This window comes from Puntigrus tetrazona, chromosome 19 (genome assembly GCF_018831695.1).
Source record: "Puntigrus tetrazona isolate hp1 chromosome 19, ASM1883169v1, whole genome shotgun sequence".
NCBI classification, from domain to species: domain Eukaryota; kingdom Metazoa; phylum Chordata; class Actinopteri; order Cypriniformes; family Cyprinidae; genus Puntigrus; species Puntigrus tetrazona.
Genome location: NC_056717.1, coordinates 7,746,455 through 7,817,031, shown reverse-complemented (window position 1 = coordinate 7,817,031; position 70,577 = coordinate 7,746,455). Strand labels below are relative to the sequence as shown.

The 70,577-nt window shown below is 38.5% G+C and overlaps 6 protein-coding genes across 9 annotated transcripts; 3 read left to right on the top strand and 3 right to left on the bottom strand.

The window, feature by feature from the left end:
* Nucleotides 1-15,310: 15,310 nt before the first annotated feature.
* Nucleotides 15,311-30,146, top strand: kpna6 (karyopherin alpha 6 (importin alpha 7)). The gene is made up of 14 exons (XM_043218134.1): nucleotides 15,311-15,440; nucleotides 19,482-19,615; nucleotides 19,878-19,973; nucleotides 20,190-20,289; nucleotides 20,368-20,462; nucleotides 20,545-20,676; nucleotides 20,777-20,865; nucleotides 21,023-21,122; nucleotides 21,551-21,714; nucleotides 22,301-22,379; nucleotides 22,490-22,615; nucleotides 22,828-22,955; nucleotides 25,282-25,460; nucleotides 26,483-30,146. Exons 1-14 carry the CDS (start codon nucleotides 15,437-15,439, stop codon nucleotides 26,668-26,670), a joined length of 1,614 nt encoding a protein of 537 aa, XP_043074069.1. The 5' UTR covers nucleotides 15,311-15,436; the 3' UTR covers nucleotides 26,671-30,146.
* A 382-nt stretch (nucleotides 30,147-30,528) lies between these two features.
* si:ch73-130a3.4 (uncharacterized protein LOC664763 homolog) lies at nucleotides 30,529-32,276 on the bottom strand. Its single transcript, XM_043218020.1, has 4 exons — nucleotides 32,121-32,276; nucleotides 31,409-31,601; nucleotides 31,230-31,331; nucleotides 30,529-31,142 (listed from the first exon to the last, which is right to left on the bottom strand). The coding sequence occupies exons 1-4, from the start codon at nucleotides 32,198-32,200 to the stop codon at nucleotides 30,909-30,911; spliced, it is 609 nt and encodes a 202-aa protein (XP_043073955.1). The 5' UTR covers nucleotides 32,201-32,276; the 3' UTR covers nucleotides 30,529-30,908.
* Nucleotides 32,277-32,806: 530 nt separating this feature from the next.
* On the top strand, nucleotides 32,807-39,559 carry txlna (taxilin alpha). 3 transcript variants are annotated; one of them, XM_043218017.1, is made up of 11 exons: nucleotides 32,807-32,928; nucleotides 33,410-33,580; nucleotides 33,650-33,901; nucleotides 35,094-35,185; nucleotides 35,411-35,581; nucleotides 35,837-36,031; nucleotides 36,351-36,470; nucleotides 36,647-36,721; nucleotides 37,456-37,548; nucleotides 37,678-37,773; nucleotides 37,852-39,559. In XM_043218017.1, the coding sequence occupies exons 2-11, from the start codon at nucleotides 33,430-33,432 to the stop codon at nucleotides 38,155-38,157; spliced, it is 1,551 nt and encodes a 516-aa protein (XP_043073952.1). In that variant the 5' UTR covers nucleotides 32,807-32,928; nucleotides 33,410-33,429; the 3' UTR covers nucleotides 38,158-39,559. The 3 variants fall into 3 exon arrangements, with proteins under 3 accessions (XP_043073952.1, XP_043073953.1, XP_043073954.1); XM_043218018.1 differs by having other exon boundaries at nucleotides 32,838-32,973; XM_043218019.1 differs by having other exon boundaries at nucleotides 32,841-32,943.
* Nucleotides 39,560-39,917: 358 nt separating this feature from the next.
* eif3i (eukaryotic translation initiation factor 3, subunit I) lies at nucleotides 39,918-43,067 on the top strand. The gene is made up of 11 exons (XM_043217931.1): nucleotides 39,918-40,079; nucleotides 40,326-40,418; nucleotides 40,509-40,596; nucleotides 40,739-40,804; nucleotides 41,208-41,357; nucleotides 41,437-41,564; nucleotides 41,883-41,993; nucleotides 42,077-42,166; nucleotides 42,274-42,347; nucleotides 42,632-42,724; nucleotides 42,821-43,067. The coding sequence occupies exons 1-11, from the start codon at nucleotides 40,077-40,079 to the stop codon at nucleotides 42,900-42,902; spliced, it is 978 nt and encodes a 325-aa protein (XP_043073866.1). The 5' UTR covers nucleotides 39,918-40,076; the 3' UTR covers nucleotides 42,903-43,067.
* A 183-nt stretch (nucleotides 43,068-43,250) lies between these two features.
* On the bottom strand, nucleotides 43,251-48,709 carry hdac1 (histone deacetylase 1). 2 transcript variants are annotated; one of them, XM_043217929.1, is made up of 14 exons: nucleotides 48,570-48,709; nucleotides 47,646-47,758; nucleotides 47,447-47,564; nucleotides 47,217-47,291; nucleotides 46,975-47,113; nucleotides 46,064-46,205; nucleotides 45,889-45,981; nucleotides 45,680-45,788; nucleotides 45,462-45,602; nucleotides 45,269-45,377; nucleotides 44,928-45,055; nucleotides 44,632-44,790; nucleotides 44,473-44,521; nucleotides 43,251-43,977 (listed from the first exon to the last, which is right to left on the bottom strand). In XM_043217929.1, exons 1-14 carry the CDS (start codon nucleotides 48,619-48,621, stop codon nucleotides 43,950-43,952), a joined length of 1,455 nt encoding a protein of 484 aa, XP_043073864.1. In that variant the 5' UTR covers nucleotides 48,622-48,709; the 3' UTR covers nucleotides 43,251-43,949. The 2 variants fall into 2 exon arrangements, with proteins under 2 accessions (XP_043073864.1, XP_043073865.1); XM_043217930.1 differs by having other exon boundaries at nucleotides 44,644-44,790.
* A 3,904-nt stretch (nucleotides 48,710-52,613) lies between these two features.
* Nucleotides 52,614-55,376, bottom strand: marcksl1b (MARCKS-like 1b). Its single transcript, XM_043218199.1, has 2 exons — nucleotides 55,080-55,376; nucleotides 52,614-53,945 (listed from the first exon to the last, which is right to left on the bottom strand). The coding sequence occupies exons 1-2, from the start codon at nucleotides 55,164-55,166 to the stop codon at nucleotides 53,397-53,399; spliced, it is 636 nt and encodes a 211-aa protein (XP_043074134.1). The 5' UTR covers nucleotides 55,167-55,376; the 3' UTR covers nucleotides 52,614-53,396.
* Between the last annotated feature and the right edge of the window lie 15,201 nt (nucleotides 55,377-70,577).

Below are 70,577 nucleotides of genomic sequence, written 5' to 3'. Positions count from 1 at the left end.
GTTGAAATAAATTAAATATAACCCATATTTGGGTAGGAAACATCAATAAGCTTAAATTTCTTGAGATAAGCAGATGTTTTTCTATTGTTTGTTTTCTCTTCTTTTTCTTTTTATGCGTTCGGGTGCTCAGCTTTTCATATCCTTTGACATTTAATCTTTATTTATTAATTTGTACAAAAACCAAAGTAACTGTGTAAGATTTTGCTTAAATGATAAATTCATACAGTGTATTGATAAACTTACTTTAGTAAGCCCATATTTCACTTTTACAAAGCTTCTCCTATTGTTCTATTTTTAAGTATTGCGTGCTCTTATCGAGACGCATTTTCACTGGGTTCATGATTCTTTGAAGATTTAAAAGTTTTAATTGTTGGTTCTTCAGATCATTTTTGGTTTCTGGTTTCTTTGAAGAACCAGTACATAGATGGTTTTCTATAGCAAACTAAATAAGAAGCTCTTTGCTGAAAGTTCTACATATGAGGCTGTTTTTCTTATCTATGAGCATTTTTATATATACGAGAGCATACTGGCAGTAAAAAAAATGAATCTAAACCATGTACTAAAGATTACTACCTTTGCAGGCCCATATGAATCTTGAGAGCACAGCTGAATATAAAAAATACAGGCCTTTTACTCTGACAGCTAAAATCAGTAAAACATTCTGTACTCAGGGGAGAAGAGCTGCTGAGTCACTTTAATGTTTTGGTCGCTTGCATTTTTGAACACCAGTAAGAGTAAGGGTGTGGTCTGAAAAGAATCATCAGAAGAACTCATGGGTTTTCCCAGGTATCCCAGAGCACCGTCTGCTAATGTTGTTTAGTCGTAGCCAAAAATAAACATGCAGTCATCCAGCTATGATTTGGCATTTAGCATTAGCATTAACTTTTCAAAGGCTTCTCCTAGAAAGATGCGTCTTCTGTGGTGCATTAGAGACTGCAGAGCTATTATAAAATACTATTTTTCATTTGACAACAACCTCTATCCGTACTTTTCTCCTTTTTTCCACCCCAGACTTCAACATTTCCGGGAGAGATCCATTATTACGGTTACAGAAAAGAACTGAGGCAGCACAATGCTTCAGCACAATGTACACAATGATACTTTGCCACTGAAATTCACAGAAAAATTTGTCTACTTCCAAAAATACCATGTTGCTACCATGGTACACTGTGTAATGGTAAAAGCAAAGGTGATTTTCTGCCGGAAAATTGTTCATTAATTTAACATGCATTTAGGTCAATATATATATGGACACTGATACAATTTTCATATTTCAGCTCTATATCCCACCAGAACAAAATAAAAAGAAATAAAACAAGGGAAGGGAACAACTGGAAGCCATGCTCATGCATCACACTGCTCCATGTTTCATGAGATGTTCCAAGTCATATTTAATCCTTTCTCTTCCCATCATTCTGTTACAGGTTGATCTTAATTTCAGCCGTCCAAAGAATGTGGTCGGGCATTTTGTTTAGATGTTTTTTTTTGGCAGTCTAATCTGGTCTTGTTTGCACCTTGTGTTGAAGCCTCTGTATTTCCTCTTTTGATCGTAGACTATGACAGAGACATGTCTACCTCTTGGAGAGAGTTCTTCTCTTGGCTGGATGTTGTGAAAGAGTTTTTCTTTACCATGAAGAGGATTTCTGATATATATATATATATATATATATATATATATATATATATATATATATATATATATATATATATATATATATATATATCTCCATGAGTCTTTATAGTAGAAAATAATGGCTATGAAAATGTGTGTATATATATATATATATATACACACATTTTCATAGCCATTATTTTCCACTATAAAGACTCATGGAGCTATAGTCAATAAGATTTATTTTTAGTAGCGTAGACTGATTTTTTACTTAGCAACCAGGCTAAAGGTTAGGTTTTTATGAACAATTTTGGCAATGTACTTTGCACTGAATGTATAGTGTAGGCCTGCTATTTAATAAGTTTCTCTTATAACTTTTAAAAAGCATGTCTGAATTTAACTAGGGGCAATAAACTAAATTCACTGGGCTACATCAGATTCTTTGGAGACCCAGGCTGCTGTGCATTGGTTCTGAAAGGTGTTGTCATTGTGAGGAGTCATCAGGCGGCCCACAGGCTATGCTCAGAAATGAAGCCCTCTTGTCTCCCTGACGGTTTTTCAGCACATTCACAGATAATCCAGCTGCACCTGCCATTTATCAGCTCTGTCAGTGATGCGTGAGGGAGGGAAGTACTGGAGAACAACCGCAGAATCAAGCCACAGAAGGACACACATCTTGACATGTGAAGCCAAGGAGACACACTCTAACTACAAAACTGTCACTGGGGTGGTATCCTTTCAAAGGGTACTAATATGTACCATTATGGGGTAAATAAGGCAGGCTGCTTTTTTTGAGAGTGTACCTGTGTACAATATGTTGGATGATTACTTTACTTGCTTTACGCTTTAGGCATTTTTGGGTTCGGAAAAAAATGTAGTTCCAAAATCTACATCCAAATCACCCAAATACAGTGCAACAACAATACTCTTGAAATAACATAACCGTGTAATTATATGTACATAAGTATACAAGTATGGTCACACTTTATTTTATGGTCCAGTTCTCACCATTAAGAGACTAAATTAACTATGACATTTGCCTCTGTAAACTTCTAATGTGTGACTTATTAATGGTCGTTAAATTGGGTAGGATTAAGGATGTAGAATATGCGCTTGGTAAGTATGAATTAACAGCCAATATGTTAATAAAACATGTTAACAATAAGCTAGTTATAATGGAAATCGGTCCCTATTCTAAAGTGTTACCCAGAATACCATTTACAACAAAATGTACCATGGTGGCCAATACCATGCATTAAATTGATCAAAGGTGATAATAAATGGATATATAATGTTACAAAATATTGAAATAAATGCTGTTGCTCTTTTTGAGTTATGGTTTCCACAAACATGTATGCAACACAACGTATAATTTTCAAGATATAAACACACAATGTCATAAGAGTATCATTATTATAGTGCATTATGAAAATTTCACTTACGTGTTCTTTATGACTACTCTGACGCTCGCCTTAGATTTCTTTTGGACACTCAGCTCCAATATATATATATATATATATATATATATATATATATATATATATATATATATATATATACTTGAGATGGCAAGTATCAACAAGATATTGCTGTAACAAAATGCTTCCACCGTGTCTCACATTTTCCCCCCAAAGACCCAATTAGCATCCCTCCAAGAAGTATGATATTTTAAGCACAGACTTTTTTGCCCTCTACATTTCTTTCCCAGCAAATGTATCCATCAGTCGATGGCAATAGTGCGCTATATAAATATATTACTTATTTCCACATTTCATTCCATACCTGCAATGATTCCAACTTTAGAGGGTTAAAGTCTCTTCCAGAATCAGGTTCCAGATTATTAATGTCAAACGAGAGCTCAAAAAATGCCTTTGGGCCTCCAGACTTTAGGGTATAAATAGGTCAAATTATTTTCGACAGATTGCGAATGGCTTCAGGCTAGTTTACAACCGCGAATTACACATGTGTGAGAGCGTGTATATAAAAACATCTCCATCCGAGAGGATTCAAAAATGTCAGCTTTTTTCTTATTGCGAAGGGTCACCCGTTGACTGCCATCCCAGCATTGTGTCTGTTTCCCTTTGATTAAGATTGAATTCTCACATCTCCACCGAGTACTTTTGCCGAAACAAGTGCCACCGTCATGTTTATTCATAACCGTGCAAACGCGAACATTCCTGATGTTTCAGAATTCTAAATATGTAAATTAATTTTCCCACTAGCACTTTAGACGCACAGTCTCAAGGCCACTTCAAGCAAATGTTGCCGGCAGTCTCGAAAAGCCAAGCCTTTAAGTGAGACGCCATTATCGCAAGCACACTATTTCAGTCCGGATGTCAAACCAAGCTCTTTCAGCAGACGACACTTCAGGGCCAATGAACTTCAGTGAATCCCAAATCGCTGGCAATAACAGAGCCATTTAATACACTCTCTGAATGCCCTGGCAAGGTTGCACTGGCCTATACAGTATAGAAGAATTCATATATATAGTGAATTAACAAGTGCAGTGTGAGGCAGCAAGACAGAGATAACTGTTTTACATTTTTTTTTACCTTTTTTTTTTTACTATGTCAGCAGATCCAGTCTTAAGCTTTAGTTCTCCCAGCAGGAGGCTTTTTTGAGGACTTTCAGAAGGCAATGAGAAGTGATGACCTGGATGTCCACTGCTTCTAGACTGTGCCACACTTAATTAGTAGCACTGTCGTCCCTCTCTGGGCATAAGTGAAGGGAATGTATATGTGTGGATGTGTGTGTCTCAATGCACTTTCACCGCAGCAGTGGTTTTCCTTGCCTGTGGGGAAAATGATAGAGTAATTCTTGAACACACGGTATGAGCATGTGCAGTTCAGACAGAGTACCACTGAGACACAAATTATTTGAACGTAAACCACTGCTGAACCAATATTTACCTTGTTTTTTATTCTGAGATTGGTATAGAATTGGATATAGATGTCTGGGATGAACTTCTAAAATTGTAATGTAACTAATTTTACTGAAAAGTAATATTGATGACTCGTGTTGCATGTAGATTATTGTTCAGTCGAATGCCCTCTAGAAGGACAATGTCCTTCCTTCTAATTCCACTTGAATATGACTAGCAAATAATGTTTTTTGACCGTAATGATGTTATTAAATGATAAAATGGTTTCTTACCTACATCCTGGAAATGTAGAGGAATATATAGAATCACAGAATTCCTGGAGTTTTAAATGTTAATACAAACATAGCATTAAAAAATGCATTTTAGAAGCCCTCTAATTATAATCAATATGTTGATGTGCATCTTTTATAATGAGTCTTTATTATTATTATTAATACCACTAGTTTTTCCTCCCTAGTTTAGAAATGCTACATTTTTTTTTTTTTTTTTTTTTTTGCTTACTCAAACTTAAACAACTAATAACAATGCAAAATGTTATTTGAATAACAAATACACAGCAAAAACAGAATTATTATGATTTCTGAAGGATCACGTGACACTGAAGACTGGAAATTCAGCTTTTTAATCACAGAAACAGATAAAATTTTAAGATATATTAAAATACACTTTTTACATTATATTTGACATTGTTAATACTGTTGTTATTGTTAAATAAATTTACCCAGAGTGATCTAACTTTTAACATCAAAAATCTTACTGACCTTAAACTAGTAAATATTTCTTTCTTTCTTAAGCTTAACAGTGAACGTGTTGTGCTAAAAAAGTGTTATCCATCATTTTCGTTATTACCATAACACTCCATTTATGGAATTTTGAATATTCCAGAACACGTGATACAGTAAATGCTAGCAAAAAGTTTTTTGTTTGTTTTAAATACCTTTTTACATTTATTTATTTTTATAATTTAATTTATTTGCAAGAATTATTGTCTATTCAAATTTGTTTCAACTGTTGCCATTTAAAATGTCACATCTCATTTTGGCAACAAGTGCGTTAACTCAATGCAGATAATTCTCCCTCCAAAAATTTGAATTGATTCGTTAATGGAACAGTAAAAGATCAGGAAGCACTGCATTGAATTGTAATCAAAGACAGAATCATTATGTTCCTTGTGATGCCCGTCCCTACATCCTCTGTGTTTTCTCTGATCTCAGGCTGGATATCTGCTATAAAAAGCTCTCCTCCTGGGGCTGCCTTTTTTACTGCAGCAGCAGCAGCAACAGCCGCTGGGTTTCTCTGGTGGCCACTGGTGCAGAGCGGAGTGCACCTGCCCTCACACAGCCCCGCATCTGCTCCCACCCCTCCAGACCAGGCTACGGCTGCCAGAGACACACACAAGAGGGGAACAGTACGCCGAAAGCACTCTAACCTCCCATTTTTCCACCCTTCAGTCGAAGATTGAGACTCAAGGAGAACAGACACATGTCACGAGGTCTGGGTGTGCATGTCCTGACTGTTTCTTTTTGCCAGAAGCTTTGTTCGAGAAAAAGCACAGTGTTCCTCTTAAGGAAAAGAATGGAAATGCCCTGCAGGATGATGTTCTCTGTCTCTTTCCATCTCTCAGTGTCACTCAGTCTTTCTCTTTCGTCTTCGGTTCTCCTTTTTGACCTCCTTTTTTGTACACTTCCGCTGTCTCTCAAAGCGACGGTCCAACCGAATGAATGGTCCGACTGAATGGACTACATTGTGAAAGTCAGACAGGAAACAATTTATGCTCAAAAAAGCTAAAAAGAAGTCATTATTTCACGACACTTCTTTTGATTTAAATATTTTTTCCTTTCATAGGTTACTATACATGAAAAAATAGCAGATTTCAGGTGAAATGGCAGTAAAACATCAACAACTCTGATTCCTTTTCACACAAATATTAGCGAAATTGTTGATTAATTTTGTTTGTTTCTATACAATACTATGTTTTGACCTCAAAACACTTTTACCTTGGTTCATTATTTGTACACTAATACATATCTACATTTGTATCACATAACCGGCTCAATATATATTGCTTTTCTGTGGTAGTAAACTTGCTCTGCAGCTCACCCGGTGCAGCACCGACTTGCTGTGCAGTGCTTAGGTACGAGTCCTGTGAAACACAAGTCATGATAAAACAAATCGAAGACTTATAGAAGGAAGTTAAAATGATATAGATGTTTCAGCAATTGCGTTTTTAGATCATGTTTGCTTTTGTTGGCACTCACTTGTTCAGGGCATAGTGTAGGTCAGTGGTTCCCAACCTTTTCTTGTTTGAGGCACCCTTGAAAGCCTTTCAAAAGTTCCCGGCACCCTTATAAGGAAATAGATATTTAAAATCTCTGTAGCTTTTTTATTATTATTTATTTATTTGTTTCATTTCGAGAGTTTGCATGCAACAACACCTTATACCTAGTCCTAGATTATATGAGAATACTGTTTACACTGATTCTGCCTTAATAAAAAATTTTGTTGAAATTTTGGCGGCACCCTCAAAAGATCTCACGGCACCCCTTAGTGCATGGCACACCGGTTGGGAACCACTGGTGTAGGTGGTACATCATTTTCAAACACAATAGAGAATTAGGTTACACTTCATTTTGATAGTCCACTTTAGACATTTTACTAACTATAACTACATGTCAACTAATTCTCATTCATTTATAGCTACATGTCTACTAGCTCTCAGAGTAGACTGTTAGGTAATAAGTTGACATATACGTCGTCAGTATATAGTATGTTGTGGATCCATCAAAATAAAGTGTTAAAAGATATTAAGCAGACAGTCTACTAATACTCTGATGACTTCTAGTTGGCATGTAGCTACAACGTTACTTACTGTTGGGCTATCAAACTAAAGTTTTACAGAGAAATATCTTTAGAGAGTTACTTACCATTTGATTTCTGAACTGCCATGATATGCACAACAACCAACGTAATAAAACATTGCCAGGTTTACGTTTTCTGTTTTGAATAAAACTGAAAGCACTTATATTGCCTTTCAGTTTATATTTCACAATTTTTTTTTTTCCAGTGAGCCTGGATTGCTTAAAATGCAAAGATGACTTGTGTTGTCTATATAAGTGAGATGTTCAAATCTCTTCTTAGAAATATTCTAAAACTTAGTAGTGTAAGCAATTTCTTTTTGAGCGAAGTAGCTTGAAGTGCATGTCCACACCCCTGCCCCATGCTTCAATGCCTTTTCGGTGGAGCTTCAGAGCGAAGCCTGCTAAAGCAAAAAAAAAAAAAAAAAAGCAGAAAGGAAAACTACTGACAGATGCTGCAGATAATCTGCACTCAGACTCACATAAACAGTTCAAAAAATTTAAGCCATCAAAGAGTGAAACACTCTTTCACTCAGGCAGATCTTGCAGTGGGAGGCATTTTTTCTCCATTATATAGACCTCACACATTGGGTGGGGGGGCAAGCACTCAGCATGTGCAGCCACATACACCATACACTATACACATGACCACAATAGAATCTCTGATGTGGCATACCAGACCTCTCAGAAACGCCTTTAGGGTTTTAGCTGGATGCTCAGTCCATTACTGTGGACGCAGACCAAGCTAGCTATTTTTAAAAATGTGATTTAAAGAGAGATCCTAATGCTAATTTTATCAGTAGTGATTACTACGTACAATCACCATCAAATAAAATGTAATCTATTCAAACTTTTACATTTAAACAATTTCATCAACTTTTTTTAATTATTATTTTTAGTGTTGGGAAAACGATTTATCGCAATTAATCACTAAAACAAAAGTGTTTGTGTGCATAATATTATGTATATATAAATACAATGCACGTTTTCTAATTCTTAATGTCTCTGTCGTCTCAGACCCTACTGCATCTTGGTTCTAAAATATATCGTTTATTATAAATATATACATTAGAAACGTTGTTTTGTCATATCTGTACAATTTGGACGGTTCTCGCGTTTCAGATTAATTCATTAAATAACATGTTCTCAGTGTTGATTCACATCACATATGTGTGATATCTAAATGCGCATTCGTGTGTATCTTTTTGCTTTTGTTTATGTGCGAAGCGTACAGTCAAAGATAGGAAATATTGAAGGGTGTTATTTTTCAGCTCGGTGTGATTTTCTTGCTTTTTCCGTGTGTCCTGCTGAGCCTAACCTGAGGTGTGACTGTTTTTGAGGTGTCTGGCAGACATTGGGCTGAGACGGTGTCTGGGACTCATGCGGGGCCGGGTGCTGGTAGGGAAGCTGCATTCACTCACCCCACAGCGGAGAGAGACAAACAGCCCAGCGCAAGCAGCTCATCATTCACACATCCCATAATCCATCACCGCGCTGTGTTTAAGAGGACGAGAGGACTGTGTTTTAGTCCTCTAATGCCTGGGATGCACACACACACACACACGCCCCAAAGAAACGCACACATAAACACACACCCACTCGCTCACAATGCAGAGTCAGCAGCAATAGAAAGCAGTAAGCTGAAAAGATATTCAAACTCCACAGTAATTACAGTGAATATACCTGACTGTGGGCTTTTCAAGTAATCGGGGGTTTATTTCTCATTTTTGGTTTTATAATATTTCCACAAAGTGATTATCTTTACTTTTAAGCAGTTTTCTTTTCTTGCATGTGCAGACTTGTGCGCAAACTGAATATAAACTTGGGCGGAAAGCATAAATATATTTTTGGGAAACATTTCCGAGCGGCGATGGCGTCCATCGGTTTTGCACATGATAAATATTCTGATATGCTGGGACGCTTAAAATGCTAATCAAACACTCATCTATTATGTTCTACGATAATTAATGCAAATATCAACAGTCTGTTTTCTTTGTCAAAACAAACCTGTTGTCTTTATCACAACAAAACAGAGTCTCTCAAGAACATTGTGACTGTTTCGAAACCATTATGACAGGAACATGTAAAAAAAAAAGAGAGAGAGAGACCTTTTAATGATTAAAAACCTCGGCACAGATTGCACGTGGTGAGAGAATCTGCGGGGAGTCGAGAAGATGAAAAACAATTAAAAGTCAGATGAAGATAAATACTGAACAGAACAGTCTGGAAAAGCTCACAGGTATTGAAATATTTGTTTAGTGAGATTCATTATAAGAGGAATTTACACTAGTTTTTTTTTTTCCAAAGCAATTTGATCTAGTTTGTCAATTAAACATAATAAATTGGTTGAGTGAAGCGCAACGAAGGTCGCTTGAAGGAAACTGGAGGGAAATGAAGAAGTGTCATCTGACATTGTATCATAACATAAAGGGATTTGAGAGATGTTGGTACGACAAACTACACGAGCAAAAATTACATTTAAAGAGACAGTTGACCCAAAAACAGACCGATTGTAACGATTGACTCACATTCATTTTGTTACTTCTGTTAAATATATATAATCCCTGGTGCCTATTCACTGTAATTATATGTAACATAGCAGCAGTACGTTCTTTAATATGTCTTCTAGAAGGAAAGTCATGCATTTTAAAAAGGCGGGATGTCTAAATGATCCTTTTATCTTCTTTTTCCTCTGGATAAAGCAAGATTTTAAAGCGCATCATCATCGTTCTTTTCCATCGATATATGGAGACTGAAATTGTCTATAAAGCATCATAAAACTGGTCCATATGCAACTTGTTCACTGTATTATAAATAATCCACAGCCATGCTTCTACAGTCATCAGTCTGTTTACCTAAATCATTTTTTGTGAGAAATGAAATTGAATTTGTTTTTCAGTCTCTCCGGATCAGTTACTACATGAATCGTTCTTAATAATGACTGCTTTTATGGGCTGACTCAACTTTAAATGAATTATGTCATGATAAGTCTGATCACCGGACAAACCAATTCTGTAATTTCAGAAGACTTGAAAGTGCATGAGCCATATGAACTATACTTTTATGTTGCTTTTGGGTCATTTTTAAAGCTTGAAAGCTCTCGTTCAACGTAAGTGCGTGTAATAAAGCAACCAGCGCGTTCTTCAAAATCTGTCCTTTTCTTTTCCATCAAAGAAAGAAGCCATACAGTTCACAACGACATGAGGGAGAGTAAATAATGACACAATCTTCATTTCTGTCAGAACGATTCCTTTAACTATAAATAACATCCACACTAGGGCTCTCAGGAGATTTGTTTATGGTATCAGAAGACCTTTTACTTTGACAGTATTAGTATTTATAGTCCCATTGATCCTCAGGCTTACCGAGTCTCAGATTTGAAGATTCATATTGTTGAAAAAGCCCTGAAACTTGTGACAAAGGATTCTCGGTATGGATTTATGAGGACTGGCCTGTCTCTAAGGGTCCAGCGATCGGGCAGGACCAGGGTTTGGTCCAGGGCGAGACTGATTTAGTGAGGGAGAAGGAGATGTTGGCCCCGGGCCTCCTGGTCTCTCATGTCCACTGATCCAGGATAACTATGAGGATTTATGTGCACAGCCGCCTGACTAGTGCAGCTCAGTGTAATAATGAGATCACCTTCAGGGGCCTCAGCTAGCACTCTTCTCTTTACACACATCTCTCTTTCTATGTGTTTGGCTTGAGCGGCCCTCCAAATAGATTCTCTCTTACCAACTCTTGACAAATTAGCATGTTTATTGCCTAAAGCCAATCCTCTGATACGCACTTACTTTATTCTTTCAGTCAATGCTCTCCAAGTTCATGCGTCTCTGTGCTTATTTCTCATTTTATCAATATTGGCTGAGTTTCTTTCAACTGAATAAATATGCACAGTTTTTATGAAAGGAAATGTAAACTGCAATTTGATAAATTGTGATTTATTGAACGTGCCTGGTCTTTGTATAATAATGTTGTAGACGCCCGCAAAGCAGTGACACTTCCTTAAGTATCATTATCAATTTTCATTTGTGTACAATGATTGGCCTGCATTGATCCGACACAGTTAACATAGCTAAGTGTTTTCTAGTGTAAACCCCTCACTTTGTCGCATCCTGCTGCATAAAGAGCTATTTACAGCTGTGAGCTTTGACAATGTTGCCTGAGGAGAAGGTTTTATTTCACTGTGCATTTTAATCATGGCAATAAAATCTGTTAAAGTGGAAATCAATGTTTCTATTCTTGATAAAAATCTGTTAATAGTATATATATCATATATATATATATATATATATATATATATATATATATATAATATATATATATATATATTATATATATATATATATATATATATATATATATATATATATATATATATATATATATATATATATATATATGTATATATATATATATATATATATATATATATATATATATATATTCATTTATATATTTTTTTTAATTTTTTTATTAATTAAATTTTTTTCCAATACTGTATATACACCAACATATACTTTCAAGTCCCTCTGGGCTCTCTGAAAAAAAAGTCATTATTAAAATTCATTATAAAGAGAAGCTAAAGAGTTCTTTAAATTAAAAAAATACATTTTGACTCAGATCTTATTAATAATTATCCATCATCATGGATGCATCATTTTTTGATTAAAACAGGGAAGATTTAATTAAATTTCAGACTGTTCCACGCATAAAGTTCTCATAAGACTAGCCTATTAGAGATGAAATATGACACACAATATATAATGTCCTTGTAAAAATAATCTCTCTTAATTGCATTTATTTAAATAAATTTATTTGCAAATAATATAATACCAAAGTTTTTAACACTCTTTTTAAAAAGTTTCTAAGTGAAACCTACTTCTACACCATGTTTTTTTAGTGTAGAAATAAAAAGGCTTGTCGGTATAAATATTCAGAATATTAAATTACATATAGAGTCCTGCATTAGGCTAGCCATGTCAAAAAACATTGCATCAAGTTCAAATAATTGCATTTAATATAAATTTAACATAACGCATTTTCATTTGTTTGTGCATAAGTGCAACTAAGTGCATAAAAACATCACATTCAGTTTGCACTGTATATTGTTTTAAAGTAGCCTATATGATTTTAGGAGGAATACCCGTTTTAAAAGTATGCTGAAGTGCCTATTTCTTTTTCACAAGAAAACACCACGCAGACATGGTAACAAACTTCCCTTGAATGTAAAAGTGACATCTCCAAAACAACAGCATACAGGTTTACAGAACAGCATAACAAAACCTTCATTTTTTGGGGGATGAACTATCCCTTTAAATCTCAGTTCCTCTAAAAACACACAATTATAGTATCAAAGTCTGCCACTCAAAGCGATGGCTCACGTTGTCATATCTGGGTGCCTGATGGTTGCGAGTGACTCTCATAACTAGCAAAACTAGCACCATGTGATATCTGGCACAGCTGGCTGTCATATTTCTCAACTATACGCTTACAGTGCGCTATCTCTTGTGCCACCTTGCTGGCTCCACATGAAGAGAGACAGATAAAGAGGAAGGTGGGGAGCGGGGAACGGTGTGAATTTAATTTTATGGTTTATTAATAAAGACGTATCACTTTCTCTGTGCCCACACACCTCTGTTGAGTAGCTGCGCCTCCCTCTTCTGCTATCTGGATCTCTCTTTATTAGGAAGACACAAAGCCCTGCTCGCAAGGGATCCAAAGATAGACGTCTGTGTGACAAGCAGTCAACTCTCGTTCTGGAGTACGTTAGAGGCTGGTCATTAGCATATGCCGTATAATTGAATCAGCAAATTAGAAACCGCATTCGCTGACGTGCCTTACAAAGTGCTTTCGATGGTTATCTTGTTATTTTGCAAATGATACATTGAAGGCTTGATTAGCCAAAATTAACAAGCAAACTACGTGGTCCACGAGGTTGCTTTTCATCAACAAACATGCATATACAATAGAGAATGAGAACAGCCGGCATGGTATAATTAAATGAAGTCTAAAGGGAACTTAATCTGTATTTAATCTTAATTACTAGTTGGCTCTCTAATGCTAGACGCCACAGCGGTACTGTCAAGTGTAAATGTGTGCATATAACCACAATTATGTAGGACTGGTTATTGATTAGATGTATGAGAGCGCTGGCAGGCTTACATAAATATGCAGGAAAACAATTCATATTTCTATAAATATTCCTAAAGCCTTCCTTCCTTGACTTTATAGCTCTAAAAATGTCACTTTTAGGGCATAAATGCAAATTTGATCAGATTTTAATCTTTCTATTTGTAGAAACGGCAACTAGAGGATCCGATAAATACAGGAAAACAATAACAGCTGTGTGGCCGCTTTGTTACCGAAACATATTGCTTATGCCGGATATAGGAATTTCTTGGGGTCACGGCTTACCTTTTGAAACTTGGCACTGATAAATGACCCTGTATTATTTTCCCATTCTTTTAAACCGCCTAGCTGCACAAGATGAGGTTTGATGGCCCTTAAATTAGGAATCGGTGGAAAACTGTAAAGCACTGCAGGAAAACTGACATCAGTAGCGCTGGAAGGGTCGCAGATGTAAAGACCTTATACATATCATTATTTCACATCACACTAAACCATGCTTAGCTGCTATTTTTCCATGCATGCAAATAGAAAGCCACGGTGTCTTAGGAACGTGATGAAAATCTCTCGGTGCGGCGCGTCTCCTTTGGGGCCCTCGCTCAGTTAATCCAACGTTGCCCCCAAGTGTTCATCGAGAGCAGTGCCGTCAGGGGCCCAAACTCCGGAGCTGGGCGATAATTTATCGCTACCTGCTCGCAGAGAATTGAGTGCAGGTGCTGCGCACTCTGTTACTGCGTCACATTCAATTTGTGCCGAGCCGAGCGCATTAATGGAGTCGCAACGCTGCAAAGTAAAACCCACCTCGAGCTCCATATTGCCACATTCAGAGCAGAGCAAATTTATATGGTTTGATGCAGAAAATAAATATAAAATAACGACGGAGTTTTAAAATGGACTATACAGACTTAGTACAATATTGCATTATCCACTAATTATAAAGCAACTGTCAATAGCATGGAGAACGTCACATGATGAAGTGCCCCACTGTGATCTCTGAATATGTGTTATGGAAGAAGGAAGAAAATTTGGACTATTGTTGAGTTTTTTTATGTTATTTTATTTTTCTTTGTTTCTTTTAATTATTATTATTATTTATGTTACAAGTTTATTTATTTTTTTACTCTTAGCTATACAGTTTAAGATTGCTCTTATATTTTGTTTTAGAATATGTGTTACAATAGCCAAATTTTCGCTATAGATTACATACATATTATTCGGGTTTTTGATTTATGTTGATTTATGGGGTTTTAATGGGCATAATAAATACATAAGGTAATTTTAATGTTAATGTTTAATGTTCATATAACCTAAAATGAGATGTCTAATATGACTTTAAACAAATATATTAGACTATTAATTATCATACTGATAAATAGTAATTTACACTTTTTTCCATTAGCCACTATAGGTTAGTTTCTTATGCACTTATTAATGTTTGCCTTTTCTTAGTGCTTGAACATTTCTCTTGTTATTGTTTTTGTTAATATGCACAATATGCAATTTTGTCTGACAGTATGTGTGTACCTATTGTAGTAGGTCGCTGACTAAATGACTAAAATGTAAAATATATAGTGTTCTTACTGGAGTATTTAGCAAATCAATCCATTGAATAGTTCAGGGATAAATATTATTACACTCTAGTTGGTTTTTTTTTTATTTGTAAATATGAAGCTAGAAAATGTCTCAGAAGTTAGAGAATAAAAATATTATAGCGAAATAATATATCGTGTACTCTTAACCTCCGACACATCGTTAACGTTACTGATGACGACAGGGCGCATTTTGCTCAGCGTTTCGTAGAACACAAATTGGAAACGCTGTCATTACGTTTGTCTCCTTCGGCTCTCCGTAGATCGCCGACATATTGTTTGTGAGGAGCAAATTCTGGAAGACAAGGAGAGTGTTAAGATTACAGCGTTCGTATAACCAGTAATTAAATCGTAAATCGGTAAAGAAAGCACGATGGGTATGTATCCAACCTATACTGTTTTCTGACGTGTTACTTTTGTTATTTGCGGTCTTTAGCGACCAAATCTGTAGCTGAAATGCCGAGAGAAGCTACATCATGTCAGTTTAAGCATAGTGTAAAGGGCCAGTTAGCTTAGCACGTCGCTGTACTCGACAAATGTGTTTACCAGTGAGCTTCAGAACAGACATTTGAAGCTAAAACGCCTTCATAACAGGCGCTTGTGAGAATTATCGGGCGTTGACGGAGGCGGAAGGAGGTTTTGAGTCTTTGCCGGTGTAAACGCTTGGTCATGTTCAGCATGTTCAGTCAGTGGTTGTGAAATCGTCTCATGTTTGAGTCTACACGGTGGATGAGAAGGAAATGCTCTGACATTACCCGCCGAAGAACCCAGTGAACTGCCAATCTCTACCTAAACGATGGCCATAAATGCTGTTGAGGTAGACGCCTGACTGGATTTAGACAGACTAAACAATTACTTAGCTTTAGTGTCAGTGAGTTCAACAGTCAGCTGTAACATGTGACCAACCCTAAGAGCTGGTAGTTTCTGTTTTAAATCCGTTTATGTTTACTCAGAGTTTACCACATCGACTGTAACGTTAGTAGTTTTTTTGGTTATGTTGTCAGGAGGAATAATAAAACCTCATTCATGATGCATGTCTGGTACATATTACTTGGACGCTCAGCTTTAGAGAGCACTATTAAATGGTTTGAAGGGAGGAAGGGTTTGGGACAGGAACGATACAGACAGGACAGTCAGATAGGGTGTCTGAATCTGACTGCTGCTGACTTGGTTTTTCCGGTCCTGTGGTCTACTATTTCAGTGAATCATCACAGTGGAAATTAATGTGATATCTGACAGCTTTTCCTCGACAATGTAGAGGTTTTCACACACTGTGGCATTTCAAATTGCAAATGGAGTATGGGTCTGTACAGTACTGAGAGGATCCTTTTTATTTTACTATCTGCTCAATGCTATGGGTTTCATTTTTGTATTTTTATTTTATTTTTTCCAGACAGGCCAATGTTTAGATTTTTTGCTGCTCTAAAATAATCACACACACACACACACACACACACACACACACACACACAAAGAGTTATTTTTGTTTGTTTTATAAGGTTTTTACAACACCACGATTTCAGATAATGGTGAATTGGATCTAAATTTCAGTACCAGGCCAAAACTACCAGCTTATTTAATATAAAGTTCAAGCATTATAAAACGTGTAAACAGTAAAAAAAAAAATATGCATGTATATATGAGCCTTATTAAAGCTACCACAGTTTAGTTAAAGAGATTTTGTAGGTTGAACTTTGGATAGTCTACAGCCTGATCCCGTCTGCTGTTTGTCCCTGGTGCTCCGTCTTTAAGCCATAGCAAACACACTTCTTTAAAATAGTTCTGCGACAGGGGCCCAGCCCACGCTGCTATTTGTGAGGCCCATGTGATGGACAACTATGTAATGGAGCGCTTGAGTCGGGTAGAGCCACAGCTTGCTTGTCATCCCCTCTAAATCTGTAGAACCGAGTCATTATGTTGTTCTTGCTTGCCTCAAAGGAATAGCTCATCCATAAATGAACATCCTACCCTTCCTTATGTCTTTCCAGATCCTTATGACTGTCTTCCTTCCATGGAACTTAAATTAATTTAATGAAAGTGAACTGCACCGGTCATATTCCAGAATAACAAAACAAATACACTGAAAATGTTTACTGTCGTTGCTTTAGTTAGCATGATTTTCACCACCGGTGATTTGGTTTGAATTTAATTTACCAGTCTGATTTGAGTACTCTGGTGGCTCAAAAATATGGTCTTGATTTTGTGCACTCTTTGAAAGATCAAATTTCCGAAGCCAATTAATTTAAGTTGCATGGAAGACAGCTTCCAGGTAGTCTACAATTCATAAGTTGAGGGTTAATTATTTATTATTATTACTTATTTGTTTTTTTTTAATGAATTTAATTTGTATTTGGCAACAATGCAAAATCAAAATTAAATACTTCTATATTGTAACAAAAGATTTTATTTCAGATGAATCCTTTTCTTTTTTCCTTTTTTCATCAAAGAGTCCTGGAAAAGATAATGCATCAGAGTTTCAACAAAAATATAAAGCAGCACAGTTTTCAACATAGATTATAAAAAATGCTTCCTAATCCAGCGTATTAAAATAATATCCGAAGGATCGGTTTTGCATCACAGGAATACATTGAAGTGTAAAACATATTAAAATTGAAAGCTGCTGTTTTAAATTGTAATACTATTTCATAATAATATATTTGATATATTTTGTGATTTTTATCAAATAAACACGACTTTGGCAAGACTTGTTTTCAAAATCGTTCATAAGTCTTACCGATCTTGATCTTTTGAGAGTAGATTGTTCAGAAAGTGGTGACAAATATTGAATCACATTTTTAGATAAACTTCTTTTAAGCCTGTATTGTTCATGAGCAGATGCGTTGGAAGATGGGCTCACCTATCTCACCCAAAACCTCAGCAGTCAGGAAGCCTGATTTCTAACAGTCAAGCTGAAACTTGTAGTTATTGTTAGTTCTCCGCCCCAGAACTGCAGATCTTTTCTTACTGAAGGTTATGGAGGCCTTCACATGGTGCCAATGCTGATTTTGAGCTATTTTCCTCCTTTGAGGCGCTATACAATAAGATCATACTGAAAGGATGGGAGCGGGTCCAAGATCAGAAACCGTACCCTCAGGCTCTTTGTCTGTTAGTGCCCCGATGCGCATTCGGTAGCATTAGCCAGTCATCATTCGTAACCTCCTCTGCTCTCAGTGCTGCACAAATGCTGAGACAGGCTGCTTTAGCTGCTTGCTCATGCAAACAGCGTTTAGACACCCTCACTAAAAGTGGTTTTGCTCACTGACTCCGGGTGGCTCTGTTCAAGTGTGTTGTACTCAGCACAAACAGACCAAAGTGAGTAATGACGGTGGAGATAGCTGCTGAGATGGCTGAACAATTTCTCCAACGTCCATTGTTATGTTTTGAAGGGAAGGGTGTAATAAGCTATGCACTTCCACATTCATTTTTGTGTCGTTACTGACGACAAGTGTGCTCTTGCAGATGGTGCACCAACTGAAATCGTCACAGCTGTTTTGTTTTTTCTGTCAGGATGCCCAAATACTTGAGCATATTTTGTCCACCGTGGACAGTTTTTGCAGGTCTTGCACTCGTTGTTTCCTCACTTGCAACAGAAATATTAACTATGCAATTTTCATTGACCATTTCATAAAAAAAAAGCCTCTGCATCCCAACTCGCAGACTTATTTGTTCTTATTTAGGCGCATTGATAATGTACACTTCAAAAGTAATACGTACAATGTTTAAGTCTCTTTTTACATTCATTTGATGAAAAATACAGTAAAATAAAACAACTTTGCAATAAAAAAATGTACAATACCTTTTTTTCTGTAATGTATTCCTGTTATGCAAAGCAAAATATTCAGCTTCTTTGCTTCAGGCTTCATTGTGACATGATTCTTCATACATTATTCTAATATGCTTATTTGTTTCTCATTATCAATATTGAAAGCAGTTAATGTACTTCATATTTTTTGTGGAAACCTTGATTCCTTTTTTTTATTATTATTTAGGATTTTTTAATTAATAAATGGTAAAAAAAAATAGGCTTTTGTTCTGTCATAAAATTATTGTGCATTAAAAAATATACTGCTTGGCCAAGATTATGTGGACAGCTGCTTCTAATTAAAAGGTTTGGCAATTCCAGCGACACAGTGTCTTTAAGTGCTCTTGAGAAACTTGTATATCTGAGCTGTGATGTTACAAAATTTAAAGCAGACAAATCAACCTTTTTTTTTTTTTTTTTTTTTTTTTTTATTGCACGTTTTATCAGTGAGACTGTAGATTTAAAAAAAAAAATACTAATTCCGGTCTTGTATATTATTTTGGATAGATGGTATGCAACAAGGGAGCTGTTTGGAGGTCTAGGATCAAAGCAGACTCTTAATTATCCGTTGCCTTTTAGATGTCTAAACTCTTAACTGATTCATTCTGTCCTGCAGAGCCTTCAGGAAGTCCTGCGAAGGATAATTTCAGGATGAACCGCTACAAGAACAAAGCACTCAACCTGGAGGAGATGCGCCGGAGAAGGGAGGAGGAAGGCATTCAGCTGAGAAAACAGAAACGAGAGCAACAGGTGACTATGCTCTTTTCATGTTTCCTACGACAAGTACTGTCTTTTAAACCTGAAAATATAATAAACCCAATTTATTCGGAAGAGAAATGTTTTGAAGTAATATCCCAAGCTGAATCCTTATCTTATTGACTGTCCCGTTGCAGTTTAAATTGCATTCTGTTAAAGAAGTTAAATGGTCTGTGAATGGCGTTTCGCGTTAACTTTAACTGTCACATCAATTGATACAGTTTGCACCATTGATTCTCTCTCTTTCTCTTGGCAGCTGTTTAAAAGGAGAAATGTGGAGCTGCTTGGTGAAGAAGGGGGGATGTTTGACAGTCCACTTATGGATTCCTACGTCTCCTCCACTACAGCCCCAGTGAGTCCAAACCCAAATGCATTGTTTACCTTCTCTTATTATGTCACTTACAGGCAGAGGTAACTCTGGGACTGTTGTTAGTAGTGCATTATGACCCCTTAATTCAATAGGCGCTATTGATTTGGACTTCTCAGAGGTGCAAACCTGGGCCGAAAACAAATTACGGTCATCGATCTAGACCAAGTTTGCCCTATGTTTTTTTCTTCTTTTTTTTAGGATGGAGTAATTACAAGAGACATGGTTGAAATGCTCTTCTCGGAAGATCCTGAACTGCAGCTGGTCACAACACAGAGGTTCAGAAAACTGCTTTCCAAAGGTATCTGACACAAACGCATGTCTAGAGCTGCCTAGAAGCGTGGATGAGTTTTAATAATTCAATCTTTGCGTTCTTCAGAACCAAACCCTCCTATCGACGAGGTGATAAGCACACCAGGAATTGTGAATAGATTCGTTGAGTTTCTACAGAAAAGTACAAATTGCACATTACAGGTGAGATATGATGAAAGCTGAAATATTTTGTACACTTTTAAAGTCAGATCTTTGAGAAAGTGTGTGTTCTTTTTCCCATTAGTTTGAGGCGGCTTGGGCACTGACCAACATTGCGTCTGGAACATCTCAGCAGACGAAGTTTGTGATCGAGGCCGGTGCTGTACCCGTCTTTATCGAGCTTCTCAACTCTGAGTTTGAAGACGTGCAGGAGCAGGTACAAGTTCTAAAACTGCAAGGAATAAGTCACCTTGTTTTGTTTGTGCTAAACGAGTATGAATCCCCTGTGGGTATGTTAATGGATCTTCATGTCACAGGCTGTTTGGGCTTTGGGGAACATTGCGGGAGACAGCGCTGTGTGCAGAGATTATGTGCTAAACTGTAATATCCTTCCTCCTCTACTAATGTGAGTGCTCTGTTTTTCTGTTTACCTTACATGAGGCCAGAGTACTGGTATTTATCTGACATAGCAGCAAATTTAACGTCTTTTGCGGAAGAGACGAGCATTTTTTTTGCTGAAGATGAGGATTGATTGTTTCCTTAATGATATTTTTCTTCTCTAGGCTGCTGACCAAATCAACTCGTCTCACGATGACCAGGAATGCTGTGTGGGCCTTGTCCAACCTCTGCAGAGGCAAAAGTCCACCCCCAGATTTTGAGAAGGTCTGTACTGCTTATCTGTCTCTTGGCTACACTCTTATTTTCTTTGTTTTAGATGGCACTTCATGCTTTACATGATCATTGAGATGTCACAGGTAAAAGCAAATTAGGCACCAAAGTGATACTAAAATAAAATAACTATATAGCAATTTCACTCTTTGTACAGTGTGTATATGTATATTCATGTGTGTGTGTAAATATTTTGAAAATACACGCTGAACAAGTGTGTTTTTATATATACATAATAAATAAACGCAATACACAAACGAATTATGTAACAAAGTTAAATTTTGTATTACTTGTACTTCCACTAGTTTACATGCACTCATTGTGCAGTATTTTTTTATTTATTTTAAATAATTGTTGTAGATGTAAATTTTATTTATATCTTGCACAGACTTCATACTGAAAGCTGTCTTTCGCTCTTGTAGGTTTCTCCTTGCCTGCCTGTGCTGTCCCGTCTCTTGTTCAGCAGTGATTCAGACCTGCTGGCTGATGCCTGTTGGGCTTTGTCCTATCTCTCTGATGGGCCCAATGAGAAGATCCAGGCAGTTATTGATTCGGGGGTCTGCAGGAGGCTGGTGGAGCTGCTCATGTGAGTCAGCTACGTTGTCATTTCTAGGTCATGTTGGTTTTATGGAACATTTAAGTTCTATAATAATATATTTCAAAGTGAAACTGAAAGTTTTTAACTTTTGCTTATAATTAAATTATTTTATGGGGAAAAAAACTTCAAACTGCTAGCATTACAAAATGGTAATCATCATAGTGGATTAATAATTAGTTTTATGTCAGTCCTCTCAATTTTTTAGTCAGGTTACATGCCTAATTTAACTGAATGGGGGGAAAAAAGGCCTGTGTGGGGTAGTCTTGCAGTTTTTAGTCGCATGCAATGTGTTTCACAACTTTTAAAACTATTTTATGGAGTCCACAAGGTTTTTCAGCAAGGCGTTTAACAGCTGAACATGTTAAACAACAGTACAGTCTATTGAACGCTCTGTACATCTATCCCTCACAATTGCATTTCATTGCTTTCAACAACTAAATATGGTTCTGCCCTGACTGAGGTCTATATCAGGGGGCCTTTCAGATACGATGTTGGACAACAGGGGGACCTTTTGAATCGTAAAGGTTGAGAAGTACCGGTTTGGCTGGATGATCAGTTTCCTCTGTTCTTGCAGGCACACAGATTACAAGGTGGCCTCTCCTGCTCTGAGGGCCGTTGGAAACATTGTTACAGGAGATGACATTCAGACACAGGTGTGCTTGTGTGTGAGCGGATGTGTTTATTCATCTTCATGTAGGATTATCTCTGGTTTCGAGCAGGAGATTGATAATGTCACCTTATGCTCCTATTCTTTCTGCCCTAGGTGGTGTTGAACTGCTCCGCTCTCCCCTGCCTGCTGCACCTGCTCAGTAGCGCCAAGGAATCCATCAGGAAGGAGGCTTGCTGGACCATCTCCAACATCACAGCGGGAAACAGAGCGCAGATTCAGGTACACCATGACCCACACTCCACATCTGCTACCCAGAGGCACACTCGCAGGGCTCCGCTTGTTTATCACTTGCGGCAGGGTTATACGGCTGCGGCCTCAAACCTTCAAAGGAGGGAACTTGTTTGTAGTGTCTGCTTGGGATTTATTTTTGGATTTAAGGATGACTTTAATCCTCTGTTCTTTTTCTCACCTGTCATCATCGTCTTCTGCAGGCCGTAATAGATGCAAACATCTTCCCAGTCTTGATAGATATCCTACAGAAAGCCGAATTCCGCACCAGGAAGGAGGCGGCGTGGGCGATCACTAATGCCACGTCAGGTGGCACACCCGAGCAGATCAGGTGAGCTCTCAAATGGCTTGTTTTAAGCACCTTAAGCATTCAGACAACTGACTAAAGTGTCACAAGGGTTGCCGTATCACTTTGTGAATCAGGTCATTGACAGAGAGCTAATTTTTGGAGAGCTGAACGCCAAAACATGCAGATCCAATGACAATATAAGAAATGAAGTCATTGAGAGGACCACTGCAGATGTGTATCACTGTGTAAATGTTATTTGATCACCTAAAATTAGATAATTTGATTTTATGACATGACCAGGTTAGCTTGTTTTGACAATTTGTCATGTGGTGCGACTTACTTTATGGTTACACCACATGACATTTTAGAGTAATTCAGCTTAAAAATGTGATAAATGGTATAAAAATTTTTCAAAACTGAATTAAAAAATAATAATTTTTAGCAAATCTTTTCCTTTTTCTGTATTTTCCCTCTTATCTGTCATAGACTTAATTGTAAGCTTACATTTGACTTTTTTTTACTAAAGATAAACCAGTTATATTTTTTTAATGGCCTGTCCAGATTTCCTGTTGTTTTTGTTCACTTATTTTTAAATGGTGAGTGGGCTAATGCCAATTGCTCAGTGAGAGACAACAAAGAACAAAAGAGTGCACAAACAATTTTATTGCTCTATTACTATTAGAAGCAAACATTATATTTTAACTGTGATTCATAGAAAGATTCTACATGCATGTTTCATAAGCAGTTGTTATTACAAATATGGCTGAATAGTGTGATTTCAGTGTTGTGAAAGTATACTACATAAACGGCTGCTCAAAAAAAGCTAATGGGCTAGAAGAATCACTCATCAGTAGGTGGCGCTTATGGAACAAAAGCAGTAACTTAAAAGCTACAGCATTTTCTGTGGTGGCTTGTTTTTGCTCTTGGAACAGAGTCCGAAACAGAGATTTGATTAAATAAAACGTAATTCAGTTGTGTGTTTGGTTCTGACTGATGGCCAGTCGTCTGGTGCATCTCTAATACTTACCCTCTTTAAAGCCTGTGTTTGTCTGTTGCTTATACTGACCAAGAGTTGTCCACAGTGCACATAACATATGCTGACTGTCAATATGTATGACTTTTCAAGACAGACAGTCTCATGACCCCAGTGGTTGATGGAGAATAATGCGCCACGCTCATTGAGAGATAATCGAGTTAGAGCTGACCTCAGAAACAAATTCTCAAGATAGTTTAAGTTTAGCATGACAGCCTGTTTAAAGTGCTCCCCCAATCCTCGTCTGGCCAACTTGGGCCTTCTCAGAAGGCTAATAGCATGGCACAACTCAAGCGCTAATATTGGAGTAGTTGTCTTGATCACCAGGGAGCGCTTGTGATGTGTTTATCCAGATTGAATTGCGGTGTGGTTTTCATGCCATCTAGTGAGATCACACCGTCTGGAGAGAGCAGTGTGCTTAAAGTGTTCATTGCTATGCACACTTACAGCAAATGGTTTGAGTTTTGATCAGAAATACACTTACGGCATTTTGCAGCTGTGCGTGATTAAATATAACAGGCTATAATATGTACTTAAAGAGTGCTTTCTTTAGCGCAAGTGTAGCAACAAGTTACCATCTAAGATCTCATTTAATCGTATTTATAATGTACAAGATGTGTTTTTAACTTGAGTGTTACATTAGTGTGGTGTAATGGCCTGATGTTGTTGTTGTTGTTGTTGTTGTTGTGGTGTTATGAGTATGTTTTATTTTTGGATTGTGCTCAAGGACTTTTACTATTTATGATGTTTCTTAGTCTACTTCTAGACTGTCATAAAAACAGATTTTTGCCGCCTTTTTTGCTTTTGTTTCACATTGCTTAAATGTGAATCAATGAACAAAGAAACTATAGGACCAGTTGATGGTTTAAATGTCGATGTTCATTTGCTGACCTTGGGATGTTTGGTTCGTGCTTATGGCATTGTTGTGTGCCTAAATCTGAAATGCAGATTCTATTACATTCTACGGGTGTGTCTTGCCAAATATAAATTCCTCCATCTTCAGTTATTTGTATTATGGGAAATTAAATTATGATGTTTATTTTCGGATAAATTAAGTACTGAAGGACAAATATTGTCCCAGTCGTGCTGGTGCGCGTCTAGTTTAACAAATCGATTCATTCCACGAATTACACAAAGCAACAGAAGGGGAAATGCATGATTTTTCTGTGCCAAAAATTAAGCAGTTATTGGACTTAATTTTTGAGGGCAGTATTCCAAATACAGTGTTTCTTGGATTGTGGTTTCTCCTGTTGAATTGAGACAGAATATGGTGTTGCACGTGTTGTTGCTTATTAATTTCCATCTTTTTTTTTTTTTAATTCTTTTTTTCTATAGGTATCTGGTGAATTTGGGCTGCATTAAACCTCTCTGTGATCTGTTGACTGTGATGGACTCCAAGATCGTTCTGGTGGCTCTGAATGGTCTGGAGAACATTCTCCGACTGGGCGAGCAGGAGGCCAAACAAAACGGCAGCGGCCTCAACCCTTACTGCAGTCTTATAGAGGAAGCCTATGGTAACGCATTCATCAAACCATCAATTTTATGCATGTGTTTTTAGAGACATCATATGGGAAAATAGGATGAGAAATGGCAAAACAAAAAAGCCTTCTGTTGCGTTAATTTTGAAATATGGGTTTACGTTTGGGGTTAGAATTTTTTTAGTTTTGTTTTGATTAAGAACAAAATATCTTAAGTGCACTTTGACTACAGTTATTTGATCAGTAATAGAGAAAAAAAAAATATTACTACAGTTTTTAAAATAACTATTTTCTATCTATTATAGCAGGATTTTAAGATGGTGGCTTCAAAACTCATATTCATGAAACTTTGCATCACAATTTTTCTGCAAAAAAATGAATCCACTGAAAGTCTGAGTATATTTCAGGTTGTAGTAAAATATCAACACTTTACAAACAGGTCACACTTTGTATTAGGTGCCCCTAATTACTATGCCCATTACTATATACAACTGTACTTATTGTGTTCATATTGCATTGCAAAGCACTTCTGCGGATATTGAGGTGGGATACAGGAAAGGATATGGCCAGGTTTGGTGGTACGGGTAGGTTTAAGGGTGCGTAAGAGCTACGGTATGGGACAAAAGTGTAAATCTAAATGTAATTTCATAAATGAATTACCGATCTAATTATAAAGTATAAGTACAATGTAAAAGCATGTATAAAAACAATTCATTTAAATGTAAGTAGTAAGGCCTAATACTGCATTTTTCACAAAATCTGTAATTTTCTGTCATTTATTAATCTTTGTGCTGGCTTGAAAGCCAAAGTGCACAAAATTGCACTCAAAATAGGCAATTTTTTTTTTTAATCAGCACCACAAAATTAAGAAAAAGTTCAGCAAATATGATGAAGGTAGATGAAACTATATTAACCATATTTTTTTTTAATTATTTTTTTTTTTTCTTTGAACTCGCTATTTATCAGTGTAAAAGTCTCCACTAGCACTTTTGATACATTTGGAGTGAATAAATGTTATTTGTGTGTGTAAACTTTGGCTCGCTTTCTTTCTCTGTCAGGTTTGGACAAAATCGAGTTCCTACAGAGTCATGAAAATCAGGAGATCTACCAGAAAGCCTTTGACCTCATCGAGCACTACTTCGGAGTAGAGGAAGAGGATGCCAGTCTGGCACCACAGGTGGATGAGAACCAGCAGCAGTTTCTTTTCCCGCAGCAGGAGGCCCCCATGGAGGGCTTCCAGCTATAACCAGCCTTCTGACTCTTTTCGGCCGCCTCTTACCTTTACACCCATCCCTGCGCCCAATACCGGTACTAAAACATACGCCGGATTCACTCAACCACTGAACCAAATTTAACCCAACGACCCAGACTGATTTATTTAGACACTGAAGTGTGTCTCACGTAGGGAAACATATCCTCTGCCCTGTCACACACAAGAGAGCTGGATTTTTAGTTTGGTTTTTTTGTCCCTCCCCCCTCAGTGATGCAGCTATGTAATCATCCCCCTCAGGTAGAAATTGTGACGCTGTGTCTCTTTACTTTTTTTTTTTTTTTTTTTTTTTTTTTTTTTTTAAGGGGAGATACGCTACAGTTCTCCCCTTTCACTGAAAGATGAGAGCATTGCTTTTTCATTTATTTAAAATCAGAAAATCTTATACTTTTTGGTCCTGGTTTGTTTTTCATCATATAGCGTTTCTAGAATTTATTTTTTTTTGTTTAATTATTCATATCCTGCTAATTAAACGAGCCTGGTTGTGTTTGATATGGCCGTGCTTTATAAACGAAACTCTACCGTGATATCTGCAGATGCGTTTCACGAGGATTTAAGCACTCTTCGAAGCCTTCGCGAAGCCGTTTCCTTTTTCTTAGTATTAGTATTCATCATTTCAGACCATGCTGGGTGTGGAGTTTATGTAGAGTCTGACGTGGTGGTGGTGGTGGTGGGTGGTGTTGAAATAATCCAGGTATTTTAGTAAAAGAGTATCCTAACATCAGTCATTACGGTTTAAAGACAATGGCTGGAAAAGTGGGGCCCGAAGTGGGGCCCAATTTAGTAAGGATAATGCCCAGTTTTGTTTGTTTTTTTTTTTTATCAGTCAGAGGTGAAATCTCTAGTTGTAGGATGTTCGTGGTGTGCAGTGTTATGAATAACTCTTCTTTTGATCAAAAGGCTTTAACTTTGAGATGTGATCTGGGGGAAATACACACACACACACATCTGAGGGCCGGATGGATGCACATGATGGAGTCTTAATTCTGCTCGGATAGTAATTTCTGGCGGAGAGTAAATCTGGGTGGTTCGAGGTGTTTGTTCAGCGCAGCCCTCAGAATGTGCATGTTGGGGTTTTGCATGGTGTTCAACAATCATTTTGTATCTCTTGCCAGATCTTCATTCAGCAATTAGCTTGCACTTCTTAGATAAAGTAGTACCGGTTTTTGTAGTTTTGCAGGTGCTGTAGGTATGGCAAGGAATACTTATTAAAATAATGAAATATATGGGCAAAAAAATAATATATATATCTATATATATATATAAATAGATATTATGTTCTATTTGCACACACCTTGCACACATGCGTACAAGACCAGCATACACTTCATAAACATGTACACAAGCAGATTAGCATAAAACCGAGGGGAAATGACTTCCATAATCTCCCAAATCCTTTTTTTTTTCCTGCATATGCAAGTACGTTCGCGTCGATTTGTTCCACCGTTTGGCACTTTTTGAGTTGATGCACTAAGAATTAAACACACCGGAGTTTGACGTTGGGACTGCTGTGGATTGAATCAAAAGTTCGAATATTAACCTCTCGCCCTTTACGAAACTTTAAAAACTACACGCAGACTTTTCCTGTCGTTATGGAAGCATTTATCCTCTACCTCCGCAGTACACTGACCGAAGGGTGCTTCTCTGAGTGAATGCTAGGGGGTCATTTGATTTAGGACGGGCCCCTATCTACGAAAACATAGGGAGACGTTGACTGACGGATGGTGCGTGAAAGGAAGTGTCGCTTTTATCAGCATCCTGTGTTTGATTGACTAGTAACTAGATGTCACTCCGATGCATTTCCTGATCAGGACCGATAACCGAAAGGAGGTTTCCATACTAATTCTGGTTCAAGAACCCTTTATGAAATCAAGACTTGAATTTAACTCTTTGAAAATACCTCGCCACGATCTGATGTACTCTGACAACAACAGTATCCACTTTAAATCGGTTCAAATCCTAGTTCTGCGTGATATTAGATGGCATTTGCTGTATTTACAGGATGTCCGTCTCGGAATGAGGAGGCTGCAGTCATCCATGTTTCCGCACACATCAGAGAAATGGGAAAATAGACCGAAATGATTGGGAGGAAGGGAAGAAAACTATGCTTATTAATATATATATCGAATGGTCTACAAGACCACAGGTGTGTTGATCCAAAAAACACAAAGAAATGATCTCTTAATGGAAATGCACTCCTATTCACAAAAGTGCCAATCAGACCAACAAAGACAAGAGGCTGATGCGTATCAATCTGTCTTTGATTTTTTTTTTTTCCTTCCTTTTTTTTTTTTTTTTTTCTTTTATTTACTTGAATGTGCACACATGCTGTGCAAATATTGCTGCTCTATTTTCTTATCTTACAAATTAGACGTTACATTGTCTGCCACAGTTTCAATAGAGATGTGATGGTCTGCTATTTGTACACCAAATTGGTAAACTCAAAGGTATAAAGATTAAAAAAAATGCATAATTTATTGTGCTGGATGAATTAATACTTTTATCGAAGGCCAATGCAATGTTGAAATACTGTACTGTTTGCCTAGCTTGTGTTCCTTTTGGACGGCTTGGAGGAAGTGAGAAAGATGCTACCGATTGAAGGAGAAACCCTGTAAACTCTTTTCTTGCTCTCGTTGCGTGTGTTTTTGTCTTGTTTTTGAGCGCACTAGCTGACCATGTAGACCCAACTGTGTTTGTTCCGAGTCTAACTTCCACGCGTAACCAACCGTAGCACAATTACAGCAAATCCAAATCAGTTCGTAGATGTTTTGTTCTCCATTTAAGGACATACGCTTTAAAAGCCAATTTTTTTTTTTTATAACTAAACGAAACTGGGTGTCATTTGATCCGTGTATCTCTGTGAATTACAATTAAACCAGAAATTCAACGGTTATATTGTTATATTGGCACAGTTTAAAGTTGCAGTCCTGGCACTGCTCTTTACTCCTTTAAAATAACTTCTGAGAAGTGCAGAAAAACAATAAAATATTTACAAAAGGCCACAAGTATGTGAAATTGGGTCTTTATGGTCTTCCGTCCTAGATCTTGTAGATGTTGACATTTGGAGACTTTTTGTCTCTTCCAAACCTGGAGCCGATGCATATGGCTGTGTCTAGTAATGCTGACTCACCTGTGTTTACAATGCTACATGTTTAAGTACTTTTCATACACAATATTAAGACTTGCCCAGGTGGATATTGTATCCTGGTTTGGTAATTACTTTCCTTTTAAATGTATTTATATTTAAATCTTCTTTTTTTTCTTTTTTTTTTCCTCCTCTGCCTACGATTGCCCATACTGTGACTGACTTGACTTTACCGACGATATGAATGAGTGACGGACACACAAACTGAACATGTCACACAAACATATACATGAACAATTCTGAACAAATGTTTTTGTTTTCTCTTTTCTTTTTTTTTGTCCAAATACAAATAAAAGGATAAAACACCTCCTGGCTTGTAAATGTACTTCTTTTGTCGGTGTAAAGAAGTGATCGATACAGACGTTCAAGACATTCATTTTATGACATTCAAAAGTTGTCAAGTTGCATTGCTTTCACAGAGAAATGTGGCTTTATGTAAATACTCTAGGTAGTGCAAGCTGTTGTAAAGCTACAGGCCCTATTGGTTTATTTATATTCATATACATATTTATTATTGCAGTTTCAGATAAATGGGTAGATATACAATAGTTTCCATATATCATAATTATAAATGTTACGAAAAGTTTTTCATTGCTTTGTTATAATGGCATATTAAATACTGTAGTTTTTCCGAATTGCAAAAACACATCTCACAAAATTATAACCATATGACCAAAAACACCATCAAATACACTGAATGTATTTTTATTTTAAAGATACCACAACAGTTCCTCAATGTAATGCTGACGATTACAATAATGCAGTCAAAAACTATTTTTGAAAATAAAAAAAATATTTATTAGACAACAATAATGTAATATTTATTACTATATTATTACACTTTTTTTCCATATAAACCCATTTCTGTATGCCCAATATTTAAAAATACACAAAAAAGCATGACCAGGCTATGGCTGACAATTTCAAAATAAATTAACAAAAGACCGAAGCCTTTTCTCACCAAACCACTTCACCGAACTATACATAAATCAAATATACATATCAACATATGTAACAGCATTATTTTAACAGCAGGCTTGGCATCCATGGAACTCATCTGCCACACAGTTCAACTTTTTATTTTCATTTTCCCCGAGTAGAAGTTGAGTTTGTGTTTCAACTCGTCATTTATGAAGTTCTTTCCATTCAGGTCTTCTAGAAGAGCAAGCACCATGTTCTTAGCCCTCTGTTCTCGTTTCTTCACGTTCCTCATGTCTCGCTCCAGACTCTCCACTCTAGCCAAGGCTTCACTGAGTCTGGCCTTTAGATCAGTGGGATCTGCAGGCAATGCATAGGAGTGGTCCTGGAAGAAAGAAAGAAGACATTTTTATGTTACAATGCATCCCTCAAAAACCTAGCTTTTTGGTGTGTGATGCATACAAATACTTACTACACTAGGCGGGGGTTTAGTCTCTTGTAACTGCTGAGAACAGTCCACTGGGGGCCTCTCTTCAGCTTTCCTTGATGTTCTTGTTTTCCTGGGTGCCACAGGCTAAAGTTGAGGAAAAAAATATAAAACTGATCCTAATGACAAGCTATTAAAATTGCATGTTATAATGGTGAATCTACTCTCTGTAGATGAGCTGGAAAACTGAAGACAGATGGTTTAGCTCCTTCCCGAATCCTGACGATCTGACCCGTCCTGTCCACGTCCTGTGGCTTAAAGTGCTCACTGCATAGCACGGAGCAGTCGCTGGCGGAAAAACCTTTCCTTCTCGTAGCTAGTTCCCACTGCCTCCTCAGTGCTTTCTCCCTAGGAAACCTTCAAAGTGGGAGAAATGTTATTAGCCAGCTAACAATCGTCAGTCACTGATCAGAAACAAGTCTTGGCCAATATACAATTTCTTCCTAACAGAGGTCCAAACAGTAATAACTTACATGGTGTCAGTATTCTGTACAGCTATAAAGTTTTTGGAAGAGTAATTATATAATTTTTTAGCAGTTTATTCAGACAATTGCACAAAGTCCCACTGAGCTTCATTTCGTTTCTGTGATGTGCAGTATTTTAGCTAAATATTTTTTATACGCAACTACGTGGCTTGGTGGCGCTGCTCAAAACAGCGCGTGCGTTGTAAAAGTCGAGATGGGTCGTGCTGATTAGACCGCTATTATAAACCCCTATATAAACTATAATACAGTCTGAGACTTTATATGAACTTCACCTGTACGGTGTCTTATATAGTCACAGCTTTCATAGTTAGCGACTGTTGTCATTAGCAATTAACAGCCTGACTCTGTTAATGTAAAAACGACCTGATACAACCAGAATCAACGGTCTTACTTGTGAAAAGTAATTCCCCTGTATCTGCTTTGGATGGTGCGGCGGTTTTTGCAGCCCCAAGCAGCACACGAATCAGGCATTTTTCTCCAGACCGGTCTTCTGACAAAAATCTGCCCGGTCCAATATGGCGGCGACGCCGACCCACGATGTTAATAATAGGCGCCGTCGGGAACGAGAAGCTTCGAAACATTTTGTTCGGATCTTTTGCTCTGAATCAGTGCTTCGGAACTTGTGGTTTCAGTTTTTTTTTTATTTCGTTTTATTTTTTACAAGAAGGTGTTAAAGACTGGAAAGGATACATATGGCACAACTAGGCATGCACACATCAAAACTCATTTTTGTCATACTGTACAGCAATATTTACTATTGTTTTCATTATGGAAAGGGGTAGGTTTAGGGTTGTTCCATGCGTGGACGTAAAAAAAAATACAATCTAACAATCTAACAGGAATTAATTTCATTGTTCAGTCTTAGGTGTTTTGATCACGAATAATTTGGTTAATTTGATTCAAGCTTCGGTTTGTCATCACTATCGCCCACATCGGCGTTATTGAGAAATAAATGTTTTAATTAAAATGTATTTAAAGCTAATATAAAAACAAAACGACGAAAAAAAATAAACAATAAAGCACTACAATACAACAACAGTAATAAGACATTAATACACCGGAAGTTTGCGAACGTTCGACCAATCATCTTCGAGCGTTTCCATGGCATTTCCTGTGTCAGTTGGAAGCAGCAGTGGGAAGGGTAAAGAGTGGTGGTGACAAACATCAGAAGTGGTTTCTTGGAGCAAACTAAAACACTGGTATTAATTTAAACGGTATTAGCCGACAGCGCAGATGCATTTAAGGTGTTTGTTTTTTTGAAACCGTAAAACGGAAGAGCGCGTCAAGTCAGTTAGCAGATGTTTAACTGAGCGTTTGGTTAGCCATGATTGCTAAACTAGTCGAGTGAGATGTTACACAGCAGCAGCTCTCGGTCGTACTTCTGTGCTCAGCTTTAGCTGTTGTTTTGGACATCTGTATGTCAAATTGTTATTTGCTGAGATTAGCACGGAGCACTTTATGATTGACAGTCGATTCAATGTCCTAAATGTGATCAGAAGTCGGTGTTTGACGTGTCACGATATTGTGTGTATATATAGTGAATTAACCAGTCATATTCGTTTGATTCTCACACAGCAGTTTCGTTGTAAAGTTGCGACTCAACTGAAACATGTTCAGTTCAAGCTATTAGATGCAATATGATGTCTTGTAGTCCTCTGACTGTGTGTTGTTGTGTCTTAGTATTTGTTTATAGGTCAACAATGCAGAGGAGTGAGATGGAGGATCCAGTAGCTGATAGCAGTGCAGATGATACAGAGGAGAGCACAGCTGCATCTGAGATGAACAACAGCCCTAAAGAAGCCGTAACACAGACGGATGGCACACCAACCAATTCTCAGGCAGAGGAAGGCTGTAAGTGTGTCCCGGTGTGTCCGATTATTCATTGCCGCGTTTATTCTCACTCGTGTTTCTTGTATTCAGTGGCTGGAGCGAGTTCTGCTTCCCGTGACATGGCGGAGGAACTGAGCAGACAGCTGGAAGACATCCTCAGCTCCTATTGTCATGAGGACGGCGAGGATGCGGCGGTGACCAACGGCCAGCCCGACGGTGTGGAAGTGAACGGGCTGTGTGAGAAGGAGGACGGCAAGCAGGAGGACGCCAAACTGAATGGCAATGGATGCACTGAGAAGGAGCAGAAAAAGCTGCAGGACAAGAAGAAAGTCAAGGGACTGGGTGAGTCGATGTGCACCTAACTTAGTGCTCTTTCCGTTGTCTGGCACAATTAAACGGTGACAAGATGATAAGGTTATGGAAGGCTGATATTTCAAACGATCGCAAACCAACAGTTTTCAACGTTGATTGGTAATAAGAAATCTTTCTTGAGCAGCGAGTCGTCATGGAATGATTTCTGGAAGACTGGAGCAATGAAGCAGAAACTTCAGTCTTACACTACAGGAATTAGTTGCATTTTACAATATATTAAAATAGTTATTTTAAATTGTAGCGATGTTTTATTTTTTTAACTGTGTTTTTAGATGAAATAATTTTGTTCACATTGTTAAATTTTGTGTATGAATGCCAGTCGTTCGAGTCATCCGGGCAATCAGGAGTTTCTTGTACTATTGAAAAACATCCCCATGAAAGGTTGCTCATTTTTTAGTTGGCTGAGTGATTCTCTATGTTTAACAAAGAACCTACTCTATTCAGAAAAGACCATTTTTGCTTGAATTTCACTGCAATTTAATGTGACCACACTTAAAGTGACTTTTTTTTTTTTTTACTGACCCCAAACATTTGAATGATAGTGCATATAACACACAATAAAATGAAGAAGAAATAGAAGTTACAAGTTGGTTTGTGTTTGGTGAAGTATATCCTGGATTTGATAATTGTCAAATTAGAATTAAATAAATCAGTACCGGTGTTATGAAAGTAATATGGCATCACTTAGAAAAAGACTGTGCAATTCAAAGTAAACCCACACACTTGATCTGAATGGATCTGGGTGTTCAGAACGTACTTTTCTACCTCTGTTCACAATGGGCTATTGTGATATAATGCCAAACATGTCAAATCATCCAATAATGTATGACTTTTTTCCCAAAATAAGTTTTTATAACGGTGACCATTTATATTTCAGTAATATATAAGTTTAAATGTAAACTGTTACATTTTTATTATAGTTCATTATAATAATAGCAACTGATTTTGGGCTTTTTGATCATTTAAATGTTCATTGTATAGTTGTGTACTATGTCATTTGTGTATTTTAATTATTTTTTTTCTTCTGACAATTGCCTGAAATATTCCTGATCATGACCTTAATCCAATTTAATTAAGGGTTTTCATTTCGTTATGAACTCAAATGGTAAAATCTTGGTCAGTCACCAGCCCCCTTAACCTAAAATATATCTGTGTGTTTTAGGCAAGGAGATCACCCTTCTCATGCAGACCCTCAACACATTGAGCACTCCAGAGGAGAAGCTTGGTGGTCTCTGTAAGAAGTACGCCGAGCTGGTAAGACATGATACTATCAAAACATGTCAGCATCTCAGGTTATGTGTTGTATAATGGAACAATACCACTCCTAGAGAAAGAAGATGAAAAGATAGTCATGAAAAAATAAGTGCTTTATTTTTGGGTGTATATAACAATATACACCCAAAAACATGCCGTTTCACGCCCTTTAATAGTAATTTTTATGATTAAAATAACGCACCTGTCCCGCTTTGTTTCTTTTAGCTAGAGGAGCACCGCAATGCTCAGAAACAAATGAGGGTTCTGCAGAAGAAGCAGACGCAGTTGATCCAGGAGAAGGACCACTTGAGAAACGAGCACAGCAAAGCCATCCTGGCACGCAGCAAGCTGGAGAGCCTCTGTCGAGAACTGCAGAGACACAACCGCACACTTAAGGTAGGCTAGCTTGATATGAATGCGGATTACGTGATTATTTGCGCTCAGGGGGTTTAGCGTAATTCATCGTGTGAGGTACCTGCCTTGTGCAAAATTGAAATTTAGAGGTAATCAGAACAGGGATCTGCCTCAGCGGTTTTCCCTCCCAGCTTCTCAGAGTATTATTTAATCTCCTCCAACTACACTTTTCACGTAACCGCGGGCTTGTATTTTCCTTAATGAGATCAATGGGTTGATGTTTGCTGTGGTTGGCAGGAGGATGGTGTGCAGCGTGCCCGGTTGGAGGAGGAGAAAAGGAAGGAAGTGACCTCACATTTCCAGGTGACTCTGAACGACATCCAAGTTCAAATGGAGCAGCACAACGAGCGTAATGCAAACCTAAGGCAGGAGAACATGGAGCTGGCTGACAAACTGAAGAAGCTTATTGAGCAGTATGAGCTCAGAGAGGAGGTGAGAGATATGAAAATAAGGGATGAAGAGAGAAGGGAACTGCTGGAAGGGAAAAAAATGTTGTCTGTAAATCAACAACAGCTGTGCTATTATTTTTTTAGGCTTTAAATTGAAACAACTGAGAATTTACTGTGTTGTTCAAATGAAGGCAAAGTATTTAGACCCTTCAAATGTTGATTTATGTTCTGTACACCAACTAAAACAAGCATAATTTGGTTGCATGGTTTTATATTTGTGTTTAATGCAATGACTTTTAAGCTTGGCTTAAGTTTTGTTGTTTTGGAGCCACTGAACCTAAGAGAGATGTTTTCTCTTTCAGCATATTGACAAGGTGTTCAAGCAGAAAGATCTGCAGCAACAGCTGGTAGATGCGAAGCTTCATCAGGCACAGGCTCTGCTCAAGGAATCAGAGGATAGGCATCAGAAGGAGAAAGAATTTGTGAGTTTCTACTTACACTGAGACGAGATTCAGATGAGATTACAGACAAAAACACTTATTAATTGAGGCGATGAATGTACCAAAACTTTACCATGAGACTTGCACAGTGTGTCCACCGGAGCTTCCAGTCAATCATTTAGATATATGCTTTGTCATTTCCTTTTTTTTTTTTTTAGCTCCTGAAAGAGGCTGCCGAATCCCAGAGGATGTATGAGCTTATGAAACAGCAGGAAGTCCATCTGAAACAGCAGGTGAGAAACATAGGATAAATCATGCACCTATGGGACAGCTACTATTATTGTTGTTGTTACTATTATTATTATTTTTTTTCAAAATATATTGATTCTTTTATACAACAAGATACAGTAAAGACATTTAGAATGTTACAAAAAATGTAAAAATTCTGGAAAAATGAATAGTGGTTTCCATGATAAAAATATTAAGCAGCAAAAGGTTTATGCGTATAATAAGCACTGAATAGGCATATATGAATGATTTCTGAAGGATAATATAACACTAAAGACTGGAGGGGTGATGCTGAATACAGTTTTGCATCACAGAAATAAATAGCATTTTAAAATATTAAAATACAAAACATTTCTTAAGTTCTAAGTGTTATCATAATGTAACTCTTGTACTGTATTTTTGTCAAATAAATATAACCTTGATGAGCAGATAGACTTTTTAAAAAAAAAAATTTAAAGGGACAGTGCACCCAAAAATAAATTCTGTCTGCGACATGATGGTGAATAATTCATGAAAGAATTTAGTTTTTTGGTGAACTACCCATTTAGGAAATCTTGCCAACCCCAAACTTTTTTTAAAAATCACACTTGGTATCGCATCGCATTGATTTTGCGCTAAATGCAGAATCTACCCAAAACTCTCTTGCATTGTGACAGTGGTTTTTACACATTCAAGTGGCGTTTAGAAACGTGCGTTTCTGTTTTTAACTGAAAGGCTGAAATATTTTAATCTTTTACAGCTGTCATTGTACACAGAAAAGTTTGAAGAGTTTCAAAACACACTTTCCAAAAGCAACGAGGTGTTCACAACTTTCAAGCAAGAGATGGAAAAGGTAAATGACTGTGTATTCATTTTGAATGTAGGTCGTCGAGGGCATCATTGCATCTTTCCTAACATGAAGCGCACACCTCTGAAGCCTTTATGTAAAGGTGATTTAATCTGAATTTATATTTTCCCACAGATGACAAAGAAGATTAAGAAGCTGGAGAAGGAAACAACCATGTACAGATCACGATGGGAAAGTAGTAACAAAGCCCTGCTGGAAATGGCAGAAGAGGTGATTGTTTTGTCATATTTGACAGCTAAAGCTTTGTTACACCAGCTAAAAAAACCTTCTCTCTGTGTCCAACTGTAGAAAACTCATCGAGACAAGGATTTCGAAAGCCTGCAGGTGAAGGTGCAGCGACTGGAAAAGCTCTGTCGTGCATTACAGATAGAACGCAACGAGCTGAGCAAGAAAGTTCAGGGGGTCTCCACGGGCGTTGAGAGTAAGCCAGAAACGGAGACGGGGTCCCCATCAGAAGCCACAGACTCGGAGGAGGGCAGCCCTGTCCATCAGAACGCCGCAGAGACTCCGCAAAGCGCTTGCAGCCCGGCGTGCCACTGCGCTCCCGATTCAGAGGCCGAGACTCACAGAGAGGTTTGCTCGGCCCAGGATTGAGTCTCGCTGCTTGTGGGCGGCCAGGACACACACAATCCTTCCCGCCTCTACCAGACCCCCGACCCTCCATCGGCAGTCAGCGTCTGTTGTTTTCCACAGCGGAACCGCCGACTCGGCTGCTCCCGAGGGGTTTCATTGTGTCAGGGAAGATTGTGCCTTCAACATGATTCCTATGCTGCGTTTCTAATCTTTGGTTTTTATGTGGCTCGCTTGATTCCTCCCTATCTCCCCCGGAAGACTCCATATTTGCATTTAGAGGGGCATGGATGTTGCTGCTGTGTCGGAATGCTCAGTGTTTGTCCACTAAATGCTTGCGTCTTTTCGGTTTGGCTGAAATGGTGAAACGGCAATTGTGATGCGATTCTATTTCATTAAGTGTTTTTGTTTCATTTCTCGCCTTAAGTTGTTGTATCGGGTTAAATCTGCTTGTACACTTCCCAGCCACCCTCTTCCTTTCGGGTTTAAACCCCACAGATCATAGTTTGCACCAAACAAAGAATGTACGATTGGTTATTCGTCTTCACTACTCGGAGTTTAGAATTGTAGATGTAGAGCTAAGACTAACATTTGAGTTTCTTTTATGCTTTTGCACAACACTTGAATTTTGTCACGCGTATCTTTTAACTCAAGTTTACACCACCTTTAAACACCACTAGCTTCTTTAATTTAATATATCCAGCGTTGTAGATGCACTCCTTTACCATTCCATTAACGTCTAATTAGGAATGTGCACTTAAACGGTGTCACGACAGATGACATCTCATTCGGTGTGTGATTTCAGTTTGGACGGGTTTTCACGTTCAGTTGCTTCAGATACTGACTTTGTGGCTTACTAAATGTTTAACATATTCAAAACGTAAAAGAAGAAAAGCCCAGTTACGTCAGATTAAACGGGAAGATTCAAGGACACTCTATGCAATTCTAGCTCTGTTCATGTCATCTCGGTGTTGAGCTTGTGAGCAAAGAACTGACAGGCTGAGAAATGAATGTACGCTCCACACAAAGTGACTTAGTTTTGAGTAAATTTCAGCACTCTTGAATTTTTTTTTTTTCGTTCCCTCCAATACTTTTAAGAATTTGTAGTTTTTGTGCCCCTTCAGTAGCCTTGCTGAGTGGAGCACGAAAGTATCGATAAAGTGTGGAGCTTACTGTGCATCGAGTCATGGCCATGCAATCCCCTTCATATTTCATTCCAGTCGGTCAAGGTTTCTGTACAGGTTTAGATTTCGTTACAAGACGTTTGTGAACTGGTATGTGTGTGAAAATTGTTTTATTTTATTTGCTGGTCATTCGAATTTGACATTCCCATCATATAAGGAGGTACCAAAGATCTTTGTTCATTTGTTTCCCGCCACATCCTGTAATCATTTATTTGCGAATAAAAATACTAAGAAAATTAAAATGGGATTTCTGTATTCATTGTTGAAAGACTTAAATTTGCCTGCATGGTTGAGAAACTAAATTTTATGCTTAAAAGGGTTCCGGTTTTCCAATTTTAAGTTTTAGTAAGTAAAGTTAAATGTAGATATTTTGTAAATGTAAGTGTTAAAGTGGTACGCGTTTATGGTATTTATTTATATTAGTAATGCTCAGAAAGCCTGAATGTGAGTTTGTACTCTCGACACGGAACAAAACAATTTTTTTTAACTTGGCATTCTGATAAAACTGACTTGCCGGTTATGATCTCGCACGACAAACTTAAGTATATCAAAACCAAATAAATTACTTGTTGTTGCAGGGCGGACCGTTGGACGGTTTGTTGTTCGACAGGGACCTGTTTTCGCCTGTACCGGAAGTGACGTCCGTCTCTTCCGTTTGTAACCGGGCGCCGTTGAGCACGCGTACCGCGTACTGTTTTTTTTCTGCGGCAGGTTTAAATATAATTTCGGTTATATTCTGTCGATACAAACCCGGAGATAATGGTAAGTCTACCTCTGTATGTATTCGGAGCTGTTAAATGAGTCGCAGACACACCGGAACTCTTCTGGCCGGTGGTTTTATTAGCTAACAGATGCTAACTATTAGATTTGGCCAAATGTTAGATGCTTCAAATGATTGTGAAATTACACGCGTGACTTGGGACAATATGAAAAAAAAGACTACAGCGGCTGATGTAATTGCCTGTAACGCACCTAAATGAACATTAACATGCTTTATATTTCTTACAGAAACCCATTCTTCTCCAGGGCCATGAGAGGGCCATCACTCAGATCAAATACAACAGAGAAGGAGATCTCTTGTTCTCAGTAGCCAAGGATCCAGTAAGTAAAATAAAAAAAAAACTAGAAACGGGAAATACCACACTTGTTTTGGGGGGACTATTGTATTTTACGCGTGTGTTGTCGTTGTAGGTCGCGAATGTGTGGTACTCCGTCAATGGAGAAAGGCTCGGCACTTACAATGGACACACGGGAGCCGTCTGGTGCGTGGATGTGGACTGTATCCTTTCTAAAACATCTGCTGTACTGTGGGAGCGGTGCTTGATCGGGCTCATTCATTCTCGTTTTTCCTAATACACCTGCACTGTTGTTTACTGTGAGTGGGTTGTTTTTGGAAAGGTTTTTCTTAACATGTTTTGAAGGGGACACTAAGAACGTATTGACGGGATCCGCTGATAACAGCTGCAGGCTCTGGGACTGTGAGACAGGTTGGCAGTACACTATCAGTTACACACACCTCTTTATTTTATTCTTTGCTTTGGCGCACGACAACAAAAGTACAAATGTATTTTAATATTTCAAAAGTAAACTGCAATTAAACAGCTATTTCAGTCAAGAATTTTTATATTAGTATTAGAAGCTATATTAATTATATATAAATATATATATATGTATGTATGTATATATATATATATATATATATATATATACATATATATATATATATATATAAATGTAATTTTAAATATAAAATATAGTTCTTTTAGATATTACTATTCATTAATAAAACTTTATTAGCATACTGTTCTTCTTTCCCTTTTTATTATTTGCAGTAAATTAAAATAAAATGTAAGGAGAGGTTGAAGGAGGTCTATGTGTTGTCTTCCTCAGGAAAGCAGCTGGCTCTGCTGGAGACGAGCTCGGCGGTGAGGACGTGCGGCTTTGACTTCAGTGGGAACATCATAATGTTTTCAACAGACAAGCAGATGGGCTACCAGTGCTTCCTCAACTATTTCGACTTGCGAGACCCCCAACAGATCGGTTAGTATGTGACCGCCGCTGATTAGAGGTGGGGATGCTCCCTGTCAGACATATATAAAATGTAGTTTCTCTCCTACAGAGGACAACCAACCGTATATATCTGTTCCCTGCAACGAGTCAAAGATCACCAGCGCTGTGTGGGGTCCGCTGGGAGAGTTTGTGATTGCCGGCCATGAAAATGGAGAAATTAACCAGTTCAGTGCTAAGGTTTGTGCCTTTTGTTTCTCTTACACTAACTTTCAGAAGTTTGGGGTCAGTAAGAGGTCTTTTTTTCTTTATACATTTTTACTCAGTAAAGATGCATTAAATGGAGCAAAAGTGACTGTACGCTTTTTTTTTCATTTACATATATGCTATTCTATTCCATTCAAAAAAAAATTCGTTACGGTTTCCACAAAAATACTATTGTTTTACTAGTATAGTAGTAAATATTTAGAATGTTTAGCAGCTTTGTGTTTTTGACCAGATAAATGCAGGGCACTTCTTCCTGATTTAGTGCTGATATTTGTCTGTGTGTTTCTTCAGTCAGGGGAGATCCTGAAGAAGGCGAAGGAACACACCAAACAGATCAACGACATCCAGACGTCTGTGGATCTCACGATGGTCATCAGTGCCTCCAAAGACTGTACTGCCAAGGTTTGTGTTGTAAACTGAATGTGAAACTCTCAGGGATGATGCTGGGTTACTGTGACTCACGTACCGCTTCCTTCACTGTGCAGATGTTTGACTCCACAAACCTCGACCACATCAGAACCTTCAAGACAGAGCGACCCGTTAACTCCGCCGCCATCTCACCCATCATGGACCATGTAAGTCCCTGGAATCCGCTGTAGTTTCTCCCATGCCACAGTTCATTTTAACTGCCAGCGAGGCCTTTTCTACTTTGGCAATAGCAGAGATGTTCTGTGTTGCTCAGGTGGTGATGGGAGGCGGTCAGGAGGCGATGGAAGTCACCACCACGTCTACTAGGATCGGCAAATTTGAGGCCAGGTTAGTGCTCTCACGGTTATGAGTCTGTGTTAAATGTGGTCTTGAAATCACCAAACCGCATTGATTAAAGTCACACTATTATGGGTACGGGTTCATATTTTGGCTTTGGGAGTCTCAAACAAGTTGTTCACCATGAAACGGCTTGGGACTGGTTTTAAAAAGAAAATCATTTTATATACAGTGCACTTTCAGATTTAAAACTTTGCGGTATGTTTTCACAGGATATTACACACTGCATTAAAGCTCATTTTCAAATGTAAAAAAATTAAACCAATCTCTTTTAGGTTTTTCAATGCTGCTTATGAAGAGGAGTTTGGTCGTGTGAAGGGACACTTTGGCCCCATCAACTGTGTGGCCTTCCACCCGGATGGGAAAAGGTTAGGCCCTGCATTTGTTTTTCTATACCATTTATTCAGATTTGTAAGTGATTATGATATTTTTCCTTCATAATTTTGACACTCTTGCACCCACAGTTACAGCAGTGGAGGAGAGGATGGTTATGTCAGAATTCATTACTTCGACCCCCAGTATTTTGATTTTGAGCTTGAGATATAGTGACCGTCAGCATTCCCAACATCTAGGACAGATCACCATTTGATCACAGCGGAAACACCGGATTGAATTCACCAGGCTGAACACTGAGATTGATTTATAATGCATTTCATGCAACGTGTATTTAATACATTAAACATTCTGAATAAACTGGGCTTGAGATATAAAGTGAGCTGTTTGTAAAACATGCAGTTATCTCTCTACCTGTAGTCTTAGGTATCTTACATTACAAATTAAGCCTTAATCTAAAGTGTTAGGATATGTTTACAAATGACAGCAGTCAACTAAATTGGAGCAATAGTGCTTACTACAAAGGATGTAAAGTTTAAACAAAAACAAACTCCACAATAATCAGAATTATTATTTTATTTACCAAAGTCATTGTTATAATAAGGACATTTCACAACCACTGAACTCTGGAACTCCAAACGGCTATATCCTGTCAGTCTTCTGACCGACGTGCTAGCGTAACCACAACAGAAAAGAATCTGGAATCTAACAGCAATACAGCAAGCCTTTGCCATGCCCCACCAGACAGGGGAAGTTCAATACAGAGCCATCAAGACAGACATCTTAATAAAAACAAACATTTAACGCTTAAAAACGAGGTAAAGGACACTGTGTGCAAACAGCATCCGCAGAGAGAGAACTAAAGAGCGGCCATTAAGTGTCAATCCATGATTTAAAAAAAAAAAAAGAAAGGGGGGCAAGATTCCCATGATGGGAGGAAAAAAAAATGTGCTATCCTGGTCCTGTTTGAGGTGCTATCGTCGGTAAACAGTAACAGAAGGAAAACCGGTGGGAGGCAAACAAACATGGTTTGAAAAGCACAAGAAAATAAAGAGAAACATTTGTCATTTCACGCTTGTAAATGTAAAAACTTTTATACCGCTTCATTAGATTACAAATAGTAAAACGAGTCTTACAAAATAATTTACAGTCCTTAGCTCAGGACTAGAGCTAACACCTAGGATGTTTATGTGGTTTGACGTTTGAGAGGATGAGGGCGTATGACAAGTTCATGCATCCATGAGGACCACATGTCCTTCCTCAGACTGTTTTCAATTCCTCTTTTGGCCTGTGAATAAAAAACAACCCCACAGGAGATTTAGGAAGAACAGAAAACTCTAGGATGCAAATAAATAGTTGAAACGTGTGTGTGTGTGTATATATATATGAATAATATGGGGATGTAAGGGTTTTTTTTTTTTTTTTTTTAAATCATGCTAAAAAATAAGGAAAAATTTTCTGCATTACTCCACTCTTCAGCGTCACAATCCTTCTAAAAATCATTCTAATACAGCGATTTGCAGTTTACAAAACATTACCAATGCTATAGAGTTGTGCTTTTTTTTTTGCATAAACCATGAATCTCTCTTTAATCTTTTAGTAGAACGTTCAAAAGAACAGCATTTATTCCAAACAGAACTACTCTGTATTATACGGTGTTATTACAATCACTCTACATGCTCACATTTTAATGCATCAAAGAGATTTAGAAAACAGCTACAAAAAGGAGGTTTTATACAACCAGAAAACCTGAGCACATGTCATACGATGAGAGAGAACTTACCCCTTTGTGTCCATTTTTTCTTCTGTAGCTTTCTCTTCTTCTTTCACATCTGGTATCAAACAAGACGAATAAGTGTCAAAGAACAAACTTAATAAACTTACAAATTTAACCTGCTGTTACTGATATGAATGAGACTGAAATGAAAGAAACCGGCTGTACCTGTTGGCTCACCTTTCTTCTCTTCTCCATCCTTCTCTTCTTCGGTCTTCACTCGTTTAGGCTTCTTGTAATTGGCTGCATTTCTCCGGCCACCCTGTCCTTCGTCCTCAGAGTCTGAGAACTCCTCATCGCAGGCTATCCGCTTGTCGTGGGCGCGGACTAACGAAGAGAAAAACAAGCACTCATGCTTTGCAGAATTCAGACCTCAAACTAAACGCATTTGTCCGCATCGGCGCGCATTAAAAAGGGTCCACAACGAATGTGTTCAGGAGTATGTGAATAAAGGCGGCACTCACTGGAGATGCGTTTGTCAGGGTCATCCTCCTCATCTCCACTGTCTTCCTGAACAGCATCCTCTGGGATCGCCTGCATCTGAACCCCTGGAGCGTGAGGCAACATCCGCAGATTCTCAAACAGACGCTGTCTGTATAGAAATAAGAGAGGAGTCAGATACAAAACACTTGTTCAACGTACACCCTACAGAGACAAAGCAAATTAATTTATACATCTTAAAATAAGCATTTCAGGGGAAAATCAGTTGGGTTTTTTGAACAAAAATATTAAACCCAGTCCAACCAGAAACAGACATCATACTCTTTTAAACTGACTTTGCTGATCGATGGAGCGTCCTACTTACTTGATCTTTTCCAGATAGTCATTCGTGTTCTGATTGGTCATGTTAGAAGGACTGATGTGAAGCTTGAAATCGGGTCCGAAATACTCAAAGTAGTCATTGTATGGGAGCTCTGTTGGAACGAAAGGACGAGTTAAACGGTGTTCACTAGAGAGGACCAAACACGTGATGGTCTAACATGATGAGAGCGTCTCACCGTTGGGAATGGTGCTGTCCAGCGCTACAGCCGTCTCATAGGTCCAGCAGCGGGCCACGTTTCTGATGGTGTAGCCTCCACCTCCCAGCATGAGCAGGGGCAGGTTAAAGCTCTTCATGTACTCCACACACTTGGCGTGACCTGAGAAAGCCACAAAAGTTCAGTTAGACACAAACACCAGTCGTTTTAGAGATGCATTTGTGGATTAAGTTTGATACCTTTGATGGTGAGGTTAAAGCAGCCCAGTCTATCTCCAGACAGAGAGTCAGCGCCACACTGGAGCACCACAGCACTGGGCTGGTACATCTCCATCACTTTGGCCATGATCTGCACCACATTCAGAAACAAGAGACGTAAGACTCAAATTTCACTGCTTATTAAAGACAAGTGTGTTTTTGTTAACGCCCCAGAAGGTTTACAGACTCACAGGTTTGAATATGGCTTCGTAAGACTCATCATCTATACCATCCCTGAGCGGGTAATTGACAGCGTAGTATTTTCCCTTCCCTGCACCAATATCCTGATAAAAAGAGGGGGGAATATTAATACTCAGCTTAGTGTACCTTTTTAACCAGGAAGTAATTTAACTTGTAAGTACTTACTCTAAGGTCTCCAGTACCCGGGAAATACTCCCCATACTTGTGGAAGGACACAGTCATGACACGGTCTGTTGTGTAGAAAGCTTCCTCAACTCCATCCCCGTGATGAATGTCAATGTCAATGTAAAGCACTCTTTGATGGTACCTACACAGATTTAGAAGGCCTTTGGTTGAAATGGCAGTGTACGTTTTCTATTTAAGCAACCACAAACATCTCAAAATATACATTACTGGCCAAAATTCTGAATGTTTTATTTTTTTCAAATAGTGAAGTGCTTTTACTGCTTAATACAACCATGAGACACTACCAGAAAATTTTATAAACATGACCATAAAGTCTCACTCCTTTCTGTCATTGATGCTTAGTGGGGGACAATTTCCAGAGACTCGAGAGCACAGATACTTCGTAAACTGAACTAAACGATGACGTCACTGAATACAGTGATGAGCTGCTTTTAACTAAAAATTGAGTGTTCTTTTGCATTGACACACTACGTTATATTTAATACCGTGAAGCTGATTTGACAATCTGTATTCTTAAAAGCACTATATAAAAAATTAACGCGTAAATACTTGACAGACTAATAGTTTAATAACGTTTGTTTTATACATGCTATCATTTAATAAATTCTAAGAGAGGATATACTTTCCAAAAATATTAAGCAGCGAAAACAATTTAAAACATTGAACAATACATAACTGGAAGCAATAATGCTGAAAATTCAGCTTTGCATTAGAGGAATAAAATTACATTTTCCTGACTTACTGTATATTCTGCACTGGTGAATAGTGGAAGACATTTTTCAAAAACATTAATTCTTCCATTAACTTCTAACCAGTAGTGCATGTGTGTGCACATAAAAAAAAGCACTAAATGTATAGTTATCTGCAGTAGTTTCTTTTAAAGAGCATACTTGAGCAGCTCCAGAATGGCGAGTACGATGTCGTTAACGTAGCAGAATCCAGACGCCTCCGATTTCTTGGCATGATGAAGGCCTCCTGCCCAGTTAATGGCAATGTCTGTCTGCTGTTTGTTGAGTTTCACAGCCCCAGCTAAAAACGATTAGGATATATGGTTGAGAAAACACACAGGTGTAACTAACAACCTTTGAAAAGACTCAGTGAATTCTAAAAAGGAGAAAAATAAAATACTCACCAACAGATCCACCTGTTGAGAGCTGACAGAACTCAAATAAGCCATCAAAGACAGGACAATCCTCTCCTACATTAACTGCAGAGATAATAAAACATGTTCACCGAACATCCAACACAGCAACTTGCATCACGGTTAAACCCTACTGAGGTCTTTTTTTTTTTTTTTTTTTTTTGCATTTACGACATTTACACTTGAACATGTTGAGCAGGGAAAGCGAAACAGCAACTCACATCTCTGCATCTGCTTGCTGTACTCAGACATGTTGTCTGGGCGGATGGAACGGAGGAACTTGATGTAGTCGTCACTGTGATACTTGGTCATTTCTTCAGCGTTGGCTTTATGGGGCCGCTGAGCATGCAAACAAGTGAAGGTATCAGCACAGCCCAAACAAGAAGAAAGCATTAAAAAGAAGTGATTAACGCCTCTTACATAAATTTCCATTTTCCTATACAGCCCATAGTTGAGCAGGAGGTTGTGGGTCATGCGGATTCTGTGGGGTTTCATGGGATGACCCTGGCCATAGTAGTAATTTCCAACATCCCCTGGGAAAGAAGGAAAAAAAGTTAAAAAATTAAAAGGAAAAAAAAATTAGATTAAAAAAAATTATACGCACAAAGTTAAAAAACAATATTATTACAACAGACTCTTAAAAACGAACTTTAAAATGTTAACTAAACAAATGTTAAATTTATTCTACGAAAATATGCTTTGAAGGAAATCGGAATTATTGCTTAATTGAGTTTATGGAGTAGTCAATTTTTGCAACAGGCCTTGAACTAGACACAAAGCCAGCTGCACGTTTCTAAATTATCACTACTGCATTACAAACCTAATCATCTTATTCATCCGTGATTATAAAGGACAGGTGAGAGCAAAAACTGGGGAAAACGAAGACAAAACATCTCGCGCTATAAAGTAGAGCATCATTTAGACGCGCTAGGAGGGATACCGCTGCTAGCAGTGAAGACGTGAATAAAAGCAGCGAGCTCAATTCATTTGAACTCTTGCGGTCCATCACGTAAAGCTAATTTTATCGACGATGTACGCGCCAAACAAAGAATACGTGCGGTAAAGTGCACGTATATACACTGCACTTGCAAAAAAAGTGTGTGAATTGAGCTGGCGTTAACTCCATGCTGTGGTCTTGATGCTAACATTGAATAAGAACAACAGGATGAAGAGCTAGCACGCTAAGCTAGCACTAGCATTAGCGCCGTGCGGCTAAATCCGGCTAACAATTAGGCTGCGCTCGGGAACTTAAGCGTTGTGCAGAATATATCCAAAGCAGACGCTGCGTTTCATTTCTCTGACAATAACAGCTCAAAACATCGCCGGTAAAAATGCAATTCTTACCGTCATAATAATAGCAAACTTTCTTCTTTGTTCCTTGAGAACTCAGCGCCATTTTACCCTCCAATTACAGCCTGCGCCTGCCGGGCTTTCTGCGCACTGAGGAACTTCAATAGCAACTTGTCTCGGGGAGCTTTCAGCCAATCACAGTTGACGTTCCATCACGAAGGGCGTTGCCCTTGCGCGTCTCCGCCAATCATTTCTCTTGCTGTCTTAATCAAGTATTTAGTTTTAGTTGTACTTAATTCACAGCTGTAACGTCCGCTAGAATATAAAGATTCCGTAATGATTTTAACAGCTTACTTGTAATTATATTTTCTTGTCTTGTAATTGCCTAAAAAAATTAAGTCTGTAAGTACGCACAGGCTTTTCCCCTTAACAGCAATCACTGATAGGAAGTGCAGTGTAGAATATTCCATTGTTTGTTATCAAAAAATAAAGAGTGAAAACACAGCATATGCTGGTTGTTTTGGTATGTTTTGAAGCTGGGATTCTGGTTTAAGATGGTCGTGTGTTTAAGACCAGCACATGACCAGCTAAGGACCAGCAAAAACATGCATGTAAAACATACGATTATTATTATTATAATAATAGTAGCATTTATTTATTTTATTTTTTTGTGCCTGCACGTCAGTGTGACCGTTAACCAACTTCGGAAAATTGTATATATGCAAATATGTTCAAATGATAAAATATTATCTTTACATCTCAAAGAGTCTTCAAGTAAGTTTAAGGTCAAATGGTTTTACTGATAAGTTTGGGAAGCCCTGCATCTCGTAAACAAACATCAATACACATGAAAATAGTAAAGACAAGGTCTTCCAGGTTTTGCATATTTGCAGTTGTACATCAGCAGTGTTTACTAATTATTCATTTCAGACTTGGCATGAAGTTGAAGTTCAGAAACCTGGATCACTAATTATATAAATCACATTTAGCTGCATGGCCATTCTGTTAAGAATATTAATTGCTGCCATTGTGGAATAATATGTAATCCACAAAAGTAACTAATCTGATTAGTATTTTAAAAAGTTATGTAATCTAATTAGAAGTAATTTTTGGGAATCTGAATACATAATCCAGATTACATGCAATCAGTTACTACCCAGCAATGGGTAGATCACTTTAAAAAAAAATGCAGTCCGAACCTAACTTAATATTACTTTGTAATTTGTAGTTAGATTTGTAAACATTTATCATAGGGAATGGGAATATAATAGTCAAGATTTGAAGTGGATCGAAAAAGTTAATTCAAGTTGTTCTAAAACAAGGTTTTTAGTTCACAACTTTGATGAAAATTGTAAAATGTTGAGTATTTACAGGAGCATTTGGCCTCCATAATTCTTAAAGGGACACGCCACTATTTTCCAACTTCCATATAATGAAACAATTGGTTTTATCGTTTTCAGATCCATTCAGCCAATCTCTCACTTTGATGCATTTTAGCAAAGATTATTGAATCCCATTAGCATCTCACTTAAAAAAGTTACCAAGTTGACTCTTCTGTAGTTACACTGTGACAAAATCATCATGATCATCATCAGCAAGGTTCCTTGATTATTACACCAAAAGGGGAGTATAGTTCCTAGCCATATAGGCCTACATAATATCACATTTTTATTTTCTGTTGATCTTAGTACACAGTATTATTACAGAAGAGTCAAGTTTTAAAAAATAAAAATATCAAAACACTTTTTGAGCAAGATGCTAACGGCCTAAACAGATTCACCTATCTATGCTAAGCTGAAAGCACTATCGCCAGACCGGGAGATCGGCTGAATGCATTTGAAAACGGTAGAGGAGTTTAAAAACAGCCGAATGTTCCTTTAATGGATGAAGTCTTAGATCTAGCCTCTTGGCCAAACTGAGCCACTGAAGGGAGATCAAGACACGGATGGTCACTCTGGTTGAGCTCAAGATTCAAGAAGCCTTTATTGTCATTTCGTCCATATGTAGCTCATGCAGTGTACAATGAAATGAAACAACGTTTTCCAGGACCCCGTTGCTACATATAACAACAAAAACAACAGAAACAACACAGAGCTTCCAAAAATAAAAAAAGAAAACAGAGTATATACATACATATATATATATATATATATATATATATATATATATATATATATATATATATATATATACACACACAAATGTATTTTTTTTTACATAGGTTTGAAATCATTTATCATGACTTTGTAATTAGTGAAGGTCACTGAATGTTAATGACATATCATCAGCATATCCAGAATCACAAATTGATTGAGTGGTGATTTTGTACCAAAATTCAGAAGCATGGATTGCTGTTTAAAAATACATCACAAACGTGCATTTTTGAAACAGAATACACTAAAAAAAAAACACAAAAAAACAATAAAAGATTTAGTAGACTACTGCAGTTGCTCTGGCGTCCATACATGAACAAAAAGCCTCCTAAACACACAGTAAAGCACGGTTAAAGGACTCACTGACCATTAAAACAAATACTACTTCAAAGGATTGTCAGGGGTTGAGGAGATGCGCAGTTTTGAGATATCAAGGATACCAAATCTTTTGTTTATTTATTTACGTAATGTAAAATCGTTTGCAGTATGTAAGCTGATTTCACATTTAAGCAAATAAACTGCTTTAGAAAGAATAAAACAAGTTAGCCTACAACAGGAAAGCGTAAATACATCTTAGGTTATCAAAGACGTTGTTGCGCATCTGAATTTCAAATAACGATAATACAATTTTCCTCTTTTTAAAGTATGCTCAGACACAAGGAGATAAACATCACAAAACCTGTAAACGCATAAAAATAACAATAACAACAGCAACTGAATAAAACAGAAAACGCGCCACATTTTTCACATTAAAAGCAGCCCTAAATGGTGGGTTTTGAACAAAGACAAATCAGTGCACTCTCAGATGTGTTTCTCCCATTTATTTAATCCAATTATTGTAGAATGAATTCAGCCAGATGATGCATAGCCTATAAAATTATTAACTTATTTAGAAGAAAGAAGATTTATATTTCTAACAGTCAAACAAAAAATGCAGAGGGTTATATGTTTTAAGTGCTGATCCATTTATTAGTATTGGTGTCTCACACATGACGAGAGCGTTGTGTCAGAAGAGACATGCAATAAAACATCCTTTTTCAAAAACCTAAGTGCAATAAATATTTCTAAACATTTGCCCTTTGTCCAGGTCACCTGTGTGCTGCTCACGTGAAGCTGGAAAATGTTGCAAGAGTGACTGTAATAATTCAAATTAACGCATGGTGGCGCCATATGTTTATATTTGATCCCCCAATCCCTGGCGATAAATCTGTTGCCATTAATATCCAGACACAGACGGAATAAAAATAATAATAATAATTAAAAAAAAAAAAAATAAATATATATATATATATATATATATATATATATATATATATATTTTTTTTTTTTTTTTTTTTTTTTTTTGCTTAAAATGTGTGTTACTCATTGAAGGACGAGTGGGGGAAAAATCTGCCCAGTAGGCCATTAACTTATTATTTCACGTCTTTATTTTCGTACTGAATCGCTCTATCATTAGCTTCCTCAGATACCTTGCCTTGCTTAAAATTCTTCACAAAAGTTAATTTTGGAAGAAAATGCTAATCAATTAATTCAACTGGTTTGGACACAAGCAATCATTTTAAAAACAAGATGCCACCGAGGCGAAATCGTCCGAGCTTCAGTGAACCGTGAACGAAATGTGAAGCATTAGCATGTAACGAAATGCTAGACTATTTAATAAGATATTCTGTGCCATTTTCTTTGGCGCTCCAGTCTTATATTAAAGTATTTGTATATGAAATGGCGTACTCTGTGTAAAAACAGCCACGCTAACGAAGGCTTTCTGCGTGGCTCCTATGTTGTATAGCACGAATAAAGATGGATAAGATGTTAGATATTAATATTACGTGTCTACATGCCAAACGTAGGCCAAGTGGCTCATGAGTGACTTGTGACCGGTTCTGGGAGGGGGGCTTTACCTCAGAAAACAACCACCGCGAAGAAGGACAAACACAAAGTGAGCATCTGTAGGTAACCAACATTTATTTACCATTATCAACTTTACAATAAAACCAGTAACATCTTTAAACATTAGCAAAATAAAGAACAAAATTGGTCAAATGTATTTACAGAGACCAAAAAGCAGATCAAGGCTCACATTTAACACATAACAACTCTGCTTCTTTTAAAACTTCAAATGTGAACATAGCAAGCTCAAATGTGTTTTTATTTTGTTTTGTTTTTTTTTTTTTTAAAGCCAAGATGAAAATTAAAATGCGATTTCAAACAAACGAGACAAAGCCTTCTGGATATTTAAAATGGTTCTCTATACACCACAAAATACTTAAATTTGGGTTAAAATATAGGAATGTAGAAAGTTGGCAAGTCTTTTTCGATTTCCTTTTTTTTTTTTTTTTTAACAGTCATTATATGTGGTGATGTTGATCTTGAGCAATTCATCGGTATATAGTCGCATCTATTCGGCGGTGGGCTTGAAAGATGCTCCTCCTTGATCCCATCCTCAACTCGCTCTTGCGTTGACATCCCGCTTCCAAGAGGTTTTGGCCTTTCGCTCGGAATCCCGGATCTTTGAGCCATTATCAGGGAAGTGAACTAGTGAATCTAGTCTGTCATTTGTTATTAATCTTGAAGAAAGTGGCACGAGGAGTCTTTTTTTTTCTTCACATACATGTGTATATATACATATACATATATCCATGTATATATACATATGTATACATATACACATATATATAAATATATATTTTTTCTTGGAAAAACAGTTCACAAAGTCCTTTGTGAAGTACAATCACTCCTTCTGTTCGGATGGTGCAGTTGTTGAGCTGGTCTCCTCTGTTGGTTTTGTGGGCTCTGCGGCAGGTGCAGCAGCCTCTTCCTTGGGGGCAGCGGGCTCCTCGGCCTTGGCGGCGGGTTCCTCGGCCTTGGGGGTCTCGGCGGGGGCGGGTGTCTCCTCGGCCTTGGCCTCCTCCTCCTTCTTCTCCTCGGCGGCGGCCGCCTCGTTCTCCTCGGGCTTCTCTTCGGCGGCGGGGGCGGCCTCGGTGGCGGCTGCGGCGGCTTCTTCCTTCACCTCGGCGCTCTTCTTGTTCTTCTTGAGCGAGATGCCCTTGAACTTGAAGGAGTTCTTCAGGGAGAACTTCTTCTTCTTCTTCTTGGGGGTCTCCTTGGCGGGCTCACCCTCAGGTTTGGCGGCCTCGCCCTCGGCGGCGGGCGCGGGTTCGATGGCGTCGCCGGCTCCAGCCTCGGGCTCCTTGGCTGCCTCCGCGGAGCCGTTGGTGGTGGCGGCGTCCCCCTCAGCTTTGGCGGAGACGTCGCCGTTGGTCTTCACGTGGCCGTTCTCCTGGGAAAGGAAGAGGGAATCGTCGGTTTAATAATGCAACACAAACCAGCACGGGCTCGCTACGGCTGTGCTATACGCGCAGCGGGGCTTTCCTCGAATCGTCGACGGACACATCGGTGACTCGTCGCGTAAATAATGCATGTCTTCGAGGTGACGCCTTGCAGTAGCGCGCGCCGCCGCGCGAGGGCGATAGAGCCGCGCGCGACTCACACAATGCCGCCCGAGACGGCAGCCCTGGAACAAAAGACCCGAAGATCGAGCGGATTTGATTGAGCTCCGTTCGCCGTTTATCCGTCGACGACGGAATAGCCACAAACGTCGATTTGATAAAGCGACGCAAAATATGAGCACACTCATTGATAAGAACGGGCTTTGGTCGCATAAGAAAACCCCGGGAGCTTGACCGAACGTGGTCTCTCGCCTCGGTGTCTAGACTTTAAAGCCCGGGCGTCTGCAGTTCAGGGCTCCGCTCGCGCGCACAGACAAGAAATCGAGCAAATATCTCGGGCGTTTATCAAGCGTTTAGTGCGCGGAGCGGAAAAGGCGCAGTAAACAAATGGTAACCTAAACAAAAACAAAAAAAACGTGGGAAATGCATTTAGATTGATATATGGAATACCGTTTAAGGGTGAGTGGTTTCAAAACAATGCAGTGCGTTCTAAAACCCCGATTGCAACCACATTTTGCAAATTGATCGCAACCCCCTGCTGATAACCCATGCATAGTGAATGCGTGCAGCATCCTCCTACACGGGCGCTCGCATGGCAACAACAACGAGCGCTAAAACGGACTTTAAAGACGGTGAACGTGCAGGAAAAAGATCTCCGCTTTTTTTTTTTTTTTTTTTTTTTAGCGCGAGACGGAAAACCGCGTCTGATCAGAACAGTGCGATCCGCGCAGTGCCTCTCGGGTGAAATCGCCCGGTTTTCCCGCGTGTCGGAGACGCGAAATGATCGATAAGACGATGAATGAACGGTAAACTAGCATTTCTTTCTTTTTCGGTGCAAATCACCGTCTCCTCCGTTTTTCCATCACGCTCGGGAGCGACGGTTCGATCGCTGAGGCTGGTTTTGCAACTCTCGCCGAAGCACTTGTTGGTCAGATGTGGGTGTGTCGCAGATGGAGATGAATTACCTGTCCGTTAGTCTTGACGGCAGCCGGGTCAGCATCGGCGGCTTTCCCCTCCACAGCCACTCCTCCCTTTGATGCCTGGGATCCCATTATTCTTGATGTGGTTTTAAAGTAAATTAAAAAGAACTCAAATTCAGGTAGGTGGGGGAAAAATAATCCAGACCAACGGGCGTAACGTGCATCCAAAGGCGCAGGAAAGTTGGTGATTTTTTTTTTCCCTTTATGAGGAAAACTTGAGATGATCCACTCTCGTCTTCCAGCCGTGAGCGTCGAGGGCGACCTACTACTACCAGTTCTAGTGAACAGCGCTTCAAGATAACCCGAGGCCCCGCCCATGGGCGTGCCCCGCCAACGTCAACCAATCCGAAACGCGGCCCCGCCCATTATCGAGCGGTCCATGTCCCACCTCTTTTGATTTCGCATTAGGTCCATAGAAATAAAAAATGGCATCAAACTGGAGAGAAGATGGAAGCGACTGTGTGACTTGTTGAATTCTCCGGTTACTGAGAGCAGTTCAAGTTTAATTTAATCCGCTGAATGCGCTCTAAAACTAAAGCATTTAGGACTGGTGAATGTGCCTGTAGTTTATTATACTCGTCTGACTGTTTTTAAGGCGACACTGCCATTCAGTGATGAATATTAGTGCATGCTTTCACCTACTTCTCTGATAAACAACCTGTATGATTCATCGCTATTCATGCTCAACAGTGAATACTGTAGAAATGAGTTAACTGTTAGACCACGCTGTACACTGCCTTTGCATTTTGGCTTGTACAATTAGAGTATTTTTGCTCTTTAAATTTCTCTTCTAGATTGCGCATAATGATCATTTCAAGACAATATTTAGACCTGATATAGTACTCACTGTAGTGTTGAATTAGAAACCGATGCGTGCAAGAACAATTTCCGCTCGAAATGTTAAAACGTATTATGTTTTACAATGACTTGCATGACACGACATAAGCATGAATGTGAATAAATTGTGATTTACGAGTGTAACGCTTGGAATAAATACCGCAGCGAATAATATTTCCACGATAGCCGCATTAATAGGTAACATGAACTTGCACCAAACTTCCATAAAGTTCGAATGGGCTCATGACCTTCAGCATTAAGAAAAGCTACGAAAAGAGACGTCTCCCTCCATTCAAAAGTTGATAAGCTGATATGTTTTATGATCCTGTCTGTATGGTTGGTTCATTTTATTGTCCTCATTTAGCATGAGAACAGACCTCTGACCCATTTTAAGGCTAAGATCTAGCACAGTTTTATTGGTACTCACTGTTTATATTGATTATCAGATCCTCTCAAGGTGCCACTGAGGATTTCCCGAGACATATTACACAACATATTAATCATTCTCCCATTTCTCCTCTCGTCGCGTACACCTCTTGTTTTCTCTCTCTCTCTCTCTTTGGCCTTGTAAATGACATAAAGTCTAAACTGTTTGTGGAGGAATGCGAGGCATGCGAGCGCTCATGAAGAATGTTTCACCGCATCTGCATCTCGCCACTTTCTCAGAATGTCCAGAACCTCAGGGAGGGGGATCGGGGCAGAATACGTTTCTTGTGCGTGTCAGATGAGAGAATGTAATGAATAAGCTCATATACTGAAACAGTCTCCTCTTCTTCTCCGGGGAGAGAGTTGGGGGGTTGGGTGTGATGGAGTGAGGGGGGGGGTTTCTTGTGCCCGGAGCTTTTGTGATGTGGTTCATTTTCTTGATGACGGGTCAGGACACATCACCTCATCATCCATGCGTCAGACTCTCGCTTTCCCCTTTCCTAATGGCTCAAAGGCCTTTATTGTGGCCAGATCATTCGAGAGTCGGAGGGAAGAATGAACGGCCGGCGTCCTCCGGAGCGAGGCCTGCAGTTCGCACCTTCCTTACAGCAGAGAGTCTTCTTTGGCCTAGCGTTTCAATCCCTGCGGAGATGCGCGGCCAGACAACAAATAGCTCCTGCAGGAGCAACATCTCGCATATGAATGTCAATGGGTGTGTTGATATGCCAGTGATAGGCCCATCAGACCGGGCAGGGCATGTGAGAACTGTTTTTCAGTCACCGGTGCGCTCTGTGACTGTTTTGACCACAGCAGGGAGCAAGAGAGGGAGGATGGTGAGGGTGTGAATACGGGGGTTGGTTGCCCTAAAGCATCATGAACTCAACTGAAACTAGATGCTGACTTTACAGAGTCCAGTGCAGGGGACGCTGGGGGAAATTTGCCAAGGAAAGAATAAATGACACATTCAAGTCTCATAGAATTGTTCCCAACCAAAGCAGAGTTTTTTTGGTAGGCTCAGTGGTAACCACTGCGACCTTTAGGTCAAGTGAGCAGAGTTCACATTCCTCTGAGTTTCCCAGATCCCCCTTGGTGCCTTTAACAGGCTTCTGAGCCGATGTGCTGCCCGTCTCAGTGGCGATATCTCAATGTTTATCAGTCTTTTGTTACATGTGTCGTGGAAGAACTAAAACACAATCAAGACATGCATCTTCGGTGGCGTTTCTTCTTTTCATTTCTATTCAAAGACAGAGCGATGCATTAAATGAAACAGCAATTAATGTGCATTAAAAATGTGTTTTTTCAATGTTTTCGAGGTTATACTCACCAAGGCTGCATTTACGTATTTGATCAAAAGTATTGTAAAAAGCAGTAATATATCCATATATATATATATATATATATATATATATATATATATATATATATATATATATATATATATATATATATATATATAACTTTGTGTAGTGTACATTTCATTTATTTTTAAATTGAAAAATCACAAAAAAATTAATAATGTGATATTTTTGAGTTGTCATAGATCAAAGGTCATATATTTAAAAGACTTTAAAATGACTCATGAATCAAACTTTAACAGTTTTTGATAACAATTTTGATATATGCTATATATATATATATATATATATATATATATATATATATATATATATATATATATATATATACACATTCTGCCCCGCTGACCATCAAGCTGTGGTTTTCCAAGATTTGAAAAATCTTCATTTAGATCTTGGAAAGCGCACGGAGCTTCATTCCATCTACGGCCGTAGATGGGCAGATAACCAAAAACATGTCTGTGTGTCGCGCATGAAACATGGGCTAAACAGCAGCATGCTCTCAGGAGCATGTGAGCTCCAGCGTGTGATCGATTCGAGCCACGATAATTATATAGGTTATGTTATTTTGTATAAGACCAAAGGCAAGGCTTCATGACTCAGCAGAAGACACCACACTCAGGGTCTCCTCCGGGTGTGAGAGGCGAGCGCTTAGAGACAGAGTGCACTTTTAAACTTTAAACTCAGCTGTCTGGAAGAGAAGTCAGCACATGTTGTTGCTCCGGTGTCCTCTGAGCAAACTTCGCCCCCGATGGAAGTGAGAGCACGGGGGAGGACATCAAGGGGAGGTGCGTGACCCACTCCAACTCTGTCTATTTCTGATGCTTAATAGCATATCTCTCTCTCTAAGATACGGCCTAGGGGCAGTTGACTGGTTTCTGCTATACTCGACGTGGGGCATCTTATCTCTTTCTTGTTTTTTTCTTCACAACACTCAATGGCCCTTTTTGTTTGGTTGCCCAGATTTCATGCCTGAACACAGAGTGAGATTTATATCCTCAAAAGGCCCTATTGTTCTCCATTCAGAAGGCAACTGATGAGCATCACAAGCTGGGATGAGGGGAGGGAAAGGAGAGAGAGAAAGAGCCAGAAGAGAGATGTAACATTGCATTGCTTAATAAATCGATGTATCACAAATTACTCACTCGATACAGTTTCACACATCGACAAGTTTACACAAACATCCCTTTTTCTTCTTCCTGTTAAGCGACAGATTTGACTAAACAGTTTTTGCCAGCTGTGGAAACTTCTGTGTTGCAAAAGAATGGTGCCATTTTTGAATTTTTCCTTTTTTTAATAAATTTTCTGGTTTCCACACCAGAGGTGACTTTTAGCTCATTAAACGTCCTCTGCTATTATCCAAAACATGACTGCTGCTTTAATCTGGCAGTCGTCATCGATCAGTAAGACGAGATCAGAATCTCTGGAGACAATGGCAGCATATGGTATGGATTTTTAAGAGACAGATGTTCAACTCAGGCAAAGATGAAGGCAAGAAAATAATCTTGACTTTAGCTTTGAGCTTTAGTGTGCTGGAGGGTCAAAGGCCAAAGGGTCACTCATCTCTGGGACGCTTTCTTAGATGTTTCATATAAGGCCTGACTAACATGTCACAATAATAAACTATCTGGTCTGAAAACAAAGTTTGGAGAGCTTCACCACACGTCACCCTACTTGCAGCTCCTTATCCTCCAGGTCTCAATGCAGTTAAAACATCTTTTAGCAGTTTATCACGTAAAAAGCATTTTGTAATCAAAGATAACACACTAAATTTGAATATTCAATATTGGACAGGGCAGAAAAGTTCAACCAAAAACTTTTCTAATTTTTCTAAAGGCGGAATTTTAAAAAATGATCTTTCTTTGATCATACAGTGAAAGTTGATGTTGTTTAATGCTGTTTTAGACCCAATCGCCAAGGACAAAAAAAGTTTAAAATTGTTTTGTGTTCAACAGAACAAAGCCATATAAGTTTTGAACGACATAGGGGTGAGTAATTTATGAGATTTTCTCTTTTTTTATTTTTATACCAAAATGGAAACACAAAGCAGCTTTTTCATCTACCGTCATTAAGTTTTTCTTAAACCTAAAAGCTTAATGTCACTATGATTTTGTGTATGGAAAAGAGCAGAGAAATATCTTTGAAATAACATTTTCTTGTTCAACATAAGAAATGTATATATATATATATATATATATATATATAAATAGTCTGTTTATTAGTACTTGATTCTACTGCATGCCTAAAATGAAGAGTAATACTTGAAAATAGGTAACACTTGTTAACTATTAATGACTTTTCCCTCAATAAATTCCTAATTTTCTGCTTATTAATAGTCATGTAGAATAAGTCATTAATATGTACTTAGATAGCTGTAATAAATGGTTAATTTAGGTCTAATAAATAATAATATTCTAGTAACATGCATGCTACTAAGCACCTAATAGGTGTAACCATAAAATTAAGTGTTAGCAACTTAATTACTATAACAACTCCTTTACTATTAATAAGCAGCAAATTATGATTTTGTTGAGGTAAATGTTCTCTAATCTAAAATGTTTTGGTGAACTTTCCATTTAAGCCAGGACTTTTCATCATTCCCCGTGGTAAATTCCCTAAACGAGGGACTTTAATCCATCGAACATTCCTTTCGGTTTCCTTGAAAAGGACATGCAGCATTTCAATGCACCAGCACTGGGCAAATGTTAGTTCCGCATTGACGCCGACCCTGGAAAACACCTGCTGTCCCCACACGTACAATGAGAAGCATTGGTGATGCTGTGGCAGATACGCACCCCACCTGTGTTTGCAAAGTAACTGACACGTGGTAAAAGCCTAAGGTGCTTTCTGCGCCGTGACATTCACTGGGAATCCCTCAGATGAGTTCATTATTGCGACATTTACTCTCAGAGTGTGGCTTTCACTTTCGCTTGTCACATCACAGCCGTGTCAGTTTCTGCTTTTACTTTCCCTTTTTTGTGTAACCTGCCCACAACGGGCTGCATCAGCAGTATCTGGGAAATTCCATACGGCGAATACCAGCAAATATGCCAATTAGCCATTAAACAGAGCGAGATCAAATTTACACGGGCATTCCTGCCTCAGTAAGTACCCAGCTATTCATTGAGCGGAAGGTCCTATATTACATTAGAGGTGACTGTCGGTCATCTAATAGTGTTTACTTCGTATTTGCGCGCTCATTCCGCGACAGCCGAGCCCTTCTCGATAACCCAGCTGTTTAAATCTCAAAACAAGGTGGATTTGTTATTTAAATGTTATTATCTACCACCTATCATACATTCTCCTGACCACTAATGAGTCACACAATGGCCCTCATGTCCTTTCGCGTGGAGACACTGAAGCGTCTGTCTTACTGCAATCTCCAAATGAGAAAAATGGTTTGTTTACCGCATGGAGGAGAGATACTGTGAATTGAATTACGACGCTGCTCAAGCTGTCTGTGCATTGTGAACAGATGTATGTCTTTCACATGCTGGTGCTCTCTGGCACCCTTCACACCTGGTTTTTGGTGATTGGAGCATAATCGGATTTGACTGCATTAAAAGCCAGGTCACAATGTATCATGATCGAATCAATGAAACCGCATTGAGAGGTTGTCATTGATGGATTCAGAACATATTGCACAAATATGAGGTAAAGCTACTGCATTTTCACTATCTGTATGAGTAGGCTTCCTTACAGAGGTTCTGCGACAAGTAATAAATATCTGTCAGACCAGGATGGCATGTTTTTTTAGTCTTTTCCAATATATATATATTTATTTAAACATATTTAAATATAAATGTTGCAATCCGAAAACTGATTAAATAAACCATATTTAATGTTATTAAACTTAAAATCTTTAATTTCCTCAAGAAATCTTCAGTTATTTGTTTTGCTTGGGCCTTCTTTTAAAATTTTTCCACTTTTTTTGGTAGTAGAATATGTTTTGTATGAATGTGTACAGAAACTATTTATACATTCATGAATCATATATATACAGTATATATAAATATAGTTATTTTTACTAGGTTTTTGTGGTTTTTATTTTAAGCAAATGTTTTTTGAATGCAGAAGCTTAACATTTAACACTTAATGACAAAACACAACCCATAAATATTGTTTTACAGATTGTATCTTGAAATGCAATATGAAAATGCAATGGAGCTCAAGAATATCCATGTACCATGTACAAGGGACTTCACCCTGTCTCTCTCTCTCAGAAACCTCACACACCTCTGGTTTCACCTACCACATGAAACCACTGTGTTCACAGTGTAATTCTGAGAACTGTGATTCTCCTTCTGTATAGACGCTGCCACGGATAGCCTGAGGCTAGAGATTGATACAAGCAGCACAATGCAGACACAGGTGAGTCAGGAGATAACATGCAGGCCAGCCAGAGTGTTCCAGCCACTGCCATTTTGATGGACAGTGGGCAGAATAGATTGAGGTGCACAGGCCAACCACCTTCCAAATCCCCTTGCCGTTAATGAAAAAAACCCTCTGTCCGTCTACGGTTCAACACCATTTCTCCTTATTTTAATGGTTTTGCTTCTCTCCCCAATTTTCGTTTTTTTTTCTCCTCTCCGCTTCTCTTGCACTGGAACTGGGAGAGGAAGAGAAAGAAACGTGAGGACGTGGGCTAAATCTACTCACATGCATCTAAAGGTTATTTTTATTTTCCTGCGTGGGGCAGAGCTCCCCCACACACACATTCACCCACACACACAAGCACATGAGGAAGTGAATGAGCCATTATAGGAAACACATCCGCATTCAGCAGACACATCCGATCAAGGATAGTTTGCATAACAAATGATAATTTTTAGTTTTACAATCATTAGCAAAGTTTACGGATAAATGAAATCAGGTTGCTTATATTATTATATGATATTTATTGTACTTTTTTATTTTAACAAATACCCTGACCTGAAGTATTAGCTGCCAAAATCACCCTGAAACATATATATAGTAATACCGTATCAATGACCCATTACACCTAAGTGATGCCTTAGCAAACTCCCAGAAGTAATGCCTTAGTAACTACCTAGAGCATCTTAGAAACACCCTAGTAAAACACACTAGCAATGCCTTGTATACTTTAATATCGAGAAAAAGACCCTAGTAATACCTTAGAAACCACCCAGAATTCCCTAACAATGCCCCAGATACCTTAATATAAAAGAAGCATTCTACTAATGCCCTATCAACCACCAGAACTGCATAACAATGCCTTAGATACCTTACGTACACCATAGCAATGCCACAGAAACCAACCAGAACACCTTAACAATGCATTAGATACCTTGATTTAATATAAACACTGTACTAGTGCCCTATCAAGCACCAGAACTGCATAACAATGCCTTAGATACCTTACGTACACCCTAGCAATGCCACAGAAACCAACCAGAACACCCTAACAATGCCTTGAAAACCTTAATATCCTGGAAACACCCTATTAATGCCCTAGCAGTCACCATGAACACCCTAAAATGCACAGGATAACATAAAATCCTGAAAAGTTGGAATCATATGTGACCCAACATATTAACCCTATTAACGCCTTAGCAACCACCCAGAACACTGTAGAAAAACCCTTGCAAAATCTTTGCAAATCAGAACCAGAACACCCAAGTACTGAGTGTTATCAGCCACCAAATATATCCTAGAAACATCATAACATTGCCCTAGTGTCCACCTACAACACCCTACTAATGTCATAACTACTCCCAGCACCAGAAAAATGCCTTTGCAAACACCAAGCACACCATAGAAACATCCATAATGTCCGAGCAAATTAGAACCAGAACATAAGTTATGCCTTAGCAACTACCAAAAACACCATAACAACACCACAGCGACGATTCAGATCACCTAAAAACATTTAGACCACCTTTGCCACACCAGCAGCCACCTTCAGTCAGTCGCTCTGCGTACTTTTACACGTTCGTGTTTACTTACCGTTGATCACCTATAAAACTCTGATTTGTTTGTAAGACTATCTGTGTTGCAGTGCACAACCGATTCATTTTAAACACATCAACCTGTTGTTTAGCTTTGATTACGCAGTGTGTTTTGGTTACGTGCATTTGCGCGGCTCACACAAACAAGCCTGTTTACAGCTGTTGGCGTAGTAATAAGGTCAGTGGCGGGCTCACGTGTCAGAAAGGATTTGCACTAGCGCTTCACCGTTTACCAGCGCTGTGGACACAGAATTGTGTAACCCAATTTGTGAATGTGTGATCTTACATGTGGGCGTGTGTAGAGTGCTAACACTTGTGCTAGCAGATACACAGGCTGCGGACTCACATTGTTATCACTGGATGAGGCAGAATGACCGAATGAATGACGCCGTAACACTTTTGTGAGTACAGCAAAGACTAAAAGTCCAAATTTAACTTTTAATTCAGTGTTACTTGCAGATTTCTGAGTGGAAGGTGTTTCTACGTCTTTGTTTTCTTCAGTATTTTCCACACACTAACCAGCCAGTTCTCTCTAACCCTGGAGGTTGCAGATACCTTCATTGACAGAAAAGAGAAGAAAGCACTCCCGCTGACCGCATCGCACGGCGCTTCACTGCCCAGCACAGTTTGGCATTTTTAAGGGTGATGTCCAACATGAAAGCACGAGGGAGGGAGGGAGAGAGAGGGAGAGAACAGTGATGCCGAATAACACGATGGCACACTGACCCAGTAATGCTGCAGCTGCACTGCCAGTGGGCCTGCTCTGCCCTACTGAACCACACTGATTCTCCCCCCCGTACTAAACCCGTACACACACATTCACACCCAGCTGTCGCTTATTTTGTCTGCTCATAATAACCCCCTATTAGATGCACAATGATAAAGATAGTGTAAAGAGACGACAGAGCTGTTTATGAGCAGAAAACAGTGCTGACACACTGCTTTAACACAGCTCGGTTATGAACAGTGCAGAGCACACAGGCTTCTTTTCCACCCGCAGCACAAAGAAACAAAATGGCGACCCGCAGAAAAGGCAGGCATCTAAATGATGGAGCCGTGACTTTTGAGCCTGAGTGCTCTGATAGAGAATAGTGTGCTTTGGCGAGCGCGCTGTGGACTTTCTGGACAGAGAGATAAGCTCGATTTTGGTTGACAGAGGCTAAATCTAATTAATGGCAAACGAACAGAGCAGTAACCCTCTCTTGTATATGGCGGTGTGTGTGTATTAAGAGAGCGAGGCGATAGTGTTTGAAAGATTCTGGGGTGAAGAGCAACATCTCTCCTGCCAAGAACAGTAATGAGGCAGTAATGAGAGATACTTTCATCTCTGCTCTTGTCTTCTCTATGTTCAGTATAGGTTATTGTGTCATTCGGTTTTACTTTATTTTGATTTGGTCCCTTATGAACATACTGTTGACAATATGTAAATTTGCACAGTTGACTAAACTAACTTTCATTATGGTTTTAGAGTACAGTATTAGCAGACTGGTAGGGTTAGGGTTAGGATAAGTTGACATGTCCTTGAAAAGTTACCTACCTTTAGTGTCACATGATCCTTCAGGGAATCATTGTAATTATGTTGATTTGGGTAAAATGTTTTCATTGTTGAAATTCAATATTTTGAATATGTTATTGACTATCGCTACAAATATAACCATGCTACTCATGACTGCCTACTGTTGTGGTCCAGGGTCACACATTATACACTATCTAGCAGGTTCCTAAGACTGTCAAATTTATAGTTGTATGCACCCTAAATATATTTGCAGATGGAAAAAGAACAGAAGAGCCTTCGGCAACTTTAGTGAGCTTGAAAAGGTTAAGCCTGCAGGCAACTGAAATTTCCAAAGAGATTTTCTTTCAATCTATCATACCCCTTTTCCACAAACAGGATTCTGAGGACTGATCCAGTGCCCAATTCAATGCATTTCCTATGAAGAGGCTGGAAAATTTTGCTCAATGCTCAGATTACTGAGACAGACGCATCACAAAACTAGATTACTTTCATTATAATAAATGATCAACAAACCAGAGAAAGTCCTTGCAATTATTGAAAGTATTGAAAAAACTTAGCACGTTAATCACAATGTTCACATGAGGAGACCCACTGTCTAATAGAACTTAATCTCAACCCCAATCAAACACACCTAAACCAGATAATTAATGTCTTTATAATTGCTTGCTAAATCACAGACAGGTTGGAAATCAACTTTGCAGAACAGTGGGTCTCCCGGAGCAGGTTTGAAGTTGTATTTAAAACTTCTTCGATTTTTTAAATGATAATTGGCATCTCGTAAGTGTTTTTCATCTCTCAAGTCAGTAACAGCACAGCCCTTACCCTTGCTTTTCCCTGAGCACAGTTCAGTTTTCAAACTCCACTGATGGACCTTTCTATAAGGTGTGAGTAATGTTCCTCATGAGCAGCATTCAGTTTTTGGGATGAGCGGCACCAGTGCTCTCTTCGCCTCTTTTTGCTTTCCTCAAAGAAAAGCAGAACAACCGAAGCAGTGAGAGCGGGCCATTATTCGCTCTTTTGGGCAGATGAAAACTATGTCAAAGGTTCTCTCTCTACTCAATGTTAATGGCAGCCAAAGTAGGTCACCGTCCAAAATTTGAGGGAGAGCAACCCTCATGGCAAAGCAACTGGAGAGACGAGCCAGGAGATGTCTGGAAAGCCGCCCCGTCCCTCCGCGTTGGAGGACATCACAAACCGTGGCTGCATATTAACCCTAAAATGACACTGAAGCCTTTTGGGATGATTTCCTCTCACTTATATCTCGTAAGCTGTTATCGCTCGGTATGGCGCGGTGCCAACCCAAAAATAGTCAGCGCAGAAGAGGAAGTGGCTACATGGAGGATCTGAGGAAGTAACCCTGTTGGAGACTGTCACAACAGTTTGCTGTTTTCATAATTGTTGTAGGCCTGCTGTATCTGCGGATGCAAATGCTGCTTCAAAGTGACCGCATGCTGGCGGCCTCCAAAATCTGGCCTCGTTAACCCCGCTCTTCACAGGGGTGCGAGACTGAGCACCACCAGCCAGTGCGTCTGTTAGCGCAGGTTTCAGTTGGTCAGCGGTGACCTGGGGCGAATTTGAGAGTTGGAGGAGTGCTTATGTGCCAAAGGGCATTCTGGGCGATCCGTACTTGCCCTCCTCTGGCAGCACTCGGGTTTGACCTCTCTAAAAGCCATGGTCATAGACTCATTGTCAATACAGTCCCCTAATTAGACAACAGCTCAATCCAAATGACTGTTTACCAAAGCTTATAGATTAAATTAAACGTTCAAGCCCTTTTCAATGACAATGATTGTGCGGAGCTGGTACAACAGTATGCTTTGTGAGACAGTCATTAAAAGTCTCTTTATGGGATGGCGAGTGGGGGGGAGATGCAAAAGCGTCTTCAGAGCGAGTCTTAAACAAGTCGGGCTTTGTGAAGTTGCAGTCTTTGAAGTGAGCGAGACACACTGACAGTCCCGAGCAGGAAGGCTGCCGCAAGCTCATCCCTGTTTTGTCCCTCCCACAATCCTTTGCTCCTCAGATAAGATTGCCTGATGTCAGATATTTTCAAAACGCCCTGACGGAATCTCACTGTCCTACCGGGGTTACTAGTAATGTCTGTGGATTGTGCTGAGGCTCATCAAACCATAAAAAGGGGCTGGGCGTGGGCATGTTCAGAGTACAGGACGAGAAGCCCTATCAGCGTGCAGAAAAACACATGTGCGCATAGAAACCGCAATAGTTGGGTCATGTTATGAAACTGGTGCTTGAAAGATGATTTTGAGTCAATTTCAACATTCAGTCAAACAAATAATGTTACTAAGTGATAATAAATAGTGTTGCGCCATCTCAGGCTAAATTGAGGCATGGGGATTTAATCAGGGCTGTAACAGGGCTGACAGATTTATAGTGTATTTTTAAATGGCAAAGCTTGTGCTGCTTAAGGCTAAATTAAAGAATTATTAGAAATAATATTTAATGTTGAAATCCATTTTTCATATCATTTGCTTACTATACAAAATTATGGTAACAAGGTTTACATTTTAAGATCACATTTGCTTACCTTTTAAGAGTTCACTCCCTGAAAAAACTCTGAAAAAATATATATATCATTGATATATATATATATATATATATATATATATATATATATGAAGAATGTTTTTTTCAGACACAATCAAAAAATGTATCAACAATTATGGTAAAGACCTTTATAATGTTACAAATTTCAAATAAATGTTGCACTTCAAACTGTATGTTAATCCATCAAAGAATCCTGAAAACTGTATAGAAATTTCCACAAAATATTAAGCAACAAACTTTTTAAAAATGAATAATGCTTTTTGCAAATCAGCATATTAAATTGATGTAACACTAAAAACTGGAGTAACGATGCTGAAAATTCTGCATTGTCATCACAAGAATAAATTACATTTTAAAACATATTAAAACAGATAACAATTATTTCAAATGCTAATGTTTTTTGCTAATTACTGTGTTTATTATTAAATTAATTAAATAAACATAAAGAAACGCGCTAACCTCAAACTTTTACAAATGCACATAACAATATTCCTGCACACGAATGAAATACATATATACTGAATTATATATAAAACAGCACAGATCTGGTAAGATATCCCTTTAATGAGCACACCGACTACAGTGATTGCTAGATTGTAGCTATAAAATGTGTTATAGAGTCCAAAAGGAAACAGCACAGCAGGACACGCGCCTGAGATCAAAGAGTGCCGCTACAGTATGTGTTGACACAGTGAGCCATTATATTCGTCCCTCTCTTGAAGAAAAACACGACTGATGGACATTTAGTCTTGGCTCGTTAGCACCCTATACAATTTAAAGTAGGCCATGTTTGATTTCGATTGGCTGATAAGAATATAAAAGCTCATGAATTCCTTCACTCCTAGTCATAAATAAACGGCAATGACTGTAAACCATTCAAGAGCTCAACAAAAGGACTAGAATGACTAAATAGCTCTATTAACTATTTGCATAATTAGCCATTGACAGAGCCTCATTGTGCTATTTCTCTGTTACAGCTTAAGTCCCGTGTTTGTATTTGACTATCCATGGGAGAGAATCTTTTTGGATTGCTTGATCAATATCTCTTTGCAAGAAAAGATTTCTTGCCAGAGTTTGTTTGTGATTTTCCAGTATTAAGCAATACTGTAACTGTAACGTCAATAAAATCCGCCTACTTGCAGAGGATCAGCTGTGAATATGTGCGTTCAGAACACAGAGTGAAACCCTTTGATGGACTCGAGGGAATTTCTGGAATTCTCTTGGAATGGCAGGCATTTTAGGGGAGGAGTGAATGGCACCCAGAGGAAGATTTGATAGCTCACGAGACATAACTGAGCTCTCGTGTTTCGTTGTATAAATGTTATCTTAGTTGTTTCTCCTAACATTCCTTCAGAGAAAAAGATACACCAAAGTGAAACCATCGTTGACAGTAAAGAACAGCACGGTTATTACGAGAAGCAAAGCTCAAACTATTTGGCCTCACACTGAAATCTCAGATTTACTCGTACTTGTATGTCCACGAAAATTCAGAGCTCATTGTGAGACATTGTTGAGATTTGTAACTTTGGATAAAAAAAGCGGAAAAGTAGAATAAATTGTGTTGCTTTTCATTTAATCTCACTGATATCTAGGATTTTCTAAATTAGAGATCTCATTTGCGAGTTTTCTTTCCATTAGATTAACACTGGTATGTGAAGAAACAAATAGAAATCAAATCTATTGCAATATTGATGGTAATAAATATGGATAATCTTTCTCAAATTAGAGATAGACAGAGATAGGAGAAATTATTCATTATATGTGATTCATTTCATGAATAGTGAATTTTAAGTAAAAAAAAGTAAGTAAAAAAAAAATAAACAGAGACATTTTTTTTCATTCTATTAATGGGCAAAAATTGAAGTAATATTTTAACCAAGCCTTTCACATTTTCACATTCTTTTCTAATATAAAAATGAAAAAAGTTTGTTGAGTATCATCTTTGATACATCAGGCCTTTATTCCTCATATAGTACAATACAGCCAGATATACAGCCAGCCAAAATAACAATAAAATAAATAATGTTAACATGATTTTTTTTTTAAATTATGGAATCAAGTACACCCATTTTTTTAAAAATCCAATAGAGATTTCACAGCAAAAATAAACAAATACGCCGAAGATGTTTTTTAAAGGGTATAATAAACTATAAACTGTTGATCAGATGACAGAAGGCATGGGTTGTCTACAGCATCAAAGTTTTCCAATTTCGAGGCCTATTTGCGTATCAAATGTAACACAGCAGGCTTTATAGAGTTAAACAACAGCAATCAATAAAGCCCCCCAAAATAATTGAATGTAAAATCTCTTAAAGAGCAGCCCCCTCCCACGTTCCCTCTCTCCCAGCGGTGTGTCTCTGCAGTGGGGTGGTGTCCACGAGAGACATGCGGGGGGCTTTGTCTGACTTCTCATTAGTCACGATCCCCCGCTCACACAGCGGCCATTAGAGCCCCTTCACCCGGCACAGACTAATCACTCGGTCCAGTCAGCGCATACACACCGTCCCTCTCCCGCTCACTTTCTCTGCCCGCGTCTCGTCAAGAACTCATCACTTCTCCACCTCCTTCCTATCTCGCAGCCATCTTCTCATTTGGCAGTTATATAGGCTATTTACTCATCTGACTGACAATCCGCTATTATTCGGATGTCTGGTAATACCGAATGCTCTCTCTATTTTGTCCTTCATATCTCATTCGTACTCTCACCCTTGGGCATCCTTCCCTCCCCCTCCATGTGCCAGTTGGTGGTGGGGTGTGTGTGTGTGTGTGTGTGTGTGTGAAGAGAGGGAAGAGGGGAATGGCGGAGAGTGTTAGTGGG

Coding starts and splice junctions, on each gene's coding strand:
- kpna6 (XM_043218134.1), top strand. Junction 22,616..22,827: donor GAAACAGAGCGCAGATTCAG/GTACACCATGAC, acceptor CGTCTTCTGCAG/GCCGTAATAGATGCAAACAT. Junction 25,461..26,482: donor TCTTATAGAGGAAGCCTATG/GTAACGCATTCA, acceptor TTTCTCTGTCAG/GTTTGGACAAAATCGAGTTC.
- si:ch73-130a3.4 (XM_043218020.1), bottom strand. CDS start 32,200: ATGCCTGATTCGTGTGCTGCTTGGGGCTGCAAAAACCGCCGCACCATC. Junction 31,602..32,120: donor AGGGGAATTACTTTTCACAA/GTAAGACCGTTG, acceptor CCCACTTTGAAG/GTTTCCTAGGGAGAAAGCAC. Junction 31,143..31,229: donor CTAAACCCCCGCCTAGTGTA/GTAAGTATTTGT, acceptor TCTTTCTTCCAG/GACCACTCCTATGCATTGCC.
- txlna (XM_043218017.1), top strand. CDS start 33,430: ATGCAGAGGAGTGAGATGGAGGATCCAGTAGCTGATAGCAGTGCAGAT. Junction 35,186..35,410: donor GTAAGAAGTACGCCGAGCTG/GTAAGACATGAT, acceptor TGTTTCTTTTAG/CTAGAGGAGCACCGCAATGC. Junction 35,582..35,836: donor GACACAACCGCACACTTAAG/GTAGGCTAGCTT, acceptor TGTGGTTGGCAG/GAGGATGGTGTGCAGCGTGC.
- eif3i (XM_043217931.1), top strand. Junction 40,805..41,207: donor GCTCTGGGACTGTGAGACAG/GTTGGCAGTACA, acceptor TGTCTTCCTCAG/GAAAGCAGCTGGCTCTGCTG. Junction 41,994..42,076: donor CCAAAGACTGTACTGCCAAG/GTTTGTGTTGTA, acceptor TTCACTGTGCAG/ATGTTTGACTCCACAAACCT.
- hdac1 (XM_043217929.1), bottom strand. CDS start 48,621: ATGGCGCTGAGTTCTCAAGGAACAAAGAAGAAAGTTTGCTATTATTAT. Junction 47,565..47,645: donor ATAGGAAAATGGAAATTTAT/GTAAGAGGCGTT, acceptor TTGCATGCTCAG/CGGCCCCATAAAGCCAACGC. Junction 45,603..45,679: donor CTTTAACCTCACCATCAAAG/GTATCAAACTTA, acceptor TGGCTTTCTCAG/GTCACGCCAAGTGTGTGGAG.
- marcksl1b (XM_043218199.1), bottom strand. CDS start 55,166: ATGGGATCCCAGGCATCAAAGGGAGGAGTGGCTGTGGAGGGGAAAGCC. Junction 53,946..55,079: donor CCGTCAAGACTAACGGACAG/GTAATTCATCTC, acceptor TTCCTTTCCCAG/GAGAACGGCCACGTGAAGAC.